The sequence below is a fragment of the Schistocerca piceifrons genome, chromosome 5, assembly GCF_021461385.2.
Source record: "Schistocerca piceifrons isolate TAMUIC-IGC-003096 chromosome 5, iqSchPice1.1, whole genome shotgun sequence".
Lineage (NCBI taxonomy): Eukaryota > Metazoa > Arthropoda > Insecta > Orthoptera > Acrididae > Schistocerca > Schistocerca piceifrons.
Genome location: NC_060142.1, coordinates 195,220,562 through 195,292,650, shown reverse-complemented (window position 1 = coordinate 195,292,650; position 72,089 = coordinate 195,220,562). Strand labels below are relative to the sequence as shown.

Below are 72,089 nucleotides of genomic sequence, written 5' to 3'. Positions count from 1 at the left end.
GCAGTGAAGCCCAGAGGGCCTCATGATGCCGACCGGCAGGCGTGTCATCCTCTGCCATATGGCGTCAGACGAACGCGATATGAAGGGACATAGAGCCAGCACACCATACTCCGGCCGCTGTCGGCTTTCCAAAACTGGGAACCGATGCTTCTCATTCCAGTAGCTTCCTCATCTGCCATCACAAGGCTGGTGGACTCTTCGTTCCACTCTTTGCACCAAGGAAAAATCGCGGCAGTACCGATAACTGAACCCTGGGCCTACACGTGGCAGCTGGACGGGCTGACCACTCGCTTTCAGAGATGGGCAATCAGTACTAATAACAATAATAATAACAATGAAAAAAGTACAAGACCCTTTTCCTTATTTGTTTCTGCTTAAGAATGGAAAATTCCTGCCAGCCTCATAACGAGTATCAATATTGCTTAAAATAGCTCCATGATAAGTAGTACTGTATTATATCTAGACATCTTCCAAAGGTAAAAGATTAAGCAATCGTCAACATGACGTTGGTTTGAACACCACAGTGCGTTACTAGCTTAGGACTTTTGGAGAGGATATGCGGCTAGTTACAGGGGTTTAACAGTTTGACGTTGACTCCGAACCATGAGGGAACTCGGCTTTCTCGAATTAAAAAAAAAAAAATTTACGAAGATGGAAGAAGTAGTAAGTGGAAGAAGCATCCCTAGAATCAATTAGAGACTAAATCCGAAACCTTTGCCTTGGTAACCTGAATGTTTCCTACAACGCCACCCAGTAGCATGTCGCACATATGGGTAAGTAGTATGTACTCGTGTGAGTATTAAGCTACCGCTACAAGATAGAATGTTTGACAAAACCATACAATAAAATTTATAATTCGGATATCATATGACTTGCCTGTCACATGTCACAATGTGATATAGTTTCCTTTTTCTGCCACGTTTTCATTGGGAGAACTGGGAATGTTTGTTTAGGAGGAGAGAAAATGGTTCAAATGGCTCTGAGCACTATGGGACTTAACATCTTAGGTCATCAGTCCCCTAGAACTTAGAACTACTTAAACCTAAATAACCCAAGGACATCACACACATCCATGCCCGGGGCAGGATTCGAACCTGCGACCGTCGCAGTCGCGCGGTTCCGGACTGAAGCGCCTAGAACCGTTTGGCCGCTTGGCTACCGCGGCCGACTGGGAGGAGAGATCTGAGTTTTTGTCGCTGAGAAAGTGCGATTCCTATGTAGTCTTTTGCTCCTATTTTTCGGCAGGAGACGGTCGGTGGGTCTCTCGGGGAGAGGCGAGCATTCATTGGGGGCTGTGCAGTTTTGCGGAAATTAGGCCACTGAGCACTCCGTGCTGAGGGCAGAGGCCGCTGTCGTTTCCAGAGTAATTGAACATGACACTTTCGTCTTCTCTGTACGGACAGTTGGTTGTTTTTACTTTAAAATTTTTGTGCCTGCAGTCGAATGGGTGACCCCTTCCACAACGCTTGGCTCAAAGAGTTTGATGAGTCGTTGGGACGCTAATGCAAGCCAGAACCATCCTCGTGTTTGTTAATGTGCATTTTGTGCGCCAAGAATGGGAAATTTCTGCTGCATTCTCGTGCTTTTCCGTGTAATAGGTGGTACTCTGGTTCGTCTCATTGATAAATGCATTGTGTTGTCCTTTCCATAATTCCAGCAGTGCGATCCATAATCTGCGCAGCTAATAACTTCCTCGTTCTGAAGCGCAGCTTCTGTAGCCTATTTGATTATACAGTTTTCCGTATAATCAGTTAGTTGTTTTAGAAAAATTTTGTGTAACTTTTATTGAGATTCTAGAGGACTTTCGACTCTGTCAGTTTTATGTGAATTGCGCGCTTCATAAAGATCAAATAAAAAACCTGTTGTACTCAAGACTTGTCTTATATTTCAAGATCCTGTAAGTGAGCTGCAACTTCTCCATGATTAGGCACAAAAGAGTTTTGTCTTGACTGTAGCAGAGAACACATGGCAGCCGCTAGTGGCTTGCACCACTGTTGCATTTTATTTTAATTCTGACTGTCTAACGCTGTCAGGTATGACCGCAGCTTTCGTATTTTTTGGTACGTTATGTGTAACATTTAGTTTTAATTTTGTCCGAAAAAGGTGTCCCTTGTGACACCGAAACCTAGGTCACAAATTAATTGTGCTCGGGGCTGAGGGCTGTGTTTTTCAAAATTTTGTATTATACGACAGTCGCTGATTGACAGCCATGTTAAAAACATTATTATTTGAATATTTAAGGAGTGGGTGCACAAGAGAAAGCATGAATGGAATGAATACATAGACAGGATGGACGAAGGGCGGGAGACTGTGAAAATCGTACGAAATAAATCACCAGCTGGTGTAACTAATATTGACCGTCGAAGCAAACGATGGGGTGATAGTCTTAGGGTAAACTGAGGGTTACTGAAGGAAATAAGCTTCAGTCTAGGTACAATGGAAGAATAAGAATAATAAACACTTATATTCCACGTACTTAAAACAACATTCAAATATGTTACATACAATTTGGAAAAGTCATCTGTATTAATTTGCCAAATATATACCAAGCGATTCTCTCTGACTAAGATGTGAACTCTGCTTTGTGTAGTGTCTCTACTGTCCTATATTTTGTACGGAGTTCGTGCGAAGTGTTCTGCAAATGGAGGTAGAGTGGTTTATGAGGACGTCGAAAACAGCTGTATTATTTGCTCTATTTGTTTAAAATTGTGCTACCATAATATGTGAAGTATTGAGGAATACAAAGACTTAAAGTTCAGATATTGTACTTCATTTAGTATTTGAATAAATACCTCACGTTCACTAACCTTTCATCAGCTCTCTGAGTACTAGAAGAGGACAACAGACATTATAATGCCTCTAATCAAGGCAACCAATGCATCATCAAGATAATCAGATAAGTAAAAAATTCACCTTTTCCAATTTCGATGGAAGTCACTTCAAATAATGACTAACGTCTAATTTCAAGACAAGTTATTGAAAATACTTTATTCCCTTTACATACACGCATATATTAGACATCGTAACTACATCCACAAGGAGAAAGGAAGATATAAAAAGAAGTCTACAAGTAGCCTTAATTTAAGGAAGACATTTCTGAAAATGTACGTTTGGTGCTAAGCACTGTATGGCAGTGAAACATGGAGTGTAGGAAAACTGGTACCGAATAGAATCGAAGCATTTGAGTTGTGGGTTACAGGATAACGTTGAAAATTAGGTGGACTGGTAAGATAAGGAATGAGAAGGCGCTCTGCAGAATCGGTCAGGAAAAGAATATACTGAAAAGAGTGACAAAATGAGGGGACATAATGAAGGCATCTGTTTCGACATAAAGGAATGACTTCTATGGTACCAGAGAGAGCTGTAGATGGTAAAAACCGCAGAGGAAAATAGAAATAATGGAATACATCCAGCAAATGATTGAGGACGTAGGTTGCAATTGCTACTCTGAGATGAAAAGCCTGGTACGAGAGAGGAATACGTGGCGAGTCGCATAAAGCCAGTCGGAAGACAGATTACTGAAAAAAAAACTACAGTAGTTCTTTCATTTTCGTCTCACAATAGTACACCTATTCACACAGTAGCATCATGAACACTGGCTAAGTTATAAAAGCGGAAATATTCTAAACGTCTGATTTAGAGCAGCCCACCGCAAATTTATTTACGCGTTTCATCAAACTGCAGCCTTACGCACTGAGAATCATTGTAATGTAAAATTTCGCAAAAAAAAAAAAAAAAAATAGAAAGTTACAGTTCAACATGCAGACTAAACATTGACCGTTATAAACGGTGCTTTGGTCTTGTTGAACGAGGCTAGGAAAGGAAACAGACCGCGATTCCTTTTACAAGCAATCATTTAGTGGAAGCGTTTTAGTGATGCGGATAATGTGAAGCAGTAAGACGGTGATGGAATATCATATTCTCTTCTAGTGAATACGTGCCCGATGCTCTTATCGCTCCACGAACGGCGCCCTTTCTGTATAAGACAGCTAGGTGGCGCGCATGTAATTACTTCAGTTTTATATTTGAACAAACTAACGCTTTACAAAGCACATTTCAGACTACTCGTCTTTATGTTATAGACGAGGTATAGTAACTACAGCTTTACCTAGGAATACTTCGCTTCACTCTACGAGGAAAGCAAAAACTATTCTTTTTTTCTATTCTATCAATTAGAAGTGGTTGGTGAAACCCTGCGCCTGCAAAACAATGGTTCCGTAATAACATTTGCTGCTGACAACGTCGAGAGGTTCCTTCAATAATTTCCCACCAAGGATTCGGGAAACAATTCCTATTATCAAAGGTGTTTCTCCTCTATTAAGGCAAATTTAGGCAGGCGGTATGACAGCATGGGGAGAGACAGTCCTGACGAAACTCTACCATCTGGTGAGCAAAATGTATGAGATAGGCGAAATACCCGCAGACTTCAAGAAGAATATAATAATTTCAATCCCAAAGAAAGCAGGTATTGACAGATGTGAAAATTACCGCACTATCAGTTTAATAGGTCACAGCTGCATAAAACTAACGAGAATTCTTTACAGAAGAATGGAAAAACTGGTAAAAGACGACATCGGGGAAGATCAGTTTGAGTTCCGTAGAAATATTGGAACACGTGAGGCAATACTGACCCTACGGCTTATCTTAGAAGCTAGATTAAGGAAAGGCAAACCTACGTTTCTAGCATTTGTAGACTTAGAGAAAGCTTTTGACAATGTTGACTGGAATACTCTCTTTCAAATTCTGGAGGTAGCAGGGGTAAAACACAGGGAGCGAAAGGCTATTTACAATTTGTACAGAAACTAGATGGAAATTATAGAGGTCGAGGGGCACGAAAGGGAAGCAGTGGTTGGGAAGAGTGAGACGGGGTTGTACCCTCTCCCGGATGTTATGCAATCTGTAAATTGAGCAAGCAGTAAAGGAAACAAAAGAAAAATTCGGAATAGGTATTAAAATCCATGGAGAAGAAATAAAAACTTTGAGATTCGCCGATGACATTGTAATTCAGTCAGAGACGGCAAACGACTTGGAAGAGCAGTTGAACGGAATGGACAGTGTCTTGGAAGGAAAGGTGAACATCAACAAAAGCAAAACGAGGATAATGGAATGTAGTTGAGTTAACTCGGGTGATGCTGAGGGAATTAGATTATGAAATGAGCCACTTAAAGTAGTAAAGGAGTTTTGCTGTTTGGTGAGCAAAATAACTGATGATGGTCGTAGTAGAGAGGATATAAAATGTAGACTGGCAATGACAAGGAAAGCGTTTCTGAAGAGGAGAAATTTGTTGACATCGAGTATAGATTGAAGTGTCAGGAAGTCGTTTCTGGAAGTATTTGTATGGAATGTAGCCATGTATGGAAGTGAAACATGGACGATAAATAGTTTGGACAAGAAGAGAATAGAAGGTTTCGAAATGTGATGCTACAGAAGAATGCTGAAGATTAGATGGGTTGATCACGTAACTAATAAGGAGGTATTGAATAGAAATGGGGAGAAGAGGAGTTTGTGGCACAACTTGACTAGAAGAAGGGATCGGTTGGTAGGACATGTTCTGAGGCCTCAAGGTATCACCTAGTATTGGAGGGCAGCGTGGAGGGTAAAAATCGTAGAGGGATACCAAGAGATGAATACACTAAGCAGATTCAGAATGATACAGGCTGCAGTACGTACTGGGAGATGAAGAAGCTTGTACGGGATAGAGTAGCATGGAGAGCTGTATCAAACCAGTCTCAAGACTGAAGACCACAACAACAACAGAGTGGATTGCAGTGTAGTAGAACCACTGGACTTGCATTCTTGAGGAAGAGGTTCAAATGCCATTCTACTCAGTTAATTTATGTTTTACCGGTGGTTTTCGTAATTCTATAGGGCAAGTGCCATGATGCTTCCTATGACACGAACACTTGTCACTTCAATCTGAACCTTTCATAATTTTAGTTTCCCTACCAATTAGTGTTTTACATTATCGTTTTTATCCCTATCAAAGAGTCGTCTCCATATCACTGTCCGACGTAGTAGATTTGAAGTATAACGTATGTTCCTTAACAACGCTATATCCACCAAGCTGGGTAGAGATCTGAATATGACATTTCGGCAATACTGAAATTTGTAATGTAAAAATATGAAATTGATCTGCAATAAAATAATCAAATTTAAACAATTGCGGCAATCACGGACTTCTTCACATCATTGAAATATGTAGCTTCATGAGACACGAACTTGTACTCAGTCTCTAATGCCTTCGTCGTCAATAGGACGTTCAACATTATTCTTTCTAACTAAAATTATTCACACAGCACTGAAGAAGCAACAAACAGAATATGAGAGATGACGTTTATGGACCTCATGTACATTTATATTTGAATTTTATTATATAGGAAATATTGTAAAATGCAATCACTGTCTTTTGATTGTCTGTCAGCTGTATCATACACGTACTATGAAGACATTGTCTTACGTATATGAAATGACTGCCTGTAACCTTTACTACCGTCTACATTTTTGCAGAGCATTGGCAGTCCCAGATGTGCATACTGAACGTTACTGAAGCTCCTTAGGACGAGAAATACTAGTTACCCAAAAAATATGCTTATTTCTTCATACTTCTGTTCCTTTCGCTGTACGTGTTTGTGTCGATTCCTTAGAAACCACGAAGTTTTTCTTTTCATTCCTCTTTCTATATATAAAAAAAATCGTCACTGCGATCCCGGGTGCGAATCGGACACTCGAAGAAGCAACGATCCCCCTCTGTTCTCCTCAGATGGGGATGAAACATTGGGTTTTAATGTGAAACCCATCCAACCACGGCCTAACAGACAGGAGTATTTTGTTAAGTCTGAAATTTCTTGTAATGAAAGTTTACATGTTCCTGCTTCATAGTGACACAGTTACCAAGGGAACCGACTTTATTAAAGTTAGCATAATGAGCTAGGAGTCGTTTATGCTATTACATTCAATTGGCAGTGGAAGAATGGCTAAAAGCTGCAGAAAATGGTCTAGGGCGCTAATTTCTCAGACAAGCTTTCATTTGTAACGTTATTGACGGCAACCGGGATACCACTGAGACGATGAAAACTTGCGACAGGTTGGGAGCAGCCCGTCCCCCTCCACCCGCCGCCGGGTTTTCGACAGGTGCATTAATCAGCCGGTGCGGTGAGGTGCCTGCGGCGCAAGTTGGAGGTGACGGATGGGGGCTGCGCGCTCTTCATTAATGCCGCCACAGGCTGGCAGGTGCTCGACAGACGCTGCGGCCGTATCGCCTCTCACTCGCAGCCCGCGCCGCGTCCACAATTCCATGTCATGGGAAACAGCGCGCCTCTGCATACGAATCTACGTAGGGCGTCCAATAAGAAACCTAATACTTCTTTTCCTCGGCCAGTTTCACTTGAAAAATGGCGAATCTTTTGTGGGACGTCGCAGAATATTCCCGCTTCAGCCTCTAGAGAATCATGAAGTTCCAATTATTGGCCGGTGTTATACGTAGCCTTGAAAATGTCGCCTGTAACAGAGATGCGTGCCCAACAGAGACCTGTCATTGAGTTTCTGTTGGTGGAAAATCAGAGCATTACAGATATTCATAGGCGCTTGCAGAATGTCTGCGGCGATCTGGCACTGAAGAAAAGCACGGTGAGTCGCTGGGCAAGGAGTCCGTCATCATCGCAACAAGGTCGCACAATCCCGTCCGATCTCTCACTTGCAGGCCGGCCGCACATAGCTGTGACTCTTGAAGTATTCAAACGTGTGGACATTCACTCGAGGTGATCAACAGATCACAGTCAGACTGCTCACTACTCAAATGGACGTCTCTGTTGATAGGGCTGACACACTTGTCTACCAGTTGGGCTACTCAAAGGTGTGTGCCCGCGGAGCTCCTCACCGCCTAACGGAAGATAATAAAGAATGGTATTGCTTGTGAGCTATGAAGCTTCTCTTGACATCTTTCGCCTAACATGGCTTTATCACTACCAACCGGAAACAAAACGGCAATCCTTGTAGTGGAGCTACACCACTGCTCCTCCGAAGAAAAGCCGCACACTCTGCCTGTAAACTCATGGCGAATTAACTCGCCTCTGCATATGAATCTTCCCATGGCCGGCCGGAGTGGCCGAGCGGTTCTAGGCGCTACAGTCTGGAACCGCTCGACCGCTTCGGTCGCACGTTCGAATCCTGCCTCGGGCATGATGAGTGTGATGTCCTTAGGTTAGTTAGGTTTAAGTAGTTCTAAGTTCTAGGGGACTGATGAACTCAGGAGTTAAGTCCCATAGTGCTCAGAGCCATTTGAACCACTCTTCCCATGAATATTCTGTACTATGCATCCAGATCGATGTGAGAAGTTAAAATAACTTTCCGCGTGTAATTTTTTTTCCAAAGGGGAACTTCTTTCTTTCTCGCGTGTTTCTTTGGACCAGTTGTGACGAGGGAGCGTTACTAAAAATTTGAAGAGTGATGTGTTCATTTTTGTTGCCGCCTCTTATCTATACGAAAGACCCCGCATGCTAGAAGATCGCCAAAGTGGGATTAAAAATTCTTTTGCTCTACCGGGTGGTTATAATTAAATTAAAGAGCTCAAGTGTATGATGTAATCATCGTATGGCAGCGAAAGTAATGCGAAATCGATTTTCGCTGTCAAAACTTGACGTCCAATTTAGGCCACCAGGTCCAGATCTGGTGCTGTGAATTCAAGAAAATGACGCAAAAGAAATCTTTCCATATGTAATCGATTAGATCCGGGACATGGGCAGAAAAAGTCAAAAAGTGAGACAGGCATAATGTTGATTCAATTATTAAAGGCCGCTTACCCACTTTGTTAAATATGAGCCCAGCAGGCGTATACGACATGCTGCATCCGTAAAACGACGTGATCATTAGTTGCTCGCAGCAGTTCCGGTGAATTCTGAGCCAGTTGTTCCTATACACTGGCGTTCAGATCAGCTGGAGACCGAAAGTATTCCCGAAAAATGCGTTCTTTTCGAGAGCCAAAATCACGTGGATTCAGATCAGGTCACCCATCTGCAAAGGCTTTGGACTTATCTCGTTCGTGGGAGGCTGCGTTGTGCAATTCTTTCGGTGGGCAAGTGACATGAATTGCTGCCCCATCTTTCAAGAAAACTATATTTTCCTCACAGTTGCGCTCCCCACAAAGCAGGAATCACATGCTGTAAAAAGAGGTCTCGGTGTGGAACACATTACAGGCCATCTGTGTGTACTCTCTTCAATGAAGAACAGACCGAGAATAAAGGTACTTGTGAATCCACACAACATAATCACATACAGCGAGTGCAGTGGCTCTTCGTTCACAACACAGCTATTTAATAGTACCCAAATTCGGCAACTCTGTGTATCCACTGCATCCTGTAATGTAAAATGTGTGTCGTCACTCCACAGAATACTGCCCGCCCACATGTCGTCAACTTCGATCCGTGTCAGAAACCGAAGAGCAACCTCGTCAATAAGTACCACCGCAATAGGATGCCTTCCTCTTCCAGGTGCTACACCAAGCTCACACATGTCTTGGAATTTCGTTATCAAGTTCTTTAAACCGTTTAACAATATCAGGCCTCTCCTCAGACCTTTCAGTCGGCGATACAGCCTCAATGCAGCAGTGTAATAGCTGTCGTTCACATAAAACAGTTTCAATAACCATACACGGTCTCTCTTTTCCACAGTCTTACTGTTCTCTCACGCTATGGCTTGCAAACGACAGTGTGGATTTTATTCCGTCATACAAATAGTATACAGCGCCAGATTTGAATCTGGTTCCAACAGTTCGAACTAATTTGCTTCCTAGTGTAATCACCTCCGCATTGACGCATAACGATATCTACCAAGTTTCGCTGCCATACGATGATTACAGCCTACACAGTATTTCCCTGAGTAGCTATACATTTGTTTCCACCGCGTATTTACACTGCCTACATCCGCCAGGTTAGCCGAGCGCGCTAACGCGCTGCTTCCTGGACTCGGGTAGGCGCGCCAGCCCCGGATCGAATCCGCCTGGCGGATTAACGACGAGGTCCAGTGTGCCGGACATCCTGGATGTGGTTTTTAGGCGGTTTTCCACATCCCCCTAGGTGAATACCGGGTTGGTCCTCACGTCCCGCCTCAGCTGCACGGTTCGCACTATTCCATGAGTTACACGAATCTGTCCGCAGCTCGTGGTCGTGGGGTAGCGTTCTCGCTTCCCGCACCCGGATTCCCGGGTTCGATTCCCGGCGGGGTCAGGGATTTTCTCTGTCTCGTCATGACTGGGTGTTGTGTGATGTCCTTAGGTTAGTTAGGTTTAAGTAGTTCTAAGTTCTAGGGGGACTGATGACCATAGCTGTTGAGTCCCATAGTGCTCAGAGCCATTTCAAATTACACTAGTCGCACACAGACAGTTGGGGTACGTAATTCTTCCCGGGGGGTACGGGGTGGCGGCGGGAAGGGCAGAAGGGCGGCAGGAAGGGCAGAAGGGCATCCGGCTACCCCTTCAACTAACATTGCCTTATCCGATTAACCATGCCGATCCTGCGTCTCCGTGGGATAAATGGCAAAAGCCAAAGAAGAAAGTATTTATACTGCCTGAAAAAAGTGAAGCACTTACACGGGGGAGAGAAACAAAATAAAACTAAATGGACTGAGAGGGTATGCGATGTTATTTTAGTGATTACAAAATCGAGTAAAATCTACAAAGAGGTTAGCAAATGTGCTCACATTTCAGTATGGCATTGCACCCTCTGGTCTGGATATACGCACTGATTGGTTGAGAAGGGTGTCATAAAGCTGTTGTATCCTCTTCTGAGGTCAGCTGGTTCACAACTGTTGTAACTAGTCCTTTATGTACTGCACGGTGGCATCGGGACAGGTATGACCACCGACATGATCCCACACATGTTGTAACCGGGACAGACCTTGCGGTCTTGCCGGCCACGCTAATACCTTAACAACGGCCAGGCAGTTCAGACAGATACGTTCCTTGTGTGGCCCAGCTTTGTCCTGTTGAAAGATGTCACTGCGATGCTGTTACGAGAGACCTTACTCACAAGGTCGTGACATAGGATTGTGCCGTCAGAGTTCCTCCAATCACTACCACCCGTAAACTGATGTCATGCAAAATGGCCCACCTCATCGTGATGATACGTGTCGGCCCTCACACAGCTGTACTGTTGTGGCTCTCCAAAACGTTGGAAAAATGGTACCTGTCCCCAGATCGTCGTCACAGTCGCCAGTGACTTTCACCCGAGGTAATGGAGAAACGCGATTCATGACGGATCAGTATATGCTTCCCGTCATGGTACCACCCCAAATGCAGCCGTTTGTGTTGTGGCAGCTAACTCATGGGACTGTAGTTCCATAGTGCGCTGGTCTCTGACCAATGGTGCGCACTGAAGAAAGAGTGATACTTGTTTTGAGATGACAAACGCGTATGTGAAGGGATCACTATGTGGTTTGTGCACATTATGACCATCTTCTCTTGTGGTGGTCATACGTGGTCGACCATAACCTAGCCAATGAATAAGCCTGGCCGCACGTTCCCACTAATTTTAACATCGGGCCACAGTCCCAACCGAATACCACATATATCTGGACACTGCACGATTCAACAGTCCGACCCAATGGAGAATCATAATGAGACCTCTTTCAAACTGTGTGAGCTGTTGATAACGCTTTCTCATGCGAATACGCAGCATTTCCTTGGTCTTCACAATCGTTATTATTCACGCCCCTTATATACCCTTCCATGCTCTGTGCACTATGGGACTTAACTTCTGAGGTCATCAGTCCCATAGAACTGAGAACTACTTAAACCTAACTAACCTAAGGACATCACACTCATCCATGCCCGAGGCAGGATTCGAACCTGCGACCGTAGCGGTCGCGCTGTTCCAAGCTGTAGCGTCTAGAACTGCTCGGTCACACCGGCCGGCAAACAGGAACAGAAATAATGCATTCTGGTGGTCGTCCTACGTGACACAGAAAATTGTGACTCTGCTCATTTACGTACCCATCGATGGTGTATACGAGTACAAAGTTACATTAACATTCATCTATGACTTCTGGGTGCTTCACTACTTTGACATACAGTTGTATGTATATGTTACATCATCCCAGAAAAATAAATGTTTGAAGTAGTTTTGTGTAAAGTGATGCAGATACGAATCCGATATATATAGTGTTAGTACGCCTGTTAGGCGTTATACCTCGCACTTGTTAGAACTGTCATTAACTAAATTTCAGGGGATAGGCCCGAGACCGGTGTACAAAAAATGATTAATTCTTATTTGTTATCTTGGGAGATGTTCACAGTCATAGGAAGTTTCTTCAGAGATGTCATTGCCGTTGACTCGCTTCATCTCCTGCCCGTAACGTCAGCGTGTATGCGCGAAACGTTGTTGCTAGTGCTGGTACAGTGTCGATGATAATTAGAACAACACCATTACTCAGCTGTTCAAGGTAAATCTCTGTCCTGTCTTTCTAATTATAACGAATACTGGTCTCGTTGTGCCACTGTCTGCTGCTACTGATATTGGTCTATATTCGTATAACCAGAAATTCTTAACTTCTTCCATTTCACTTCAGTGACCTCCAATGGGTCTATTTCTCTTTAGTGTCCTTTATCCTATATCTTGACAAGTTCTACATGTTAATTTTTCGATTTGAAAATGTTAGTGATAGAGACTGGCCAGATGCCCTTGCTACCGTTACCCTCGCCTTCCCACCCGCCCCCTCCCCTTTCACCTGTTGACAAATTGTGTACATGAACTGTGTCTCTAATATTATTCCATGTGAAATTGAGCAAAAATGTTCTAAATGTATGAAAATCGTTTAACTGCGGCGAGGCGTGGGTACAAGGCTGGCATTAACCTAATGGGATGCGCGAAACGGCCTAAAAACCAAATCCAAGCTGGCAGCCACTCCAGCTCTCGTCATTGACACGCTGCGCGTCTCGTGGAGTGCCGGAAGCGGTGTACTAACAAGCTACTACTCCTGAAAGAGTCGAGGTACTGGCAGAAGTAAAGCTGTGAGGACGCGGCGTGAGTCGTGCTTGGGTAGCTCAGTTGGTAGAGCACTTGCCCGCAAAAAGCAAAGGTCCCGAATTCGAGGAGCGGTCCGGCACACAGTTTTAATCTGCCAGAAAGTGTCAAGAAAATATGAATTGCAATCTCGTCATTTCGCATTAGGAATTAGCAAAAACCAAGCAAAACTACTTTACCCGGTTGTAAAGACGCAAATCGCCATCCTCTCAACTGCAATTAACAGTTTGCCCTCTCGGTCGGTCTCCTTCACGAGCTGTGCATGTTGAGACCAGATTGTAGTCAGAGGCAGATTAGGCATTAAAACCCCGTCGACGAAAGGTCAAAGAATGACTGTGTACAGAGATCGTTTAAAGAAAGATTGTGTTTTTACAAATAAACCTTCCTGTCGTTTACAAAAAACCATCGGAACTCCAGCCCTGAATGGTCTGACGGGGATGTAAAATTTAATCCTTCCGCATACGAGTCCACTGCACTCCCTCGCAGGGTAAACTGCACGGGAACATTACGCTGAGCGAGAGGAAGGGCGACATTTAGACAGTCACCGCAGGGGCGCTTTGCGTGCGAGGGAGCACCACCGAAATTGCATAGCGAGCGGAAATACCCGTCCACCGTTCTGCAGAATTACTTACGACGAGACACTGCTGACACTGCTGCTTACAATTCGACATTTTCCTGCCGTTGCCGGGGTTACACAAGCGCGCTGGTCGCAGCGATATGGATAATTCTTATCCCTTCAGTGCTGCTCTGAGGTGCACTCTCTATTGTCGCTCTGGCTACGGCGCCACTTACTTTTTTGCCAGCGATCTCAACCTAAACTGGATTGCCGAACTACTGCTGTCTATGCGTGCCGGCTAAATATCCTAGTAATTTCCATTAAGCCTGTCAGACCCTCGGCTACTATTGTGCTATTGTGTATATTAATTTTTACTGTGTCTTAGCTGGAACAGAAATATTTTTTTTAGCAATGGAAAGCGAGGCACACATTAGTGAATATTCAACCGTTTCATCATAAGCGAGAGCTACCAACTGTTGGGCATCACTACGAAAATATCAGCAATTTAATGTATCAGTGGGCAGCAGCTCGTGACCACCACAATAAGCGAATGTGTTTGGTTCGCTATATTCTACTGTATAATTGAATATTGTTGTTTTATTCTGTATGGTAATTACAGAATGATCATTTTACTATGTATTGCAATAAAGTATATTTCGCAATTAGTTATCAGAATCCATAAAATGAAACCAATAGTACAAAGTATGTCTTTAAAATGGGTGCATATTTTTATATAAATCTTGCATTTAAAATCATTAAACTAAGAGCATTACCACATAAAGAACAATTTCCTTTCTTCCAGAAAAAAAATCAGGTCTTAAAATGTTCAATTACGGGCACTTGGCTGCATGATTTTCGCTTCTTCTCCTCATATTTCGGCCAGGTAACGTTCGGCAGTCTTGAGAGTGAGGCGAGAGACTGACGCTAAATCGCCGCCGTCGTGACTTCTCGATTCTTTCTAGCCTGGGTGTTTCGTAGCTGAAGCACCTTCACTGCTTTCCCTGCTTCTTCTGTGAGACGCTTTGGTGTGGCCTGCCGCTGTAGCTCTTCACCTCTTGGTCACCTGTTGTTACCGCACGCCTTGCTGCTGGTGCGTGTTTTCAAAGTCACGCAGCAAGTCCGGCCACCTGGTGGTCGATCGCCAGTGGCCTCGCAGCGATAAATCGCGGTCCCGCCTCCCCCCTCCACCTTCCTTTTGGGTGACCACTGCCAGTGAGTGGGGCGGCGACCTGTGGCGAGATCCCATTCTACCGATGTCCGGAGAGGCACAGCGCAGTTCAGGCGTCATATTTTGGGAAGCCAACGGCTTAGGCCTTAGGTCATGGCTCTGACTTACTGAGGGAATTCTGAAGGAACAACGGTCCGTCACAGACAACCTGGATCCTCACGCGAGCTTCATTTCTATCCGTTCTGGTCAATTTTTTGTCAGGCAGTGTAGTAGACGTGATGTGATATCTACGTATCTGCCTCAGTTTCGATTGCGCCACTGCCGTGATGACATCTAATTGACGCCGTAGCTTTGGCGAATAGATATTAATCTGTGTAATCTCATTAAGTGACTCAGTGTAATGTATCGAAAGCTCCGTGAGTGCCGAGTTTGTTGCAACTGAGCCAATACCTATCTCTAAAACCAATGTTCTGAGCAAAAATGGTAATTCCCATCGATAATTAATAACTTTCCAATGGTCTATTGTAATGTATCCACGTGAGCATAGAAGACACAGATTAAAATTTTACTTTCATATTCACGGAGAACTTGACTGCAGCATCAGTAGTTAACGAGGATCTATCCTAAAATGCAAGTTACGTACGCCGAATATTTTTGTAAACTGTTTCGCGCTACCCAAACCGAAGAGAACAATTTGGTAGAATTCTGTCGTAAAAACGTATGTAGCTGATTTATGTTCACCTAGAAGAGAATGTTTCAAGTAATTTGGTGGTAACGTTTTTCAACCGTCATGTGACTGCGTATTTTTTATAAGTACGGAAAATGAATGGTGTGCACTGACTTTCTAAGCATTTATGACGTTTTGGGTGACTAAAATATATCATCCGAAGTATCTCGATGTAGTTCGCTAGCTGGTAAACTAAATGAGATCGATGACTACAACCGCGTACCTCTAGACCGAGTGGGAGTAGAGTTCGATCTCTTCAAGGAAAGATATCTAATGAAAGTAGCTTATTAATTTCGAAATAGGTCTTAAATTGTGAGATACAACTATGAATAAAGTCGCAAGGATAGCGGCTGTTTTTATATTGAAGGCTAATGCTAGTGGAACCTGTTATAAGAAACGTTGGAAGCTCCTTGAGCCTATTGTGTATGATACAGTTGAACACAGAGAAATTTCAAAGCCGGAATATTGTAAAGGAATACGGGAAGACCTGTACAAGATCGACGCGTGGTGCAGAGTGTGGGATTTGACCCTCGGTACAGGCAAGTGTAGAGTACTGTGCGCCAAAAGGTGTTGTATTATTACATAACTGCCGAACGATTATTGGAACCCATCACATCCCTTTAAGATCAGGCAGGATGCATGCGGAAATATTTAAGTGGATTGACTACATAAAACAAGTATTAGAAAAGGGAAATGCAAGAAAATCTGTGGTGTCACCGCCAGACACCACACTTGCTAGGTGGTAGCCTTTAAATCGGCCGTGGTCCGTTAGTATACGTCGGACCCGCGTGTCGCCACTATCAGTGATTGCAAACCGAGCGCCGCCACACGGCAGGTCTAGAGAGACTTCCTAGCACTCGCCCCAGTTGTACAACCGACTTTGCTAGCGATGGTTCACTGACAAAATACGTTCTGATTTGCCGAGACGGTAGTTAGCATAGCCTTCAGCTACGTCATTTGCTACGACCTAGCAAGGCGCCATGTTCAGTTACTATTGATATTGTAAATAATGTACAGACAAGAGCTACGTTCAACATTAATTTTTCTAATTTCCTTGTCCTGTTCCAGACCTCACGCCAGCCTGCGTGAGCTTAAACGCGTGCCTTTCGGCTTCCTCTCACATTAGTGGGTTGGCTCTCCTGCCAATCCACAACAAATTCACTGAAAGAAATCTCCGATATGTAATCGTCCCACGAAGGCGGTGTCATACAACATCCTTGGTAACATGTCTGTTGCGTAATCACGAAAGCGTCACAGAGAAGGTCGTACAGCTCCAGTGGCAGACTGGATCACGGTGCGGTTTACCTTCATAACTCCGAGATCGTGTGTTCCTGGAGGAGGCGACAAATACAGGGTGTTTATAAACGAATGGTGTGGTTTAACAAATAATAAAAATAATAATAATAATAATAAATAGATTTATTACTTTTTATGGGCAATCCTTACAGCATAAGCAGCGGATACAGTCGAAGTTTTTGACGCATTAATCACAGTCCTTCACTATGAGTACACTTCGTCAAACAGCACACATCTACACGGTAATCTAATTCTTCCAACATTTGTGTAGCATGTCCTTCATGGTAGTGTGCAGTGAATGTTTTATCCAGTCACACACTTCCACAAGGGACAGGGGCACTGCAGGTACCTCTCAGAAAGAAATCGCAGGCTGTTAAATCTGGCGAAAAGGGTTACCAGGGGAGAAGACTGTTATGTGCTGTTTTCAGCACGTCCAGTCCAGCGTTGATGAAGAGCACGATTAAGAAGCTCTGGTACATTTCTGTGAAAATGGGGTGAGCACGGTCCCGTTTCAAAATGCAATCCTCATAATTGGTGTTCAGCTCGGCAAACAATCAGGGTAGCAACCTGTCTCGAAATGAATGTCGCTCGAAGGAAAACGGATCGAGGACTTTCTCGCCCGGCAGCGCACAGAAAACGTTCACTTTAGGAAAATCACACTAATGTTCCATCAACATGTCAGCTTTACCTCTTCCCCACATACGGACACTGTATTTATTCTCCTTGCCACTTACATGAAAAGTTGCTCCATCGCTAAGATGAGTCTATCTACAAATCCAACGTCCTCCACTTTCAACAGCAGCTCTTTACAAAGGTCGCGCCTTTTCACTTCGTCTGCCGATGTAAGGGCCTGCACTAACCCCGCTTTGCACACTGTAGAACATAGCGACTTACGCGACACCTTCCAAACCGTGCTCTTTGGCACGAAAATTTCCCTGCTTGCTTTACTAAGTGCCTTTGCTAAAACGCCTCGCACACTGTTCCGACGTTTGCATCAGACACACAACGCCGACCGGGACTCTTCCTCTCGCAAAAGTATTCGGTGTGGAGGGAACTCTCGGTACCACCTACAATGTTATGTTTGTGTAGTGGGTCTCCTATACCGCGACGAAACTCACGTTGCTCTGTAACCACAGATCTGAACACCTGAAAAAGGACAGTGCAGAAAGCCTATTCCTCTTGCGACGCCATCTTGGAAATAGATGCTACGCCTGCGCATTACGTATCATAGGCGAACGGCAGGTAGCGCATCAGCTGCCGCGGCTTGTGCTTAATAATAATTCATTGTATTACTAATTTTTGAAACCGTACCATTCATTTATGGTTTATATTGCTCCCTCCCAAAATATACCGCTAAAGGCCAGTGGAACCAACAGTGGTTCATACGGCGCATCTTTCGCACGTGGAACAGGAAAGTGGGAAGTAACAGACCGTAAGGTTGCTTCTCGGGTAAAGATCCGTAAGGGATGATCAAAAAGTCTCCTTTCGAAGGCCGTATTCTCTATAATCGGTATGCTAAACAGGCAAAATCGCCGTGAGCATTTAGGCAGTCATCCACCGACGCAGAAGGATGAAGAAACCTGTTTTGTAAAAACACTGTATCCTGCTGCGTGCAGAAGTCCATAACTGCCTGCTACACATTCTCATCCAACAAAAATCGTCGATCTGTCAAGGCCTTTTTCAATGGACCGAACGCGTGATGATAGCATTCGGAGATATCAGGACTACAGGGCGGGTGCTCGAGTGTCTTCCACTTGAGATGTCATAACTTGTGCGTTACGACACTTGCTACATTGAGGCATTAGTTAACAGCACAGAAATTTGCGTATTATTCCATAATGGTGCCTTCCGTCTTATATGCTTCCGTACAACTTACTTCATTCTCCAACGGATGTCTACCGGTGTTTGTTCTTCGGCAGCAAAAAACAAACTAACTGCACGTTGGTCCTGTTTGGAAGCATTTGGAAATATATTCGCCAGAGTTCATGTTTTCGCATTTATCACACGGAGGTCAGAAAACACAACTGCCGGACTAGTCCCTTGCCTACATGACGTTGCTTGTATACCCGCATTGCCGTGGCACTATATTGCATGTACCCTGCAGCAGCGCTCCCAAACGGTAACTTTTATTCGTCCCGTATGGAATTAGCTGCAGACTCGAGGTTTTGGTATACTTGTTTACGACGTAGCAATGTAAAGAAAATATTGAAATAACGGAGAGGGAAGGGGGTAGGAAATAGTAGTTACACAAATAAGAAAGGTTTAGCATAACATACAAATAGATGGAAGAGTCACTTCGGAAACAACTAATATTACGATGCAATTTTGTCATATGATGACATGATGGAGACCGTGGCTGTTGTTTGAAGACAAATGTTGAGGGTCTTTTGGACAGCAACCAGGCACAAATTTACTTTCAGTTCCTTTATTCAAAGGGTACCGTTACCAGTTTCGAATCGTTGTGATTCATCCTCAGAGAGTTTACACGCTTTCTTTATGGCATGTGGTGTGCTTTTTAGAGATTAATTGGAAACAAACACTCCAAACCGACGTTTCACGACTATTAATCTGTAAAAAACACACCACATGTACGTTTCACGACTATTAGTCTGTAAAAAACACACCACATGTCATAAAGAAAGCGTGTAAACCGTCTGAGGATGAAGCACAACGATTCGAAACCGGTAACGGTACCCTTTGAATAAAGGAACTGAAAGTAAATTTGTGGCTGGTTGCTGTCCTAACACCATCAACATTTGTCTATAATACTATGATTGTGAAACTTGCAATATCGATAAGGAAGTGTTTATATGGAGTCGAAATCAATTAGTAATAACGCATGTAAATGTGAACTGCGATTATTGAATATTTTGATGGAAAAAGTGCAATACACAACTAGACCGTTGATTTGTAGTAGCTATAAAAATATACAAGAAAACTAAACAGAAATATTGTAAACAATATGTGAAGGCAAGGTAAGAACGAAAAAAGGGTTTCCAGGGTAACATTAAGCTTAGCACTGAGTGACTTCTACAAATAAACCTAAATTTACCACGTCTGTGAAGTACTGGGTGATCAAAAAGTCAGTATAAATTTGAAAACTCAATAAATCACGAAATAATGTAGATAGAGAGGTACAAAATGACACACATGCTTGGAATGACATGGGGTTTTATTAGAACCAAACAAAAAAAGAAAAAAAAAACAAGGTTCACAAAATGTCCGACACATGGAAATGCGTAATTCTGGTTTTGTAACTGCTACCGTGACGGGTGAGAGGTACGCCAATATATTACAGAATCGCATCATCCCCAGCCTGGCTGATAAACACCTGCTGGAAAGTACGATGTTTATGTAGGATGGCGCTCCAACCCCTATTGCTAGACTCGTGAAAGATCTCTTGCTCGCGTCGTTTTGTGATGATCGTGTGCTCAGCCGCCACTTTCGTCGTGCGTGGCCTCCCTGGTCCCCAGACCTCTATCCGTGTGATTATTGGCTTTGGGGGTACCTCAGGTCGCAAGTGTATCGTGATCGACCGACATCTGTAGGAATGCTGAAAGACAACATCCGACGCCAACGCCTCCGGACATGCTTTCCAGTGCTGTTCACAACATTATTCCTCGACAACAGCTATTGTTGAGGAATGATGGTAGACATACTGAGCATTTCCTGTAAAGAACTTCATATTTGCTTTGTCTTACTTTGTTATGCTAATTATTGCTATTATGATCAGATGAAGCGCCATCTGTCGGATATTTTTTGAACTTTTGTATTTTTTCAGTTCTAATAAAATAATTCCAAGCATGTGTGTCAATTCGTACCTCTCTATCTACATTATTCCGTGATTTATTAAGTTTTCAAATTTATACTGACTTTTTGATCACCCGGTACTTAGTGCTTCATGGGTGAAACTAGTACACGAGTGTGTGCAGAAACGATCTGGCAATGCTGGCCGTGCTGCGAATGAATACAGTCCCTTACAAACTGTCCAAATGTTGAGGCAAAGAGGGCACAAACAGAAGAGCCTGCGGTTTCGCAGCGGGAACTGAGACGCCCGCCTCGCCCGAGGCAGCTGCGGCCGGAGGAGCCAAGATTGGGAGCCACTTGTGGCGGACCGCCTCCAGGAAAGCTCTGCGAGGGGGCGGGGCGTGGCGTGGCCGCGTCTATTTATACCGCGGCTAGCACGGCGCGGCCGCAGACGCAGCCGCAGCTGTGTTAACACGCCGAGCCGGCCGCGTGGTGCGCGCCTCCAGCATCAGCAGTGCACAGCACACTACATAGACAGATAGGCGCGCGCCGCATCCGGCTCGGTGACCCTGACGGATCACACGTGTTGCCGCGCACGTCACCCGTCACTGGGACGTAAACCTGCCCTCCCATTCAGACCGCTCTGCTATGTTGGCCTCACGCACTGACTGGTGGCTGGTAGGCCCAAACGTGACGCTTAGTACATTAAGCTCTGTAATTACGCCTGTTTCTAATTTAGAAATCTCATCTGAATGGTCGTAGTTAGTGACACGATTTCGTTATGTCGTTTGTAAAAAAAAGGGATGTCAACCACCACGTGTTGGAATACGTCAGCGGAAGCGTCATGGTTATAAGTAATGCCATGCAAGATTTGTGCCAAGCGGCTGGTGCCCGAGGGAGCAGGCTTACTGTTCACTGTCTTTGCGGATCCAACTGGCAAGTTTCGTGCCTTGAGTAACACATTGTACTCGTTTGCCGTAAGACGGTTATACGGATATCGCATTGATGGGTTCAGGAAGGCCATACCTAATAACATGCACGATCTCAATGATACAAAATGACTAGCGCCCCAGAGGGCAGATATGTTGTCCACCCACGCAGAATCTTACTAACACATCTCATATCTTGGTAACATAATGGACTTGTTTGCCGTACTATGATCATATAAGCATCAAAGTGATGGGTTCAGGGGTAAATTCTAAATGCCCAAGCAGGTTTCCAAAAGTGTCAATCGACTAGTGCCTGAGGAAGCAGACAGTTATACAGAAGCCAACTGTCTCGTCCATTACCTTGATAGCTTGTTGGATTTTTCTGCCATAAGACAAGCATCCACGCGGACCGTAAGGAGAGCTCTGGAGCACGAGAGACTGACACCATGGGCCAACAGACAAGGCCACGCTGACAATGATGCGCGAAAAGACAACACTGGACAAGGGACTGCCTCAGAGGACCCACGTCGTCATTTCAGATGAGTCTAGATTCTGAATACAGCATCAAGACGAATGTATCCGTGTTCTGAGGCTCCAAGGACAACGATCGTTTCCAACTACATTCCACATCATGATATAGGCCCAGTGCTCATCGTGATGATACGGGAAGCCATTGGAAATACAGTTCCTCTAGTCCTCATAATTCGTCAGTTGGAGGAAAGGCACACGTTTCTGACGTGTTCGGCTGATAGCTATACCTTACCTTAGAGCTCCCCGTGACGTTATCTTTAAGCACCTACCTCGATCCAGAGACTGTTGTCCAGGGTATCACGTTTGGCACTATTCTCACCCACTGAACTTTTAGTTGTCAGCGTTCATGAGACTGGTACGTCACCAATCGCCATCCTCTTACGACTGATGGACTGCGGCAGCAGGTTGAAGTGGAATGACACTACATATCCACTACTCGGTCATGCTTGATGGTTTGTAAGGAAAGAGCCGTTGTTGATGCCAGATTCAGCAGCTCTATGCACAAAATTTCGTGTCCATTATAGCTCCCAGTCACCTACACTATTGTGTATTCACCCAATAAATAACATTAGCTTGCTTGCTTTATTTACTGGCCCTGTGACGTTAATAGCCATCAGAATATTATGCTGCCCCCTACCCTCTGTGTTGCAGGCAGTGAAAAATGAAGTATAAGGGTGTACGTCTTCCAGTTTTCGCGGCGTCAAGACTGCTGCATTAAATTTCTGGAGTCCAGCCGCTAAAATTACACTTTTTCTAGTATTTTGGCCACACGCTGTTCAGCCGAAAGACTGATGCTGGCCGGCCGTTGTGACCGAGCGGTTCAAGGCGCTTCAGTCCGGAACCGCGTTGCTGCTACGGTCGCAGGTTCGAATCCTGCCTCGGGCATGGATGTGTGTGATGTCCTTAGGTTCGTTAGGTTTAAGTAGTTCTAAGTCTAGGGGACTGATGACCCCAGACTTAGATGTTAAGTCCCATAGCGATTTGAACTTTTTTTTTTTTTTTTTTTTTTTTTTTATGACGCTGTAGATGAATGGCCGCCTGCGCTGTGGCGGATTTGGGATTTGAAAGGACATAACCAGTGCTGTAGCGCCATCTGCAGCATCAAGTCCTGTAATTGGTGGAGCAGACGATGGGGGTGCAGAAGCTTCGCGAGAACGTTGGGACAGTACTCCTCGATGATTCTAAAGCCTCTGACAGCGTTTGTCACGATGGCCTACTGTAGAAGCTGCGTATCTAGGGGCTACTTGTGGCACACGTCCAACCGCTCCAGTCGTATATGAGCGGGCATACCTTCCACGTACGAGCGGACGGCATCGTTCCGACAACACTCGGCATCTGAGCGGTATTACCGCAAGGGTCCATTATCCGCCCCCTCCTGTACTTCGCGGTAGATGTTCCTAAGAGACCAAAGATCCAACTGTTCGCGCAGAGTATGAGCCTCCAACCACTGCGACGCCGCCCGCAGCTGTGAGCTTGGGCTACCAAATGGAGGCTCAGCTTCAATGCAGCCAAGAGCCAGGCTGTGATTTTCAAAAGAAAGAAGATTCCCGTGAATCTCCCGCCAGTGCGGATGAGGAGAGGCCTCATATCCTGATCCCACGCTTGCAAGCACCTCGGAGACACATTGTACCGGTGCCTGACTTGGACGGCGCACGTCTGGGCTTTGAGGGGAAGAGTAGTGTTGAGGATGCACTTGCTGTATCCCTTAGTGAAGCCAACGACGACACTATGCCAGCACTGTGGCCTCACGTTGTACCCGACACTCACCAAGCTGGTGCTGTAGTATGCTGCCATAGTGTGTGGGAAGGCTGTCGACGCATAAATCAAGATGCTACAGACGATACGGAATAAAGACCACATTTTGCGGTTGCAGCTGCCACGCGACTTTCCAAATTGCTGGAGTCCCGATGGTAAAATATCTATTCCGGCTGACAGCAGTGAAATTGTACGCGACTTGGCGGGAATCTGACCATCATCAGCTGCCTCGGCAACTGATCCTTCCGTGCGGTTCTAGGCGCTACAGTCTGGAACCGCGTGACCGCTACGGTCGCAGGTTCGAATCCTGCCTCGGGCATGGATGTGTGTGATGTCCTTAGGTGAGTTAGGTTTAATTAGTTCTAAGTTCTCGGCGACAGATGACCTCAGAAGTTAAGTCGCATAGTGCTCAGAGCCATTTGAACTGATCCTTGGTATCCTGGATGACTGCGCTGGGAGAAGGGATATGTCCAAGCTGACCTCAAACAAGTTTTGTAAAGCATAAAACTAGGGATTTCAACATCACGTATTTAATTGGTAGACAGACGTGTCGCCTGAGGAAGAGCAGTGGCCTGTTGAAAAATAGCATCACGACACTGTCGCATGAGCAGTAACACAGGAGGACGCAAGTTGTCTGTGACGTACCGTTGTTCCTTCAGAATTGCCTAACGAAATAACATCCATAACCTGATGACTCCCCACACCACTGTGCGACTCCAGAGACCCGGTAGAATGGGATCTCTCCCAACGTCGCCGTTATACTCGCTGACAATGGTCATCCAGAGTAGCGCAGAACCAATAATCATCGCTGCGATGCCATTCATTACGATCTCAGCCATATAACCTTTCCAAAGGCAGCTGCTTTGTGTTTTAGTATTAATGGCAGCCTACGTAATGGACAATGGTGCAGGATGACAAAGGGAGCTCATCGCTTGTTCTCGGATAGCGGGCGTAGATATGAAGACGTTAAGATGGATTTAGTGCTCAGTACGGCGTTCCGCCCTTGTGATGATCAGACGTGGTCGACAAGAACGTTGACGCCGAGAATACGTAACCTCACTTTCCCATTCAACCCACCATCAAAGCACTGCCGCATCCGAACGCTCAACATATCAGGATACTGCACAATTCTATCCACCACCTAGATGGAGATCCCCAGTGCGGCCCCTGTAAGATGCTGATAACGCTACATCATACATGTTCACAGCATATACGTGTCCTTCACAGTGATCAATCAATATCTCGACACCGCTCACGTCCCTTCTGTCATACCGTACTTTTCCAGGTAACAACACTGAACATTCTTGTGGCCTTTCTACCGTTCACATAACACTGGAACTGTGTTGAATGATATGTCCGCCGATGGTTTTATTTATTTATTTATTTATTTTGGTCAACCAACGCGTATTAGAAAAACTCCACAGTATCACAACTAGTTCATGAGAGGAATGTGATTCCATGTATGTGGTTCAGGTACGACTCATTACAAGAACTCCATTGCACAGCTTATAGTATCTCTTGATTAACAAACATTTTTGGCAGACTCGGGCTGAAAATCTGATCTCCAGCACATCACGATCAGTCGCATGAAACATTACATTGTCACAGGAAGCAAACGTCTAGCACCATTGATGCTTCCTGTTGGTTTCCACAGCAGATGAAATGATGCAGCCTACAGAAGAAAATAATGTAGCAGATTATAAACGAATGATAATGGTATGAAGTCTTCCTTCATGTAAAATGAACACATCATAAAGAATGCAGCACAAGTTAGTGATAAAACTGTAGGACCATTTAAATAGTGTTGATAATAGAGGTGCTGTCTTCTAACAACTAAGAGAGACTGTAAGGAAAGAAATTAATCATCGAACAGTCTTGATTGGAAAACGTATTAATAACTGTAATGAAAAATCTCAGGATCTAAGCAGGACGGTAATGGGACTCATGTCGCCCTCTAAAGAAAATGTATTAAAGCCATTTGTAGATCACAATCTATTCATTACCTGTTTTAGCTATTTGCCTGGTGGTTGGACTACGTACATGGGCTTTCAGCCTGACCGGCTGCAGAGAACTTTCGAGCCAGCTGAAGTCACCCATTCACAGGCAGACCATACCTGCTACCAAGAAAGTACGGTAAGCGACATGTCCATGAGTCGTAGGAAGTCGTGGCAAGACAGGAAGTGGAAGACCTTCCACAGAAGATAAAAATCAGAAATATTTGCAGTTCGCAAACGCAGGCACAAACGACAGGAGAAGCAGCGGTGGCCGAGCGGTTATAGGCGCTTCAGTCCGGAACCTCGCGACTGTTACGGTCGCAGGTTCGAATCCTGCCTCGGGCATGGATGTGTGTGATGTCCTTACATTAGTTAGGTTTAAGTAGTTCTAAGTTCTAGGGGACTGATATGCTCAGATGTTAAGTCTCATAGCGCACCTCAGATGTTAAGTGTCATAGTGCTCAGATCCATTTGAACTATTTTTTTAACCTTCCCCCCCCCCCCCCCCCCCTTCATCCTCCTCCCGTCTCCAGTCAGACTTGCGTTCACAGGTGCTAAGTAAAATAATGTTGAACAACGCTTATGTTATGACATATGTCATTGTTAAAGTTGTGAAAATGTGTTGCTATTGGAGTTATTAAATTAAATAAATTGCATGAGGTAGGTTTTCTCTGACTTTCAATGACTCTGGTGCTGCACTTCAGCAATTTCATACACACACACACACACACACACACACACACACACACACACACAGTTACCGCATTTCCCAAAATTATGTCCAGATATTTCATCTGTTTCATCTCTATCCATCGCGAATCTCCTTCTGTTGTTTAATCTAAATCCTGAGGAAATTCAAAACTTGCGAAGGGGTGAGAGTCGCTGTGGACATTATTAATCGACAGTCGAAATAATCTACATACTGATTAACCACAAAAAAAGACTCTGTAAGTGGCTTAGGCGACACTCTCACCTTCCAACCAAAAGAGACACCGAAGATAATGTTTTGTAAAATAATGACTGTGAACTCTGTCGTATTCGATAGCTGAATCCTAAGTAAGGATATTATATGGAGGTACTGTAGGAAAGGGGGCAGACATGTATCCAGGCAAAAGAATAGTGGATAGGTCAAGGAAGTTCTATGCCGAATTTGTAAAAACTGGACACAAGAAAGGATCGAGACAACTTAATGAAACATGCTGCTAGTCTAGTGAGCTGGCATATAGAATGGCAGTGATAGTATCATCCTAGTAGACTGTTTAAATACTGGCTACGTGGCACATTACATCACATGGAAATGTCCTAGGAAATAAATTACCATATTTCGTATCTTTTTGTTGAACTTTCTGTACACCGACATTCAAATACAATAGTCACTTCATTTTATTCACTTGGATTTTGATTTGCTACTCTGTGCGTGATATGATTGAAAATTTATGGTTAGTTCATTAGTACTGAACGAAACTCACGTTAGTTGCAGTCGTAGCGTACGCTCTCTACTACAATTTCAGACGTGGAGTTAGCATCGATCGTTGTTTCCACACGTTACATGATTCTTATCAGTCAGTTGCCTAGTTTTGGTCATGCTGCGACATAAAAAGTTGTATACGACATTATAAGACACGCAGGAGCAGATTCGATCCGTAAGACGAGAAATCTTAACCCGTGAAGAAGTCTGGAGAAAAAGGTCCTACAGCGGCGTATGTCAAATGTCTATTGATTATAATGCCACTAAACATAACAAATAAAACATTTCGCTTTGAAAGTGACACAAGTGTTATTGTGCAAGGCGTTGAACGTAACATAAATGATGTAGTGAGCAGGGTAAATCAGCATTTGACTTTCAGAGAATAGATTAATAGTGAACTGCCATAAAATTCAATGTATGAAGTTCCAGTCAAGGAACTGTTGGGAATACGATGTTTCATTGCACGAATCTTCCACTGAAACCGTTCGTAAGAATGAGGGTAGATTGAAGGCTTCCTTTGAAGACATTGTGCTGAAATTGACTGCTGCTGTCTTCGCTATAAACGCGATGTCTTGTTCACTTCCTTCCATTCACTCTGTTATGTAGTATGATGTCACATTTTGGGGCGACTCCGTCATGTCATCTTAGCCCAGAAGAGGACGCTTGGGCATATCTGCGGTATCAGTTCGCAAACTTCAGGTAGGCCGTTGCTCAGGTGCCTTGGAATTCAGACTAAGCCATTACTATACAAATTTACCATCATCAGCTTTTTTGTTGGCAGTCTTATCTCATTCAGAAGGAACTGCAACTGTGATTCAGTTAACGCTTCTAAAAACGATATCGTCTTTGACAACACTTCCTTAAGCATAATATGGTTAAAAAAATGGCTCTGAGCACTATGGGACTTAACATTTATGGTCATCAGTCCCCTAGAACTTAGAACTACTTAAACCTAACTAACCTAAGGACAGCACACAACACCCAGTCATCACGAGGCAGAGAAAGCATAATATGGGAAAGTGTGCAATGTTCAGCACTTTTCATTTTCAGTGTGCTTCCAGCAGAACTGCAAAGCGGCGATAAACCCCAAGTTTTCAAATCCAAGTTCAAAAGTTTCGTTGTGTAACAGTCCTTCACCTCTTTACAAGAGTTCCTCGCAGCAGCTGAGAAACTGTGTGTGTAATGTGTTTCTTTTTCGTATGCACTTCATAATTTTATTTCGTACTTTATTCAATTACTTATGTATCTTCCAATCAGCGTTCTGTAAAGTATGTACTTGGTCGTTCCATGAGCGAATATCTATGGCTTGCATGGTATCACAGACCTTACTAAAAATTATTGTGCAGTATCTAGCAGTCTGTCCGAGACGTACTGGCAATATAACTGTCGACACCGGTCAGTCGGCCCGACTGGCCGATCGGTTCTAGGCGCTACAGTCTGGAACCGCGTAACCGCTACGGTCGCAGGTTCGAATCCTGCCTCGGGCATGGATGTGTGTGATGTCCTTAGGTTGGTTAGGTTTAAGTAGTTCTAAGTTCTGGGGCACTGATGACCAAAGAAGTCCCATAGTGCTCAGAGCCATTTGAATCATTTGACACTCGTCGGTGTGGATAATCTTGTATCTGTTGTACTAATGGACATTCAGTTCTCGAGTATGGGTATTGAAACCTTTCGTGGGAAAAATAATACGAGTAGAGTTGTGGTTTCCTGTGGCTCCCTAGCAGTACCTATCTCCTCTCTCTACGTTCCTCCGTCGCTGTAAATTAGGTCGAGGGACACGTGGCTATAGATAGTGAGGCACCTCCGGAACACGTGTTTCTGTTGACGGAAACGGCTCGGGCGGGGTCCCCCGGGGTATTCAGACACCGGGCACCCCTGCGCCTCCTGCCCTGTGGCCCTCATCACCTTCCCCCGGCACTGCCTTCTCACATTCAACACATGTGCGTTTACGACACAAGTTGAGCAGGAAGTGCATCGGTATACTCTACTGAATTGATGCTTTACAGCTGTACACATGAAAGATGTAATAGCAGCTGGTGGTTAAGCTACGGACTTTTTTTACAAAATTAATATTAGTTAGTACCTTTTTTTAAAGTTAAAGAAACCTTTTGTGCAACTGTGCTCCGTTGTATTCTCAACTTGGTCTTGGAAAGATGGAAAAAGCCTCTGGCTCATAAACATCAGTAAGACCTGTAGGAACTACGCTTTGTTATCACGTAAGGAAGGGAAGAGAGATGCCGTAATAGGGCCGATAGTGACTAAAACATGCAAATAGTACATTCGAGACGGCTGTCGAGTCCCACTCGGGCACTGACCTCTTTCAGTGCCCACTTGCGACTGGGTCTCGTCTCGAAAATGTTAACTGAGAAATTTTCAGAAGATGTAACATAGAACTGTATGGAACTGGTACGTGATTATTGCCGAAACCAAAGAATCTGGAAGCAGCGCAGATGCTATTGAAGGGCACAGAAATCTGGGAGTGGAAAGATACAGGAGCTGGCCAGTTGATCACTGAGGTGTAGTTACTACCTTTGGAAGAAGCACTTGGCAGAAATATATGGGCAGACGAGGATTAGAATAATACAAACACATCACTGATTTATGGAGACGATGGCGTCGTCTATAGAACGGTTGCAACGCTAGAAGAAATGCTGAAACACGTGTAAAGGATCAATCATTGGTGCAGGAGCTGCCAGTTGACACTGAACTGTAAATAAACGTAATATGATTTGCGTAAATAGAGGAAGAGATTAATTACTGATCCATTACACTACTATGATATTGCAAGTCCAGTGTTATTCCGAATTACGATGTAAGGTTCCTCGGCACAGGCATGCACGTCTGAAGGAACAAGCAATGCGGTGACTATAGTAGTCATGAAAATTTGTGCCGGACAGGGATTTGAATCCGGATTTCCCGCTTATCGCGAGCCATTGCATAAACCGCTCTCGCTAGCTTTTCCGGCACAAATTTTCGTTGTCGTCCTTCCATTATACACCTGATGTTAGTCGATATTCGCAACTGCGAATACATTTCATGCAATACACTACTGATGATATATGACTGCAAATAGTAATGACCACAAAATACCTTGGAGTAACAGCTGGGAGATGTATGGAGTGGAATGATAACATAAATTGTAGGAAAAACAGATTCACTGAAAGACGCTGAAGGAAATGTAATTCATCCACGAAAGAAGTGGCTTAAAAACACTTCTTTGACCAGTGGAGCTACATCTACATGGATACTCAGAAAATCACATGGATACTCAGAAGGTTCATCGAACCACCTTCACAATTCTCTATTATTCCAATCTCGTATAGCGCGCGGAATGAATGAACACCTGTATCTTTCCGTACGAGCTCTGATTTGCCTTATTTTATCGTGGTGATCGTTCCTCTCTATGCAGGTCGGTGTCAACAAAAAATTTTCGCATTCGGAGGAGAAAGTTGGTGATTGGAATTTCGTCTGGAGATTCCTGCGCAACGAAAAACGCTTTTCCTTTAACGATTTCCAGCCAATTTCCTGTAACATTTTTGTGACACTCTCTCCCATATTTCGCGATAATACAAAACTTGCTGCCTTTTTTTGAACTTTTTCGATGTACTCCGTCAGTCCTATCTGGTAAGGGTCCCACACCACGCAGGGGTATTCTAAAATAGGACGGACAACGTAGTGTAGGCAGTCTCCTTAGTAGGTCTGTTGCATTTTCTAAGTATCCTGCCAATGAAAAGCAGTCTTAGGTTAGCCTTCCCCACTACATTTTCTATGTGTTCCTTCCAATTTAAGTTGTTCGTAATTGTAATACCTAGGTATTTAGTTGAATTTGCGGCTTTTAGATTACATTGATTTATCGTGTAACCGAAGTTTAACGAGTTCCTTTTAGTACTCATGTGGATGACCTCACACTTTTCGTTATTCATGGTCAACTGCTACTTTTCGCACCATTCAGATATATTTTCTAAATCGTTTTGCAGTTTTTTTTTATAATCTGATGACTTTATTAGTCGATAAACGACAGCGTCATCTGCAAACAATCGAAGACGGCTGCTCAGATTGTCTCCCAAATCGTTTATATAGATGAGGAACAGCAAAGGGCCTATAACACTACCTTTGGGAGCGCCAGAAATCACTTCTGTTTTACTCGATGACTTTCCGTCAGTTACTACGAACTGTGACCTCTGACAGGAAGTCACATATCCAGTCACATAACTGAGGCGATATTCCATAAGCACGCTATTTCACTACGAGCCGCTTGTGTGGTACAGTGTCAAAGGCCTTCCGGAAATCAAGAAATACGGAATCGATCTGAAATCCCTTGGCAATAGCACTCAACACTTCATGTGAATAAAGAGCTAGTTGTGTTTCACAGGAACGATGTTTTCAAAACACATGTTGACTGTGTGTCAATAAACGGTTTTCTTCGAGGTAATTCATAATGTTCGAACATAATATATGTTCTAAAATCCTGCTACATATCGACGTTAACGATATGGGCCTGTAATTTAGTGGGTTACTCATACTACATACAGTACTTCGTATCGTTCGTCAATATGGGACCTTTCGTCAATATGGCACCTTCACCAAGTAACATTAACAGAAGAGATATAGAAAAACCAAAGAGGAACGGCAAGAGCGTTACGGAGATGGTCAACAAATTCCAGTGGTAGTTGCTAAAGGAGAGGCTTTGTATATCACAGTTTACTACTGAGATTTCGAGAGCGTACGTTCAAACAGGACCTCGGCTACACGTTACTATTCGCGATATGACCACAGCTAAAAATCTTAAATTGTTAAGGACGTGATGTTTTGTAAAACTGTCATACTTTTGCCTCCACTACAAAAATATAAAACTGCCCTACAGTTTTCTTACGAATTAGCCGAATTTTCTTTTAAGTAGCATTTACTTCAGTTTACTTGATCATTTAAGTACATCTATTCAGTAGTAATGGAAAAGACAGTTCTATCACTAAGGAGCAGTTGTTGTTATTTCTGTCATACCTTCGTTTTCACTTATTTTTTTCCAAGCAGCTCATCTCACTTGATGAGTGTTCCTTTCTCTCCTCAACTTCTCTGTTCCATTACCCTGTCACGTCTAATTTGTGCACTTTCTTCATGTTCACTTCTGCCACTGTTCGCGGTCTCTGTTATTATTGTTACTAGCGTTCTATCTTTTACTTATAAATGCAGTAATATTCTTAGGTTTCTGGCAGTTCAGTAATTATTTGTGTTTATGTTAGCCAGTGTTTCTGTGTTACTACAGTTTGTTGAAGACGCACCGTCAATTGTAATAGAGTCCAAGATGTCCGCGATCTTTCAAGACAAGTAAATAAAACAAATCACTGTCCTCCTTTAAAAATTACCAATTTCTACTCGTTTCATTTCAATACATTTTTAATTTTTCACTTACATTTTAAAGTATTAGTCATAGAAGAGACTATAGAGGAATATTTAAAATTTAAGCATACTTCGCATTAAACTTTTGCAGCGCACTAACGAGTTGGGAAATCTTTTGTTATCCTGCTTACTCAACCAGACTGTTTACGATAGTCGTGCCTGCTAAAATTAAGCAAGATGAGATTTAGTTTTATGTACGCCGTTATCTCTGTAAAACTACATGTCTTCTCCTTTTTTCTATCTTTATGTTTCGTTTTATGTAAACGTTTTACTTAAACATATGTGAGTGAAATAAACTCCGTTCCTATTTAAGCTCGAAAGTAAATGTAAAAATTACTGAGTTATATCTAAGATAGCGGTGAAGACACTGGAACAACTGCAGTTCGTATTTCGGTACTGAGGAATGGGCGAAGTAGAACTACGGGCAAGAAAGACTATCAGTTCTTTACGAAGCTCATATGGCTGTACCGTATTTCATTCCCGGCACTGTATTATTCTCCACTGCCGCAGTTTTCGCACCAAGGTGCGAGGTTAGATGTGAAGCCGTTATCCTTATTCTCTTCCGCCAGTGCATTTTCCGGAACAGTCAGGGCGACCGTAATTTCAAGGGCAGAACTTTGCGTCTCCTACACAACCTTCCTTTACATTTCATTAGGTTCCCTCTTCTTCTCCTTGCTACTTTAAGTTTTATTTGCATTTCTCACTACTTTCGCTAAGCTTATATCTACTAGTGCCGACGAAGTTGTTTTCACTATGTTACAAAACATTTTTCTACAACATGTATACAAAACACATTTCATCGTGTTTAAGACCTCGTCAGCAGACCTAATACAACAGCTCTTTACTCTTTAATAAACATTTCAAAGAAAATCTAGATTTCAACATCCCTTTGACATCGAAGCTATCACAGACATACAGATAACATTAACATAACGGATCAAGAGCGAGGACGATACTTAAAGGAAGCAACGTGACAATCATATGATGTAGTATAGGCACACCATGTAATACCGTACTTAACTGTGAAGACGGGGTAGCGGTTTGAATATTATTCATACGAAATGACACTACCCCATCTCTTTCCGTCACATATCATTTCAACCCCTTGTTATCCAGTATCAGCATTGCTTCTAATTTACGAACTCAGTTCTCTCCGCCATTTTCGTTCTCTTACAGATAAAGATACCTTACATAGCTACTACTAGCGATCAGCGCCGACTTCGTGCGGTTAGCATAAAGTACCTGCACCCGGATGACTGGCGTGGCGGCAATTAATTACATTCAGTGACCCTCGTCGGAATCAGTACCTTCGTTAATGGAAACCTTATCAGTATCTTTACAGCTATTTCTTAGATTAGACTTCACAAACAGACAGAAGATTACAACGTACAATACATATAAACGTGAAAGGATCTTTTACAATTTTCCAAGATTTTTCAAAAGGAGGGTAACGATACAACTACCTGTCGACGTGGAGGTAATTATACTTGGCGCACAAGCTCGGATTAGGGGAAATGTAGGGAATGAAATCGGCAGTGTCCTTACCACAGAGTTGCATTTTGTTTTAGGAATTTAGATTAAACTCGGAAGCTTCGAGTGGGGATTCCCAGATGGAGATTTGAAACTACATTGTCCCGAATTGGATTTCAATGTGCGACCCACTGCGCCACCTCTTCGGGGTCCTACATTCTGGCGCTTGAAAAACATAGACTAGCACCAATCTGAATAACAGTGATTAAGGGGGGTAGGACGTCAAACGGGCCGACTTGGAGCAGGAGAGGCATCACAGGACATTTTAATAACCAGTGTCTATACTTTTACAATTAAATTCATAAAACTTTCTCAGTATCACCAGTAAGGATTCAGGATTCACACTCATTGCAGTGGAAGTTCGAAAACATAGCGTAATAAATTTTTTTACGTGTCAAATTTCATCTTTTTCACTTGCTAATGGCAGCATTTGCGGCTATAGGTACAATTTTCTTCATAAGTTAGAGAGATTCTTTGATGAATTTTGCACAGCATACATACCATAGTATAGGTGCATGAAACTCTAGAATTTATTTAATTTATGAAAAAAACGAATTAGCTGTTATATTTTAGACTTCATGTGTAGAAAAAACACAAATTTTATAGTTAATTACCTCAATTTTTACCACAGTTTTTAATAGATTTAGAAAATCCTAGAGTTTCATACACCTCTGAGTATGGTTCGTATGCTGTGCAAAATTAATCGACGAATCTCTCTTACTTATGAAAAAAAGTGTACCTATAGCAACAAACACAGCCATTAGTAAGTGAAAAAAATTATGAAATTTCACATGTAAAAAAAAATATTTCGTTATGTTTTCGAACTTCCACTACTATGAGTGTGAATTCTGAATTCTTCCTGGTCATGCTGACAAAGTTTTATGAATTTATTTGTAAAAGTATAGACAGTGGAAATTAAAATGTCCTGCGGTGCCGCTCTTGCTTCAAGTCGGCCCGTTTGGCGTCCTACCCCCTTAAGAAATACAGCAAGAAGTGCACTATATAACCTTTACTATATTTCGTAAGAAGACATCTAACATTCCTGATACGGACATTGTGGACAACGACAATTCTCAAAAGAGAGATATCTTAAGTCGTAAAAGTAACTTTGGACGGACCCCTTAAGGAAATGTTGAGGGACCATTACTTTTCACAATATACGTAAGTAACCAACTAGATGACGTCGAAAGATCCATGACATTTTTCGCGGATGGTGCTGATATATACAGAGCAGTCGCAACGCTAGAAAATTGTACCGCCATACAGGCAAGCAGACGATAGACGTTTGGTGAAAGTTTTGACACTTGACTCACATCATAAATAACTGTAAAGTATTGCGCGTATAAAGGCTGGAACACCTATTATTGTGTGAATACACGATTGCAGAACAATGATTGAAAACAGTCACTACCGTAAAGTATCTAGGAGATTGCAGTCGGAGCGATTTCAAGTGCAACGACCACTTAAAACTAATCGCAGATAACGCAGATACCAGAATGAGATTCATTGGAAGAATCTATAGGAAGTGTAATCCTCCCACAAAGGAGGAACCCTACAAAACACTCATTCGACCAATACTTGAATGCTTTTCGTCAGTCTGGCATCCGTACCAGATATGACTGACAGAGAAAATCCAAAGAAGAGCAGCGCATCTCGCTCCAGTTTCATTTAGCAAGAACGAAAGCGTCACGTGGAAGACGCTGCAAGACAGGCGTTTCTGCATCACGGTGTGGTTTATAGTTCCGAGAGCATACGTTACTAGATGCGTCAGCAAATGTATTGATTCCTCCTACGCATAGCACGAGAAAGCTCCTGAACGTAATGTCAGAGATGTTAGAGTTCACGCGGGGGTTTTGCAATCTCCGTTCTTCCCACGAGCCATTCCCGGTGGTAAGGCGAAAACTGTAACGGGACAGTGGATCACAAAGTAACTTCCACCACGCCACAATGTGGCGTGTGGAATATGTAGGTGTAGATTATGTGGCAAATTTCTATCCGCTACCTGAGTGTAATTATTTGTAGCGACATGAAATGCATTTAAGAAAAGGTGCACGCACCACAAAGGAACTATCCGAATGGGATGGAAATCCGTATACATGATGTACATGTATAGGAAATAGGAAAACAATTCATTAGAATTTCAGAAAAATTTGATGATTTATTCAAGAAAAATTCACGAATCGGACAAATCAATATCGTGTTGGTCCTTCTCTCGCCCTTGGCATTGAATGACAGAGCTGTTACATGTCCTCCTGAGGGATATTGTGCCAAATTCTGTGCAGTTAGCATGTTAGATTTTCAAAATTCCGAGCTGGTGGGAGGGCTTTTCCTGTAATGCTCTAAATGTTCTCAACTGGGAAAGAGCCGGCAACTTTGCTGGTCTAGGTAGAGTTTAGCAAGCACGACGACAAACAGGAGAACCCTTGCCGTGTGCGGCTGGCCTTCTCTTGCTGAAATATAAGCCAAGAATGGTTTGCCATGAAGGGCAACAAAGCGGAGCACAGAATAATGTCGACGTACCGCTGTGCTATGTGTCCAGCGGATGACAACCAAAGGTGTCTTGCTATGAAAAGAAATGGCACTGCAGACCATCACTACTAGTTGTCGGGCAGTATGGCGGGTGAAAGTCAACTTGGCATCCCACTCCCGTACTGGGAGTCTCGAGACGTCTTCTGCAGAGAATCTCACTGACTGGAGTAGAACTGAAACTTCCTGCAGATTAAAACTGTCTGCCGAACCGAGAATCGAACTTAGGAACTTTGCCATTCGTGGGTAAGTGCTCTACCATCTCTGTTCGAGTCTCGGTCCGGGCTTCCCGCGCCCGTGTTCCCGGGTTCGATTCCCGGCTGGGACAGGGATTTTCTCTGCCTCGTGATGACTGGGTGTTGTGTGATGTCCTTAGGTTAGTTAGGTTTAAGTAGTTCTAAGTTCTAGGGGACTGATGACCATAGATGCTAAGTCCCATAGCGCTCAGAGCCATTTTTTTCTCGGTCCGGCACACAGTTTTAACCTGCCAGGATTTTTCATATCAGCGCACACTCCGCTGCATAGTAAAAACTTTATTCTAGAGAAGAATTGTCTTCAAAGATTAGGCCTGCATCGAACTGAGCCGCGATGACCAAACACATACACATACACACACACACACACACACACACACACACACACACACACACACACACACATACACACGTCATTAGAAGGAAGCACGACGTACCTCAAAACACAATATCAATATTTGTGGTAAAAAATACTGTTATCGCTTTTACTTATAGACTTGTGAAAATACCGAATCAGGTGAAAGTTGTTTGGTTAAGGCATTGATTTAAATCAGCGGGGAAGCTGAATATTAGTGCCAAACTGGGATTCGAACCCTGGTCTCTAGCTTACTAAGCAGACGTGCTAACAACTACGCTATCCAGACACATTCGTCGCTACCCTTGTATGCCACCCGTCAGACTAAAATTCTCTGCTTATCCACACACAACTAATGTAGTGCGTCTTATCCATTGTCTTCATTAATCACTGCATTTCGCCGATTCCAGTAAGATTTCGAGTCTTGTGTGCTTCCGCACTGAAGAGATCATTGGGCTCCTCGCATTAATTATGTATATGTGGTGTCTGTTCATTCGGACGTGTGTGTGAGTAGGTTTACAATTTGGGTTTGAGAGGAGTACTAGGGTAGTCCTTGCAGTTGCCACGACGACTGTGTCCCGACAAGTCCGAAAGAACAGACACCATATATATTCAAATAATAAAACGTGATTTACTATAGATAATTAATCTTCATTCTTATCTACAAGGCAAACAACAAGAATGTTTAGGTTTTTACTGTATATCTGTATAGTTTCCTACTGGAAACGTAATAAGCTGTCAAGTCAAGGAGCGAAATGATTTATCGTACTTTGACCAGTTGCTAGTTATGAGGACGATTTCTCAGGAATTAGTACATTCAGGAGTTGTTCGATTTCACTTCAGCTGCTGTAATAAATATGTATCATGGTAGGTGTCGACAAGGGAGAAGTCGAGATGATGGCAGACAATAGCAAAAGTTTTCTGATAAAGATTACACCTCATTAATCATATAGCCTTCGCCACAAACAGAATGGTGACATGTGGAGTAACATTATAGATGTAGATCCACTTGTCCAGAATATACAACATGCACCAACGGAAAATCAGTGAAGAGTAAAACAGTGTAGCGGATGTATAACATGGAAGATACTTCTATGTAACCTCTAGTGGTCAAGTTCGCAGCTGATGGTGTAATGGTTAGCGTTGCTGCCTCACGATCACGGGGACCCGGATTCGATTTCTGGCTGGGTTGCGGATTTTCTCCGCCTGTGGACTGGGTGTCTATGTTGTCCTAATCAGTACATCCTAATTGAGGAATATGGCGAGAATGGACCGGGAAAAAATAGGGACTTTGTATGGGCGCTGATAACCACGCCGTTGAACGCTCCACAAAACGATAATCATCATCATCCAGCGGCCAAAATACACTCCACGCAACGTTGTCTCTGGTTGTTCATAGAAATGTGATGTGGAGAGTTGTGCACTGTGAACGATATGGTTGCCTGCCTTGATCTAGATACGTCTGGCTACCCCACTTATCACAACGATCGCTTGATACTGTGGCGTTTATCGGAATACATCTCCCGCATATCTGAAATTTTGCAACAATGAGCGTTATCTACCACCGGTACTTTGAAACCCAAGTCGGCATCCGCCATCGTCGACCAGAATGTGATCTATCGTCAACAACATCCGTCTCGCAGACGTTTGAACCATTTGCGAATATTGTTCTGTACACAGGGTCGGATTTATATTTGATGATAACTGCATGCGTCTGCGGTGCTGATTTTCGGTTTTCTTGGAAACGGGCTTTATGCTACTCCATCTCACTACGATAAGAGATCTCTCAAACACAGAGTGTGTCTGAAAGAGGAGAAAAACCGACAATAACTTAAAGTACAGGCGTTTCAAGTACGTAGATGCTGTGCAGGAACCATTACCGGAGAAGCAGGCTCCGGAAAGTTCCTCGCACTATGGGTTGTGGCGTTTCGGTTTCTATCAGAATTAGAGAAGGATAGCACCTGTCATCAAAAACAACGTGTAACAGATTTACTAATTTACTGATGGCGTGTGCTCGTGCACTGTGCTGATTAAAATTACAATAGGTCTCTCAGTTATATGTTAGTTCCAAGAAAGTGTATTTCACCACGTTTGTCACATTCACTATGCCATCAAAAGTATTCGAACACTCCTGTGTAAAGCGGAGCTCATCATTAGATGCCACTAGAGGTGAAGCCGTCGTTATAAAAGGAAGCGAGGTATACTGTCCTGCTGAACAGAAGAGCTCAGTCGCTTACGACGTGGGATGGTCATTGGATATCAACTGAGGACTCTTCTACGGACATTTCAACCGTTCTAAACCACCCGGCTGTTGGTGATGCGATTGTGAAGGAACAAGCAAGGTCACGCTGACTACTCACACTATCGGACAGGGTCCAACGAGAATTACCGACTGTGGGTGTAAACATTCGCACGAAATCAGCGGAAGGAATCACTCGTGAGCCAAAGTGCTACACGCTGTCTAGCTATCAAAATGACCGCGCGTTGGGAGTTAAAAGGAGAGGGGTAAAATGGCAGAGCAGCTCCTCATAAGCCACACATTTGTGTAATCAACGCTAAGCGACGCTTGAGGTGTTGTAAACAGAAAGGCCACTTGGCTGTGAATGACTAAAACGGGTGATTTGGACTAATGAATCGCTCTACACCCCGCTGCAGTGCGATGAAAGGATTCGAGTTTGGCGAATGCTTGGAGAGAATTAGCTGCCATAAAGTGTATCGTTAGCAGCAAAGTATGGAGGAGATTGTATTATAGCATGTGAGTGTTTTTGTGGCTAGTGGGTAATCACCTTAATGCGCTTAAGGAAAGGCTAAACGGGGAACAATATCACATTTCACAGCAGTGTGTACTTTGTGCAGTACAGGGACAGTTTGTGTCAGAACAAGAAATTACCCTGTGCATCTCTGAAGCACTGGTTCGTTAATACTAACATTCCTGAAATGCGAACTTCCAGCATGATGGAGTAATTTCAGGTCAGCACCTTGTGTTAATCAACACAATTGGAAAACGGACGAAGAGGCGAATTTCAGTTGACTGGTTTCGGGTCGGAACGTATTTTCAAATTATCTAGGTATTCAAAATGATATTTCACAAAATTTAAGAACCATATCAACATAAAAAGCATATACTATAACAATGTGCAAATGAACAGTTACAGAGATACTGCTGATTTTCACTTTGTTATACGTATAAGCTTATTACCTTTACATGTCTCTTATACCTTGGGAAACACCGGTTTGACTACCTGGATAATTTTTAAAATGGGTTCTGACTCGAAATTAGGCATCGATTGAATAAAAAACTGGAATTTAAACTTTCCCTGATTTTTCGTTGTACTGACCAACAGAAGTTGCTGACCTACAAGTATTCCAACATGCAGGAATTTCACCAGTATCGAATGTTTTCGGATTTAACCTATCCCAGAGAACGATTCCTTCGACGGATGAAAAGAGTATATGAAGAAGAACCACTCCATCAGGCAAATACAACAATACCCAGTTGCAGCGCAGACGTAAGGAAGAGCATCTGAATTCACTAGCCGATGGTCTACCTCAACTTTCTCCGGATAAAGTTTAAACGCCACTGACAACAAATGCAAACTGGCAAACGACACATTCACAGATTTATTACGAAGTACATTTCTAGCTCTTCCTCTTCAGCTAAAGTTCCGATGCTCTATCTGGCAAAGTTCGCAGAACGAGCCGTAGCATATACGGCATTCGGAGCCAGCCATCTACGCACTGACTCCTGCGCAACATTGGTCACAGCACTTCCGTCGTGGACGAAACTCTACCAGACGCTGTCTTCTTCATGACGAAACGGCACCACTGCTGGTTATGCATTCCAGAAAACGGGAGAGTTCACGTAATTAGCAACAAGACGATGAGATTCTCACAAATTGGAAGAGATAATTAATAATACCGTCCTAAGGTTTGAGATACAATTAATAATACCAGCTTACGGTTTGCCACTCCATCGTGAGTTGTGGATATTTTTCATTAGCCAAGCCTGTAATGCTTCGCTAATTATGTATGGCCTAATCTTCACCCTCCTCTCTCTCTGTCCACCTCTTCCTCAACCCGCTCTTTGTCTATCTTCTTCTCCTCCGCCCCGTCTGTCCATCACTCCTCCCCTACCTCTCTCCATTCTCTCCTCACCCATCCATCTCCTCCTAACCCCTCTCAATTACCCTACCCCCACCTAGCACTCTATCCACCTCCCCTCTCCCTCCCCCCCCCCCGGCAACCCCACACACCACCCCACCACCCCCGCTGCTCTCGATGTGGTAAGCCTTGTTTATTGTTACAGCCACTTAAATCTTGATTGGGAGTTAACGTCGTTTAATATAAATTGGTAAATCGGTTAGGATTATTGGTATATGAGGTATGAGAGACTCTCCTCCTGCTTGATCTGTCACAAAAGTGGCTTCGGTGACAGTATTTCTTGTAGCTTTTAATCTGCAGACGGGTAGAATTACAAAGTTTCGGGCGATTCAGATTCTGTAGTAATCAGCAGCCGAAAGGCCATAAATGCAACTTCCTAGTTTTCTGTTCACACAGTTGTGTATTCAGTTTTTCAAAAATGTTCAAATGTGTGTGAAACCTTATGGGACTTAACTGCTAAGGTCATCAGTCCCTAAGCTTACACACTACTCAACCTAAATAATCCTAAGGACAAACACACACACACCCATGCCCGAGGGAGGACTCGAACCTCCGCCGGGACCAGCCGCACAGACCATAACTGAAACGCCCCAGACCGCTCGGCTAATCCCGCATGGCTATTCGGTTTTTGCTTAAACTTATAAAAAAAATGGAAAGAATACAGATGGAAGAAACACTTAGTCGTATACTTTAAATGGCTTGCTATCGTATTTAAAACCGACAGTGAAAAAGAAATCTAAACGCACATTCACAAACTGCATAGCATTAGTTTTGTCGCAGTAGATTTCAACACAAACCCTTGCATTTGGTTGCTAATTATGGTACCACGTAAGAATTTGAAGCAAGTTGGTCAAGAACTTTTCGACATTTTTGTCGACAACCTAAATACAATGAGGTGCCAAAAGTCATGGGATACCTCCTAATATCGCGTCGGAGATCCTTTTGACCGGCGTAGTGCAGCAACTTGACATGGCCTGGACTCAACAAACCGTTGAAGTCCGCTGCAGACAAACTGAGCATGCTGCCTCCATAGCCGTCCATAACTGCGAAAGTGTTTGCCAGTGCTGGATTTTGTTCATGGACCGACCTCTCTGTTGTCTCATATATCTTCGATGGGATTCATGTCGGGTGATCTAGGTTGCAAAATCATTCGCTCAAATTGTCCAGAATGTTCCTCAAACCAGTAGCGAATAATTGTGACCAAGCGACATGGTACGTTGTCATCCATAAAAATTCCACCCGAAATGGCTGAAAATGGTCTCTAAGTAGCCGAACATATACTTTTCAAATAATGATCGGTTCAGGTGGATAAGAAGACAAAGTTGATTCATTGTAAACAAGCACACACAACTATGGACAGCAGGAGCTTGCACAGTTCCTTATTCACAAGTTGAGTCCAAGGCTTCGTGGAACCTGCTCCACATTCGAACTCTACCATAAACAACCTAAATTGGAACTCATCTGACCAGGCCACGGATTTCCAGTGCTCTAGGCTCCAATCGATATGACCACGAGCCCAGGAGAGGCGATGTCGAGCCATTAACAAAGGCACTTGCTTTGATCTCTACTGCCATAATTCATTAACGTCAAATTTCACCGCACTGTCCTAATGAGTACATTCGTCGTACGTCTCACGCAAATTTCTGCTGATATTTCACGTAATGTTGATTGTCTGTTAGCAGTGACTAGTCTATGCAAACACCGTTGTTCTCGATCGTTCACTGTGTTGTCCGTGGTGGGACTAATTTGATAAGCTCTTGACACTCTGGATCTCGAAATACTGAATTTCCTAACGACTTTCGAATGGAATGTCCATTCATCTAGTTCCAACTACCGTTCCGCTTTCAAAATCTGTTAATTCCCGTCTTGTCGCCACAATCACGCCGGAATAGTTACATGGATCACTGAGAACAAATAACAGCTCCGCCAATGCACCGCTGTCTTATACCTTGTGTACGCGATGTATGTGGATATGTGCATTTCGCTATTAGATGACTTTTTTCGCCTTAGTATATACAAATTCAAGAACTTTTACAGAGTTTTTGTAACGACGTTTAACAACAACTTGACTTATTTTGCTTACACGTCAAGTTCCGTAGGACGAAAGTAAGATGCAACTCTCCAAGGTCATGGAACGTGTCAGTACATGAAATTACAACATAAAAGTAAAATGTTTACCCGAAAAATGTAAATCCATAAGTTTAAGTGAATGCAATCAACAGTACAACAAGAATCAGCTTAATTGTTCGAGGAACTCCTCGACAGCATAGAAGCAGTGATCCATGAGGGAGCTCTTCAGTTTCGAACTGAAAGCGCGTGAATTACTGCTAAGATTACTGAATTCGAGTGGCAGCTTATTGAAAATGGATGCAGCAGTATACTGCACACCTTTCTGCACAAGAGTTTAGGAAGTCCGATCCAAATGCAGGTTTGATTTCTGCCGAGTATTAACTGAGTGAAAGCTGTTTATTCTAGGGAATAAGCTAATATTGTTAACAAGAAACGACAGTAAGGAATATAAATATATATTGAGACGCCAATGTCAAAATACCCAGACTCGTGAGCAGCGGTCGACAAGAGGTTCGTGAACTTAGTGCACCTATTGCCCGAACGTTTCTGAGACAAAAATATCCGTTTAGAATGGGAAGAGTTAACCCAAAAATAATACGATACGACACAAGCGAATGTAAATAAGCAAACTAGACTAATTTTCGTGTCGAACGATCACTCACTTCAGATACCGTTCAAATAGTAAAAATGGCAGCATTAAGTCTTTGAACAAGATCCTGAACGAGAGCTTTCCACGACAGTTTACTATCTATCTGAACATCTAGAACTTTGAACTGTTCAGTTTCACTATTCACATGCCCATTCTGTGAAATTAAAACGTCACGATTTGTTGAATTGTGTGTTAGAAACTGCAAAACCTTAGTCTTACTGTGATTTAGCGTTAGTTTATTTTCTACAAGCAATGAACTTAGGAGATGAACTGCACTATCCGAAACCGAGCCAATGTTTCCCACAACATCCTTGACGACCAAGCTACTATCATCAGCAAACAGAAATATTTTAGAGTTACTCGTAATACTAGAGGGCATATCATTTATAGAAAAGAAGCAGCAGGAGTGGCCCCAACACTGATCCCTGGGGTACCCCCCACTTGACCTTACCCACTCAGACCCCACATCACAGCCATTGTCAACACTGTGAATAATGACCTTTTGCTGCCTGTTACTAAAGTAAGACGTGAACCAATTGTGAGCTACTCCCCGTATTCTGCAATAGTCCTACATCTGCAGCAATATTTTGTGATCAACACAATCAAACGCCTTAGTTAAATAAAAAAAAGTCTAGCATTTGTAACCTAGTGTTTAACCCATCCAGTACCTGACAGACGAAAGAGAATATGGCATTTTCAGTTGTTAAACTACTTCTAAAGCCAAACTGTACACGCGGGCTGCCTATTACTGCCTCGTCTAGACGTTGTACTGGAAACCAATTCTCAAAGGGTATGATAAATGTGTTAAGGGAAGCATTATGTTTATCATCTATGTTATCGGCACTGTAACCATCCTGTCACTCTTGCTCCTTGACAAGGTTTAAAAAACTCTCTACTTGTGTTGAAGTAACTTTCCTACACAGTTTATTATATGGGACAATTGTTTGAGCACAAAGCCTTTTAGTGTTAAATTTTGTGCATCATGGTCTGAAAGGCCATTCACCATTTTACTATCAGAATGCCCATCTAGTAATCAAATATAAACTTTATACAATATTTTAAAAAAATATGTTGACAATGTCCATCAGAAGGTTTGTACATCTGAAGTAAATTGGTTAAGAACTTTTCCAGATGACTGGTAACATCGTTCAACAACAGCTTGTCTTTATGTTGTAGCATAGATGTGGTGCCTAGCTAGCAGATCGTGTTAGTCAGTCTCTGTCTCTCTCTCTCTCTCTCCTTGCCTCCTGATCACGTCCTACGCAGCCTATGAGATGTCAACAGAGCGCTGCCGGCTGATGAAGGAGGTGCATGTGCGATAATCGCGTACGCGGTACGGCGGTCACGGTCTGCGGCTGTAACCGCGCACGGCCCGGCTGGCAGAACGCGTCGCCTCACTGCATGGCGTCACTATAGACTCAGAAGCCGATTACCGCAACGTTACGAGCGCGGTTGGCCACTGTTCCACGGCGCTGCACGTTCAGTGTGCGTGGAACGGCAATCAGTCGCTCTTTTCGCTTTTCACCCCTTCCTCTAGCCGGGGGTGGGGGGGGGGGACTAATATTACTATACACTAACCTAGAGGATACCACGGCAACATACGCAAAACATAGGATACCAGGGTACAGAATCGCTGGAATAACTTGGCATGCCACAAGACGGGAGCAAGCTGCTGGTAGTTCCTATTCATAAGAAGAGTAATGAACTACCTCCCTGACATCGATTAGTTGCTCAGTTGCTACATCCATCTGAACCACAACTACAATAGCAGTGTACTCATCCTGGGTATTAAAAACCGCTTCAGCTGTATTTGGTCCTTTATTACTGGGTCACTATCGTGTATTACTTGGTAAAGCGAAATGAATACCTGCCCAAGTTGGCAGCACCATCGCGGGACCCAGTGACCCAGAGGCAGCAACGCTAGCCACTAGACCCCGCGCTGCGGACGCTCGTGGCAGAGGGAACCCTGTACCACTACCAGCTGTTCAGTTCCGCTCGCAGATTGAGCGAGGGAAAAGCGACTGTCTGTATGCCTCAGATGAACCCTAATTTATCCAATCTTTGTGGTTCTTACGCGAAATATATGTAGGATCATTTTGCTGTCAGATTCAAATGACGGTTCTCTAAATTTTCTCAGTAGTGTTCCTCGAAAAGAACGTTACCTTCGCATGAGGGATTCACATTTTAGGTCCCGAATCGTCTCCGTAATACTTGTCTGTTGTTCGAACCTACTGGTAACTAAAAAATTAACTGCTCAGTTGTCGTTGTGCGGATCAAAAAATAGTCGAGCAGCACCCACAATAGGCCGCACTAGCTCGCTATATACGGTCTCCTTAACAGATGAACCACACTTTCCTAAAATTCTCACAATAAACCGAATTCGACAGTTCGTCTTCCCTACCACAGTTCTCAAATGCTCGTTCCATTTTATATGGCTTTGTAACGTTACGTCAAGTTATGTAACTTCTATATGTGTCCTTGACTCTCAATCCACGCTAACTTGCTGCGTCCTCCCTTCCAAGTAATCCTCAGTTCAGTCACAGTTTTCACTTGAGATCCCACACTATCTTACATTGTGAGACTAACGCCTTTGGGAAGTCTAAGAATACTGCATCCATCTCACTTCCGTGTTCCATTGTTTTCACTACGTCATGTGAGAACAGAGCGACTTGAGTGTCACGTAAAATACTTTTTCGTAATTCATGCTATTTGGAGTGGACGTCATTCTGTTGATGATATCTCATTATGTTTGAGCTCGGAATGTGTTGTATGACTGTACAAAAAATGGACGTCAAGGATATTGGACGGTAGTTTTATGAATCACTTCTGCTAACCCTCTTTGTACACGGGTGTGATCTCTGCTTTCTTCCACCTACTGGGCACGATTTTGTTTTGTTCGAGGAATCTCTGCTTACCAAACTTACGTACGTTACATTCTTGCATCGATATGCAAAGCAAACTGGCTGTCATACGATATGCATTTTTAAATTCTACTCAAATACGCATTGGACGGGCCACATGCGTTGGATAAAACCTGCTCTTAATATGAGTCCGTGTACGGGAATGGCAGTATTTGTGCTATAGTTCAAACACGTAAATTAATTGTTCCATATTACATCTACGCCTGTGTGGTGCAGCAACCGTAGTTTCCAGTCCTTCTGGAGATTATTACACGCTCAACAAACAAACTGATGTAACAAAACCCACGGGTAAAGATCGGAATACAGAGAACCAGTGAAAGACGAAATACAAGTGTGTAACATGGCATATGACTACTGTGCGTTTTGTGTGTACCTTAATAATATTGCATTACTGTTTTCCCTTAATTAACTGGCTACCAGTCTAGCGAAATCAATACTTACCTGTCGTGGCTGCGGTCTCTCAATAACTGTTAGCTAAGCCATACCACCAAAAATACGACGAGAACGAGTAAATATGTAGCTTTGCTGCGTTCTCTCGGATATGTGGCGAATTTTCTGATGTAGTTAAGCAATAATGGGCGTTTATACCTGTCAAACTATGATACCGACTCCGTATTTTTAAACAAATCTGTACAGATTCTAAGTGTCATTGTAGAGAACCTTGTGGACGATATGCTATATGTGGAAACTGTTCAAACAGTAACGAGATAACACCGGGCTAGGTCACAGCCCCTACTTCAGAAGTAATATTCGAACAAACAAACGTCTTCGCTACAGAGAAATATAAGAAAACAATTAGGGTAGTGTTCGTCTGTTTATTGCCATATCAAGTGCTCAACATGCTGGAAAGACAATGGTGCAAGTAGAATATCATCTAGAGTTAATGCAGCACAAGTCCGTTTGTACAGCATGTAATGTTCTCGACAGTCGTGCTGGTCATTCAGTTTCTCCCGAAGATCGACTCAACGGATACCAAACATTTTCTTACGGAGATCTGTAACTTTCTATGTGCAACAGACGAGGCCTACACCATGTTGGTACCTCATGTATTACGTAATGTCCAGTGAGACGTCTTACAGTGACTTCGGCACCATATCTTTCAGAAAGTGCTGATGCATATGGCACATTTTTGTTCCATTTCGGATATAGCCATCATTAATACAATGTCCGATGAGTTCTTTCCGCAAATCGAGAAAACAGGGTCGTTGTTTATCTCCTCTCGGCCAGAGTGCATGCTAAATTGCCCAGTAGTGCTTTTAGGAAAAATTGATTTGTCCATGGTTTGTAAGTGATGCTTCATCCACAAATAAAATCGTTACTTAGAGAAGCTGTACGGTTTTGCTATTTTAGTACTCACCATTCGGGGTATTATAACCGGTTGTGACAGTCGTTATCACGAGTCTGGTAGTGGGGCGAAATGTGGAAAAGATGAGGCGCATTGGAAAGTAATACTACAAGAACATCCCTTTGCAGATCCCAACTACAATCAATTTACGTCATAGTGATATGTGGATTATGTCTTACAGCTGCTAAAATCAGTTACTGTTCTTTTCCGCTGACTTATTTCGTCCTCCAAAGAAACACTTTCTTGAATATTTTTTGTAATGTCTGTAAATACAGATGATCAGGATACCTTTCAGCGTACAAATGCTCCATTGAGCAGTCACCATTAGCCAAAACCAAAGCCACTTTTTAAACTGTCGTATACTTGGTGAAAGTCTAAATGGCATGCGCAGTGAAAGTCTAAATAAGTTTACAACCAAACGTCTGATCGTTACAACAGCAATGCACATCCTTGTTTTGCTATCTTACCATGTTCCACGTACGTTGTGTCGTCGAAGCCCTCTTCGAAGGCTTTTTGTAATTGTCACAGAAAAAAACATATACATCGGATAAAAATACAAATGTGGTATCATAATCCTGCAGCAATTAACGTAGAAAGATATTGGCTTACGTTAGAAAATTCACCTTGCAAATCCGGTGTACCTTAGAGAAGATCGGACTTTGATACATTTACTCGTACAGGATGTATTTATTTTGCCATTCGTAATTACTTGTTCAAAAATGTGTGTGAAATCTTATGGGACTTAACTGCTAAGGTCATCAGTCCCTAAGCTTACACACTACTTAACCTAAATTATCGTAAGGACAAACACACACACCCATGCCCGAGGGAGGACACGAACCTCCACTGGGACCAGCCGCACAGTCCATGACTGCAGCGCTGAAGACCGCTCGGCTAATCCCGCGCCGCTCTTAATTACTTCATCCTATGTATATAATCTACTTTGTAGGAACTGAAAACACTTGAAAACGAGCTTTTGTACACGGAACGTCGTGTTTGTAAATATAAAAGAAAATGTTTGTTTCGTTTAACATGTTCTGAACAGTAGCGGGTAACTTTTACTATTAGTAACATAATATCCTGCGCCTATAACCCCAAAATCTTCCTTTTGGGTGTTTGGCGTAGGGTACTTCTTCCTGACCGTCTTTTGTGTTACATGAATGCGTTGATTTTCTCGTCATGGCTACAAAACGAAATGTAAGTGGAAGAGAAGATACTGCCTGACTTGACAAGTAAGCTCTCTGAATTACAACAATAAATCTCTCCGTGAAGCACACCTCTCTTCTATCGTGAGCTGCTACAGTTTGATGAGCATTTCGCTCTCGCGGTTACTAAACGAAACCACGACGAAACTCGCCACTCCTATTTCGATATCCTGCGCTCCTTCTATAAATACTACCTGGTAAGGGTGCCAGTAGGATAAGAAATACTTAAACATCAGTCCACTTTAGGTAGTTACAAATATTTCAAAATTGTTGTGTTTTTCGGAGTAATGTAGTCAGTGGTGTAATCCGTTTGTATCTGTCAGCTCCATCCGCTGATAACCACATTAACGCAACCATCTCTCAAAACTCTGAATAAACACTTTTTGCATCGAAGACCCCTGCGAGACTTGCAGCTAGAGTGTCAGTGATATTCTGGAAGGTACTGACAGAGGTTTGGAGCCATCGGACTTCATCGTCGTGGCCTTCTGTGTTATGATTCCCCGAACAGCTTAATTGAGGTGGCCCCACAGATTCACGACTCCTTTTAAATCTGTTTAGTGACCAAGGGTTTAGAGTACACTCATCGCAGTTCCCTTAGAAACACGCAGGTACTCTGTCAACTGTGTGACACGCTACAGTGTCCTACTGGTAGATGGTAGAAAATGGTTCAAATGGCTCTGAGCACTATGCGACTTAACTTCTGAGGTCATCAGTTGCCTAGAACTTAGAACTACTTAAACCTAACTAACCTAAGGACATCACACACATCCATGTCCGAGGCAGGATTCGAACCTGCGGCCGTAGTGGTCGCTCGGCTCCAGATTGTAGCGCCTAAAACCACACTGCCACTCGCCGCCGGCTAGATGGCAGATTCCGAAGAGAAACAAATGGCATGTAGGGGTGGACATGATCTCCAAGGGTGGATGCTCACTTTTTTGATCCATTGTGCCTTCCAGAACGACGAGGTCATCCAGCGAATGCCGCGATAACATTTCCCAGACCATAACGGTCCCTTCTCCGGCCTAGAGCCTTGATTTCAGACGCTTCACGCCAACGGCCATCCATCCGCTGGAGCATAAAACGTGATTCGTCTGAAATGGCCACCTGTCGTCACTCAGTGGATGTCCAGTTATGGTGCAGGCGTGCAAATTCCAACCATCGTCTTCGATGAACGGCAATCTGCATGGGCGCATGAACAAGGCGTCTCCTGTGGACGCCCATACGGTCGCTGAACGGTAGTTGAGGAGACACTTGTGGTAACCCTTTGGTTCATGCGGACGGCGAGCTGCTCAACAGCTGCACGGCTATTTACCCATTCATATCTCCACAGCCATCGTTTAGTCTATGACTCGCGGTGTACCACAATTGCCTAGGCGCTGGTCTTGGGTGGCACCATTTTGCCATGGACAGTGTACTTTAACCAAGGCGACAAGCGAACAGTTTACAAGCCAAGCCGTTTCGAAAATGCTTTCACCCTTGGCCCGAAAGCCAATGATCATGCCCTCTTGGAAGCCCGATAAAGCGTTCCGTTTCCTCACTAAGGCAACGACTGCACTATATCCCGCTTCGCCCCCCCCCCCCCCCCTTTTGTAAACCATCCACTACAAGTTCTGCCGCGTATCGTCTGTGAGTAGTTACTGCACGGTGACATCGAACATAGGCGATTGTTACATTAATGTAACTGGACCGTGCATAATCTCGCCTCGTTTTAAGGTTGGTGTTGTGGATTTTACTAATAAGTCCTGAACCCAGCCATACAGCTGCTCCGTAAACGTGGTTTTATGTTCACTAGGGGACAATGTGGAACTATATGTCGCTAAAGGAACGCGGTATTTTCTTGCATGCTCTGTGGATGTCATGGACGAACAGAGGGAGATTATATTCGCAACATCATTATCCGTATTGATCGCAGCAGAAGCGGTTTTCTCTTTCCCGAAGAGGTCTTAATAAGCGAGCATTAACTATTTTCCACGATTTTACGACGTATTGACTTCACTGATAAGGACTAGTAGTTGTATGCAATAATCCGAGGACCTTTATCGAAGGAAGAATGATTTTTCCAATAGATTTGAACCTTGCATGCAGATTTTCGTAACTAAATTCTGCTAAATACTGCGTGCAGTTTGTATGTATATAATACCACAGGGTGCGGAAAAATTGAACGTTACATCAGGTCCCTTAAGGGAGGACGTTGCTGAAAAACATACACTATTTAAAAAATGGACCTTACCCACAGTTTTGGATATATGGCAATGAAATTTTGTACCACGCTTTACATGAAAGTAACTCATTTACATGTAAAATCCTTTGATTATATACATCCATTTTTTTGAATGAAATTTGAGGTCTTATTTTCAAAAAATAATGTATGTTCCTTTCTCTCAGAAAGTATTCAAGACATTTCTACTAAAATTTCTCTGTTTCCTCTCTTTATATGTTGTAAGCTTTTCTCATGAGCTTTTTGGAATAGGTCAAATAAAATTTTCGTAATTTTTGAATTATTATTCCACAAGTACAATTTTAAATTCACGCAAAATTCCAAGCACTTTCCCCAATATCTCAGCTTGCAATCCCAATTTCAAAATTTGGTCTTGAGACAACGTTTATGAGGTTTACAGAAATATGTGGACAAAATTTCATGATTCTAGCGTTCATAGAATCTGAGGTAAAGGTACTTAAAGTTTAAGAAACAAACTTTTAAGGATACGCAATTTAAAATTCAACCTAACTTTTTTCCTTACATCACTTCTTCAGAAGGCACTACATTTGTACTCTTGGTCGTCTTTCCCTTCAAGGCCTCTCTTCTGGTTTCTTGTTGTCTGTTATCTTTCCTTTACCAGGTCTTCAACTAACTTTTCAGCTACAGTAAATCTATATTTCTCGAGTGAAATTTCCTTTCTTGGAGTCCATTCTTTCTGATACCCTCATCCTTTCGACGTCCTCATCATTAAATACAATAACTGGAACCCTGCATAACTGAATGAAGAAAGACTCGAACACTTGTATAAATCTCCGTCAGTATTATAGGGCCAAAAAGAATTGCTTCGTCATAAACGATGCAGGTAGTTTGTTATTGTTTATAAGATACGGAACAGAGTCAAAGATGATCTATAAAACCAAAGAGAATGTATAACGGCCTTCTAGATGCATCCCGTACACGTGTGGTTGAAGGTAATACACAGAATCTCTGTTCACTGAGCTAGTACTGAAGTGCTGCTTCAAAAAGTGGGCCTGGCAGGGAGGCCGCGTCCCACTTATAATTAATTTTCAAGCACTTCGGATGCGATTTCACAATTGAAACTTTGGTAACATATTGTCCGCGAGTTGTACTAACAAATAAAAAATAAATCGAAAGTTAACATTTTTTGTCAATTTCATCAACGTCCCCCCTTAAGTGGCCTATTTCTCTCACTCCCCCCCCCCCCCTTTCTCTCTCTCTCTCTCTCTCTTTTTCAATTTTCAAACAGCGACCAATGTCCTGATATTTTGGTCACCAGGTCGCACAGGATTTTGTTTAATTGTCATTGAAAGGAGCACACGGAATTCAGACATGTAAATAATTTTGTTAAATTATTTGATTTATAATTATTAGTGAGATTTAAAAGTCAACTGAATGTTTACGTTAATTCTGTGACTGGTTACTATTATTGTAACAATGTTAATGATAAGGATAGTGAATCAAAGGGATAGATCAAACGACGTTTAACAAATATGATTATATGGACGGCATATATAGTTGTATTCATTGCTTCTAGACAGAACTAACCTTCCTAGAATCCGTTGTGGGACTATTTCAACTTCAGTACGCTCTGAGAAGGAATCAACTGTTTACTCGGCATTATGATTCGGGTTGTTGGTAGTTTCAGCACAGAAACTTTCCGCATGAAGGCTTCTCGTAATTCATCACACCTCACGGCCGACAAATTTCTAGAGCACGATATGATCATTCTTTGGTAGAGCTAGCGGCGCGTAGAAAGACGAACTGAATTAACTTTCCTGAAAACTTAGCGAGTTGCACTCACTTAGCATTCCGTCAGCGCAGCCAAATACCCGAGTCAGAGGCAAGCAACGAACACACACTGCAAAAAAATGGTTCAAATGGCTCTGAGCACTATGGGACTTAACATCTGAGGTCATCAGTCCCCTAGAACTTAGAACTACTTAAACCTAACCAACCTAAGGACATCACACACATCCATGCCCGAGGCAGGATTCGAACCTGCGACCGTAGCGGTCGCGCGGTTCCAGACTGAAGAGCCTAGAACCGCTCGGCCATAACGTCCGGCACACACTGCATCCTCAGGAAACGCCCGCGCACAACATCATTGTCACCCGAGTCTACGTGTGTGCCGCTCATAATGTAGTTTCAAACGATCTTACTTTTTTCGCGAGTCGACAACAAAGGCATTCTGTTGTACCCCATAGCAATCCAAACTAATGGAGAAACGGTGTCTTAAAACACTTTTGCAGTTCATATCGATGTTGGTACAGCAACCAGTATGTATGATATGAAGAAGCAAGCGATCTTGACTGTAGTGTTAAATTTTTTTATTGTTTCCATAGATTCGCTTCAACTTTATTTAGGCATCTTCAGACTGGCTCGAATTTAGTACCGTTAGGTACCTCGGATACTGCCCATAAAATGTCCCAGCAGGTAAATATCCCTAGTCAAAGCTCTAACAACACTGCTCGGTGTCCTTATTACGGTATGTGGCTTAATCCAATGCAAACGAAGCGGGATCTCCACATCATAAACATGCTGGGGGTGTAGTGCATGTTCTGGCTGTTCCAAGCGGGACTACAGCATATTTAGATGAGAAAAATACTTCTTCTGAGACGCATTTCTTCTACTTCTTTCTCCTAGAGTTAGATTATCTTGTCAGTGCCTCTGTTTCTATGGTTAGTTGCCATTCGATCTGTCCTACTCTTTCTTGGTCTTCTTATTGACCTTGTCCCTATTCTCCAGTAATTATGGTTTTAGGAACACGGACGATCTTCATTCATTCTTGAGACATGCTCTTCCCATTGATTTCTGTCCTTCACGAGCGGTTTGTGCCGTTTTTCTTCCGTGATTGTGGTAAGAAATGGTTCAAATGGCTCTGAGCACTATGGGACTTAACTTCTGAGGTCATCAGTCCCCTAGAACTTAGAACTACTTAAACCTAACCAACCTAAAGTTATCACACACATCCATGCCCGAGGCAGGATTCGAACCTGCGACCGTAGCGGTCGCGCAGTTCCAGATTGTAGCGCCTAGAACCGCTCGGCCACACCGGCCGGCGATTGTGGTACATATGAGAAAGAAAGCAGACAGTTGCTCCTCTTAACTCCGTAATACCCTAGTAAATTTCCACCTGAAAGAAAAAAATCGCATATTGTAAATAGTGAGTGCTATAGACTACGTAAGTTTAAATGTAAGATATGTTATACGTGTGAGGTATTGCTTCGTACGTCGCATATTTGTAACAGGTATCTGGGAATTGAACTCTGACACATCCATTTAGTAAAATTTTTTCATTTTACATTTTGGTAATACGTTAATAGGATATATCTGATTAAAAAAACTTCGTGGTGGGATTCTCTTTAAATATACATTATCGAATATAGTCTTTTTCGTCGAATTTTTGGAAAGAGTTTATTCTCTTGTTTGAACACACACAAATATCTGTTTCCATTCTCCTCTCTCAGTTGCCCTCGATCCATTTTCCCCTTCCCCCGTTTCTCCTCCTTTTTCTCCCTCCCCTCTCACCTTCCTCTACTACATACTAACTCGACAAACTGAGCATAGTTGCTAAACACAATATTCTTATATCAGGTTTTACCACAGGTAAGACGAGCTGGGTGACAGAACTACTTTGGTAAACTCAACACTCATGGACAATGCTCTTCTCCTTTCTGTAAACTATTAGATGGTGCTTATTTAGTTTGTTTTCGATCTTAAGATGATCCAGAGTTATCGGTACATGTCTTGTAATTAAAAAAGTTAAACAGTGACTAAAAACAGATGATAATTGTTTTATATGAAGATGAACGTGACAGTTATTACAGGTTAATACTGTACATCCCTTACAATTGGTCTTGTTTCTATAACCTATGGCCAATGATATGCTGCATCATTTCGGGTGAACTTAAACGGAAGTAGTTTGTTGGACTCCGAAGCCTCTTGCACCATAGTTCTGCCTCTACACTGGCTGAAGACCTATCTTTCTTTTTATTTGTCATGTCTTTTCCTGCTTTCAGAGTGGTTCTCCTATTCTGTATTTGAATTTTAGTAGACCATTTTGTATATGACGGGGAATTTTGAAACTGTCACAGCACCAATCTGCAGGTAGTAGACGAGCCTATAAATTTCCATTTGTATTTCGCTGAGGATAAAACCTCGTGGATCCATCGCTAAAAAAATTAGACTTTCAGAGTATTAGCATATCGTTCGAATTTAGACAACGCAATAAATGTGAAATGTAATCAGTCGGCCATTGGAAACTATATATGTGAATAATGAGCACAACTAGTCACGGAAGTATTCTGGTGCTACAAATCAACGAAGGTATTTGCTTTCACATAATTTGGTTTCAAGTCTCGCATGCTCCGACAAAGGTACACAAACGCCTGATGAAGAGTACTATACACATACAATATTTTCGAATTAACATGAATGTGTAACTAGTTTTCTGTATCTAGCTACAATTGTCCGAACAAAGGCGACAACTTCTCGTGTATGTATGTGTGAATCTGTGCGTGTGTGTGTGTGTGCGCGCGCGTCGTGAACAAAGGTGAACAGCAAGTCATTATAAATGTACCCAAAACTCTTAGGAGAGTGAATGACATGTCAGAGGCGCTGGTAGCTTCATGTAGAAGCTACACCTACCATCACTAGCAATCAAAAACAGTGAACCCTCCCTTTATTAGCGTCGCTCTGCTAATAACAGGGATTCGCGACGCACGACATTAAGAGACAAAAACATCATTTCCGCAGGGTCGTCTTAGTTCATTACCAAAATGTCACTCCCATATAGATATTTGAAGAACGCTCGACAGATAACAGGACGTTTGTGCTGCCCGCGGATCACATAATGTCTGAACAAAATTTCCCTCGTTCGGAAATTGTACGCTTTAAACCCAAGTAAGAAACACATCCATGTGGCTCTGGTGGTTGAGCCTGCCTCGTGATGTCTACGCCATAATTCGTAATTGTCATCAATTATAAATAAATAATAATAGGATTGTTTGCTACTGTTGTTCTCTTCAATCCGAAGTTTAGTCTGATGTGACCTTCCAGGCCATTCTATGCAAATTCCTTTATCTCCGAACATCTGCTAAATCCCACGTTCATCATCAGTTGCGCGATCTACCCATCTAATCTTCGACATTCTTCAGCATAGGATGTACTTGATACATTGAATGTAGTAATGACAAAGAATCTAAATTGTTACTCTGAATACTCGAATACGGTAATGGCCTTTGCTTTTATGCGATTGTTTTTTTTTCTAGAACAACAGGCAATTTAAAACATACGATTCTACATATCGCGCACGTGAGGGGACTTTTGGATAATAAAAAGTTTCCCGAAAGGATAATAATTCTGAACAGGTGAAGTCGATAAATGGGGGCAGCACATTTGTGACTGCTGAAATTGCGTACTTTACTCCGTAGATGGCTCAGAATTTCCAGACACGCAATACGGACAAATTGAGTTGAAGCAAGAGCCGTGGAGGTAGCACGCAACAGGCTGGAGGACATTCGTCCTGAATTATTGACACACCGCCACCGCCATTTCGGGTTAACGTGTGGACTCACGGCGCCAAGGGTCCGTCTGTCATTTTGCTCTTCAGTGGAAAAGCCAACAGTCACAGAAAGAAAAATGGTGAGCTAGTGAAATCAATTCACTTTGTGGCCTGTAGATTTCATAATCTAGTAAGTTTCGTAACGGATAAGTAGCTTCTACATTTTTCCAGTGAAGACGAGAGATTTTACGATTTCAACGAGTCACGTATGGATTTCTGCAAGCTTTTACGTCGGGCTCTATGTTTTTCTATCAGGCACCACTTTCAAATAATACGATTACATTAAGTAAAATAGCACAATAAAATCAAGAGCATATCAATCACGTGAAAATGAGAATGTTGATCAATTAGAGCATTGTGAATTATTGTACCAGTCTTCGTCTATTAAAAGAATTGGTAATAGGTGTTTGAAAAATATACTGCGACATTTTTTTCCGAAAACTGTAGTACGACTCTTCACGCCCTCTGGCCTGGATGCATTCACCGATGCGGTTGGGAAGGGTGTCATAAACCGCTGTATCTTGTCCTGAGGCAATCTGGCCCACAGCTGTCTTAACACGACCTTGATCACGGGATCTTGCATACCACGGGAGCAGCTCATCATGATGCAGCCAACTCCTAGAGATACAGAAAATGTGCGGATGAGCATTGCCCTACTGAAAAAAGCCACCACGTGCTTTCAGACGACAGGCAAGTGAATTTGTAGTACGTCCGTGACGTGTCATTGGGCCGTCACAATTCCATCAGTCAGTAACAGCCGTGAAAGCATGCCCGATGAGTCCTCACGGAAAGACACCAGGAGTAACACCGCTATGCCTCTCCAAAATATTGAAAGATTACGATCTTTCCCCACGTCGCCGTCATATACGGTGACAATGTTCCTCAGTGGTAGAGCAGAACTGCGTATCGCTACTGAACACAGTGCGATGCCAGTATCAGCAAACCATGCTTCCAGATCACGACACCACTCCAGACGCAGCCGTTTATGTAAACGCCAGCCTACGCATGGGGCTGCGTATCCGGTCAATGGTGCAGAGTGTTTCTGAGTGTCCACTACTTTCTCTCGGATTGCCCGGGCATATGTGAATGGGTTACAATGTGGTTGGTGGTCAGATGTGGTCGACCGCAACCTCGATGATGAGTATGGCTGTCCTCACTTTTCAATATGGTCCAACATCTGGTCACTGTCACATCACAATGCACCACATATCTGGGCACTGCACAAGGCCGTCCGTGCCCTGGGAGAAGGTAGGGACGCCCCTCCGGTAACTCCCAGGGAAAGGAGAATATGTTCTGCAGTGAGGTTGTTTTCATTCAAGAAAATGGTTTCAAAGTCTGTCTTACGCAAGTTTTTAACATAATCGGAATAGAATTTTTTAAAAGCTGCTTATAAATCGCCTTTCGTCTTCAAAAACTTTACTCCATACCCTCAGGTCCCCTCCCCCTGGCCGTCCGGAGTGGCCGTGCGGTTCTAGGCACTACAGTCTGGAACCGAGCGACCGCTACGGTCGCAGGTTAGTTAGGTTTAATTAGTTCTAAGTTCTAGGTTACTGATGACCTCAGAAGTCGCCTAGTGCTCAGAGCCATTTGAACCAACCCTCCCCCTGCTACCCTTTGAGCCGTAGCGCCGTATACCGATCCTGCCTTGGAGGCGGTTAAGTGGGAGATGTGTCTCAAAGCTGGATAGTGACAGATGGTGACGCGAGACTGGACGCGCACGTAGTTTATGTATCAGCCGAAAAAAATGTAAATGTCGTGTGACAAGGGGCTCCCATTGGGTAGACCGTTTGCCGGGTGCAAGTCTTTCGATTTGACGCCACTTCGGCGACTTGCGCGTCGATGGGGATGAAATGATGATGATTAGGACAACACCCAGTCCCTGAGCGAGAAAACCGGGAATCGAACCCGGGCCCTTAGGATTGACATTTTGTCGCGCTGAGCACTTTTTTTTTTTTTTTTTGGAGGACTCGAACCTCTGCCGGGTGCCGGGACCAGCCGCACAGTTCATGACTGCAGTGCTTTAGACGGCTTTTTTTATTTTTTTGCCTAGAACTGCTTTTTTTATTTTTTTGTGAATAATTGGTGGAATAACAAGAAACGTAAGGGAAGGAAAGGTGCCATGGGAGGAATCGAAACCCGAGGCGTCTAGCGTAAAAGTCCGAGTTCTAGTGGATTGGTGGGGGCTCGGGGGGCGAAGTGGGCAGGGGTCGAAACCCGAGGCCTGGCCACAGTGTCCTCCTCACCACCACCGAGCCTGTGGTGCTTAGGGAAATGGGAGACACAGGAATCAACAGTAGTGGAAGGCGTTGTTATCTATTTATTTGCATGTGTTTTTGTAATATTCATGAAATTATGTGAACACATCGGCGAAAGAGAAAAGAAATGTAAATTCTGGTTACAGAAAAAGAAAGGAAAAAGGAAAAGAATAAAGAAGTAAAATCCGCGCAATCTGCGACGCGCTCTCCCATCCGCGGAGGTCAGAAGTAGAATAGATCGTAGGCGGTTGAAACTCAGACACCGCCGGGGGAGGAGGGGTGGTTGCCCTCTGAGCCAGGCACCCCCCAACTCAGTGGAGGTCTAACAAAGACCACTCGAAGATAGTTAGCAAATAATGTTCGATAACGTGGCGTGTTTTCGAGAGCTGCATGGGCTGTTCGCAAATAGGTCCAGAAGTCGAGGCGGCATTTAGGTCCCTCATGAAAGAGATAAGCGACCGCTCACCCTTTGACCCACGTAATAGCATGACATTTGGCGGCGGGAAAATGTCGGTCCTCCGGGTATAGAAACATTCGAGGTTCGATTGTGTCTGGTGGCACCCGGAGATAGCGGGCAATGATTTGCTGCACGAAGCGCCATACATCTTGCGGTGAGGCGCATGTCAAACGGTGTTCATCAGTGTCCAGTTTCTGGCAAAGAAGACAAAGAGGGGATTCTGACAAGCCAATGTTGTGCAGGCGCTGCTTCGTGGCAAATTTCCTGTTTACTATGTGATACCACAGTGCCCGGACGTTCGTAGGGAGGAAGGGCTGGTGGACGGTAGTCCACACTATGGGCCACTGGATGGAGGGATGTTTCGTCTCCATCACATTCCGGGGAACACAGCACAGCAACAGGCTGTAAAAATCCTTAGTCCTAGGTGGGCGTGTATCTGGGAGACTGGTATGTATGTAACTGTAGTCGACGAAAAAGGTCGAAATATGGGACAAATGAGGCACAATATGGCCGACAGACACCGGTGGTGAGGTGGAAGCAGGTAGGAGGACCTCAAGCAAGCTGCGTGTTACAGATGTACCCTGGCCTGTCCACTGTTTTCTCATGGTATGTACAAGGCTGCAGCTCGCATACGGACATTGACGAGCCCGACCCCACCATACCGTTAGGGCAGGGTAAGTGTCTCATAACGGACTTTAAACATTGAACCAGCCATGAGATAATAGCCAAAAGCCGCCTGAAGGTTGCGACCAATTGCAGTTGGCAGAGGGAGAACTTGCGCGATGTGAACCAATTTTGATGCCACATAAAGATTAAGAAACTCAACCTGTTGAAGTGTGTCCTGGCGGCGCAAGAGGTTCTGGCGGACGTCGTTGCGGATGACGTGTAACAGGCGACGGATATTCGTTGCCGCTGTGCGTGTGACCGTGGGGGTAAAGGTAACGCCCAGGTACCGGAAAGTCCGCACAAGCGGCAGGACCGCCACTTCACCCTCCTGGAGGCCTCGTCCAATGTTAATTTCAGAAGATTTGGCGACATTCATGGCACTGCCAGCGGCAGCCCCATAACGGATAATCAATCTAAGGACTTCCAGAATCTCAGAGCCGGAGCGAATGAGGAGGAGGAGGTCATCAGCATATGCCCGACAGCGAAAAGTGTGTTGGCGTAGGGTGAGGCCAGAGAGCTTGGTCGTCAAGCCACCAATAAGGGGCTCAAGGGCAATGGCATACAGGAGGGTAGAGAGGGGGCACCCCTGCCGTATCGACCGGCGGATAGTTACCGGCCCTGCTAAACGTCCATTGACTTGGACACGTGAACTGGCACTGTCGTAAAGACGCCGGATGACGTCGAGAAACGGAGGGGGGATGCCCATTCAGGCTGCCACCGAAAACAGGAAACGATGATGCACTTTATCGAAGGCGCTGTCGAAGTCTATAGCGACGACCGCTGCACGGAGTCTGCAGGCCGCCGCTATCGCAATTAAGTCGCGCCATTCCCCTGTGGCATTCTGTATGTTAACCTGTCCTCCAGGCGTCGTTTGCTCTGGCGAGAGGATACGAGGGAGTGTTGTTCGGAGCCGCATTGCCAGTAAGCGCGCGAAAATCTTTTAATCGGCATTCAGTAGGATGAGCGGTCTGTAACTCGTGACCATCGAACCACGGACTCGTTTGTGGTCTGGTATGATGATGCCCTCAGCAAAGGCGGGTGGGATTGCTTGGTCAGATGTCATCAGTTCTTGATACATAGTCGTCCACCGTGGTGCCATGAGGTCCCGAAAGGTACGGTAAAACTCAATCGGTAAGCCTCAATGCCGGGCGATCTGTTGACAGCACCCTTGGCAATTGCCTCGTCCACTGTCAAAGCATCCGCCTCCGTGTGGGGGAGGGCGCGCGTGACGTAATGCAAAATGCAGTTGTCTGCTGCAGTTTCAGCGTCTTCTTCACTATAAGTACGACGGTAGTTCTAGACGAATGCGTGGACGATGTCATTCTGAGTGGTCACCTGCGTTCCATGAGGCGTGGTCAGAGTGCTGATGATCTGCCGACGGCGCCGTCGTTAGTCGGACACTATATGATGCATGGATGGAATTTCTAAATGCGCGTGATCGTGGCGCCGCGTCCGTATCACGACCCCTTGCAGTTTCCGGCGTGCCAGCGTAATTATCTTCGCCTTAGTACTTTGCCGTTCCAACTGGTTGTCCGGGGTTGCCGGTTGAGCGTCCAGATGTCGGAGAATCGCGTAATAGAAGTCAACAGTGGTACGATGCCAGTAGGCCATGTCCTTCCCGTATCTCATTAGTGTCCTCCGGATCGCCGGCTTGGCGCATTCCAGCCACCATGTCAATGTCGAGTGGTAGCGGGGAAGGCGTCGTTCGCAGGCTGTCCACGTTTCAGTGACTTGTTGGCGACACGCCAGGTCATGCAAGTGGGATGTATTGAGTTTCCATGGCGCACGGCTGCGCCATACTGATTGCGGCGGAAGGAGGACCGTACAGATGTAAGCGCAATGGTCGGAAAAGGCGAGCGGCCAGCGTTCGGCGCCCCGTACCGCAGATCTAAGAGTTTGTGAGACATATATCCTGTCTAGTCGGCTTGCGGAATGACTGGTAAGAAAGGTATGGCCAGAAAGGTAGCCGTGTTGAACTTCCCCGGTATCGTGAAGCAGGAGGTCTCGCACCACTATACGTATTTCCTGGCATGTAGCACAGTGGGGAATCTGATCTTTAGGATGCAGAACGCAGTTAAAATCACCTCCTAGTAGGCAGTGGTCATAACGCCCTAAAAACAGGGGAGCGATTTCCTCGGAATAAAACTGGGCTCTTTCATGGCGTCTGTCGGTGCCTGAGGGAGCGTAGACATTAATGATGCGTGTCCCCATGGCAGTGAGTGCCATGCCCCGAGCTGATGGAAGGAAGGCGACATCGGTCACAGAAATCCCGTGGCGGACGTAGCTGGCCCATAGGACCACTCGCGGAGGCATGGGCGGTATAGCCATTGATATCCGAGAGACTAGCCAAGTGAACCTCCTGCAGAAGGGCGAAATCAATATCCGAATCCCAGAACATCTCCTGCATAAAGCGGATTTTCACCCTGGAACGGATGTTGCTATCCGGTAGGCCTGGTGTCGGATTGCTGGAGGCTGGTCCACTCCGCTGTCCGCGCAAGGGTGAGGGCGTCGCAGCGGAACGTTATCCCGCTGGCCCGCAGGGGTGTCTGGGGAGAGTAAGATTAGTGGTGCGGCCGTGACGGCGCAGGGTCCCGTAACGGTTCCTGCTTCTCGACCTCCTCGTGCCACGCCGTGGAAGCGGACACTGGTGTATCTTCCATTTTGTCTGCAGAAGATGGTGTAATTGTGTGTGGTGTAGTGTCGCCTGTGATAAGTTCATGGTTTAGTTCAGCGTCAGCACGGGGCGCAGCACACCGCTAGATGTCTCCGCGCTCATAACGTCTTCGACAGCAGTAGCGGGTTCTGAGGCCTCGTGCTGGTCGGCGGTTGCGTCCTCCTCGACTTGCAACGTCTCCTCTTGGCTGGAAACTGTGCGACGCCTTCGCTTGCGACGTTTCGGAGAACGTTGTTTCCTTGTGCGACCCTCCGTGTCCGACGACGGAAGGGAGTCGCGTGGCTCTGGCAGAAAGGCCGCTGTAGGAACGATGACCGAGTCGATCTCCATCGTGTTTCCGAGGTCAGGGTCAGCGTCTGGTTGCCCCGGCATCTTCGGAGCGGCGTCGGTGGCCGGCCGAGGCGGCGGGCCGTCCGAGGCGCTCTCCGTCGGTGTCTGGTCGGGCTCGTTGGTGGCGTCGTTTGTGGTGACCGGGCGATGTTGCAAAGCGGTAGGAGACGCTAGAGCAGCGGCATAGGTCACCGGTAGCACTGTAGGTTGCGACGTCGGTGGTTATTCGGCAGCTGGAAGTTGCGTAATACGCCGTTGTAGGCATTCGGATCTAAGGTGGCCTTCTTTGCCGCACCCGGAGCAGGTCCGAGGCTGGCCGTCGTATATAATTATTGCACGGCATCCGCCGATCTGTAAATAGGACGGGACGTGGCTTCGGAGATCAATGGTGACCTGTCGGACCCCGTTTAGGACAGGATACGTCCGAAACTGTGTCCACTTCTCCGCAGTGTGGCCATGGACTTTGCCGTATGGGCGAAGTGCCCCGACGACTTCCTCAGCAGGAAGTTCGAATGGCAATTCGAAAATGCGTATCGTTCGCATACCTAAGCCTGCGTGGTCGACGGTTACCTCCTCCACATTCCATCAGCATGACAGAAGCGGAGCCCCTGTTTGGTCTGACGTAGTATGCGTTCGCACGCCGCGTCGTTAATGATTTTCACATAGACCGTGCTGCTCACGATGGACAAATGTATGCCGATAATATCGGTCGCCGGGATCTTCACTTCCTCTCGCAGAAAACGCTCCACCTCGAGTGCTTTGGGTCGGGCATAATCGTTGCAGAAAGTAAATCGGAGTGTTGATTTATGGTAACGGTTCGCCGTGGATCGTACAAGGTAAGCCGGCACTTAAGCAACGGCCGTCAGAATGTATACAAGGCGAGCTCGCGCTCCGCACGAAGTCAACACGTACGCGTCCACTCTGTTGCCCTGCCGAAAGCAGACTGCCACTCAGCTACCAGGGTCGGACGTGTATCTTGCCGATAGAGGACAGTATTGGATAGGGGACTGTGGTTTAGTTTCGATTGTGCCCACTAGAGTGCACTAAAGTAATAGAATGTTTTTCATAAACTGTTCTAGTATTTACATAAAGTGTTATTATTTCCTTATGTGTGTGTAAAATGTTCTAAATGTGTTTCAGCAGTATGAATGACGCGTGAGTGTGATTTAAGGTTAATATGAAGATAACTGTTTAACGGGTTATGTAGTGGGATTTAGTGTGGGAACATTTCGAAGAAGTATGGATGTAAACAAAGGGGACTTTGTAGAATAGATTTGTAAAGTAAGTTTATGGTAAAGGGAATAATTTTATGCGTAAACAACACTTCCGTATATAACGTCGGTAAAAAGTGCAGTCGTTAGGTTTACTATTTTGAGTTTGGTTATTAATGAAAAGCGTGGACTGACGCGGGAGAATGTTGTCTTGCTATTGGCTGTTGAGTAAACTGACCAATGGTAAAACAGTAGTCTTCACGCGCCTTTCTCTGCTGGTAGAGAAGACTTAAGAGTATTCTAGAGAGGAGACGGAGCCTAGCCATGAAACAGTTGGGGCGTGTGTTGTAGTTGTTCCGATGGAAATGATAAGTTGCCGGATCTAGCAGTGTTCCATACATCAGAGGTGTTGTAAAGTGACGGCATAATTATTCAGATAGATGTAGAAATTTCGGAATTTTTAAGTGAATTTTGTGACGAGAAAAGACATAAATTCCGCGTGGTGTATTGAGCAGGTCGATGGCTAAAAACTGTGACTGCATCAGATGCCGACAGACTCAATATTTGGGGAGCATTCTCAATCAAACACAATCCGTATTTTTGTAGCTATTACGTTTTCAGTAAATGAAAAACCATATACTTGCTAACGTGAGTGAAAGGGATTGTGAGTGACCGTGTTAAGACTAGCACGGGCTTGGCAATGATACTTGTTCTCCTAAGTTTCAGAATATATTAATTAAGGACAAAATTTCCAACCTTTCATTTCGTGTGAAAACTTTCTCCCGAAACGTACATTAGTGACTTTAATTGTGGCCTGGTTCACGTCGAAGTACAGTAGGTTTCGCTCGGCTTTCCTACTGATGATCTGCTGAGACAATGTTCACAGGTAGGTGCAGGTTCGTCGTAAAAGGGACGGAAGGAACCGCGCCGCCGCACCTTTAATAAAAAAATATTGTGTGGGTGCTCTTGGTCGCAAGACTCGACCAGCCGGTCAGATGGAGGCCCAAAGTGAGGCCTCAATCGCTCTGTGTCAGCTGCTGATAGCGCTGTCTCCTACAAACACGCAGCAACTCCGTGGCCTATACAGTGACAACGTCTGACGTTGCTCACACCCGGCCATGCTTGGCAAAAACACTAGACACGAACAACATTAAAGCATTCTGGTGTTCGTTCTACCTGTCACAGAGAATTGCAGCTCTAGGCATTTCCATACCTTAAAACGGCACATTCGTGTACAGAGACAAACTGACATCCGGCCATGTCCCTTGAGTGCCTCATTTTGTCAGGCGGTTTAGATTAAGGGCAGGTCTGGGGGCAGGTACCGCTAATAATAAAAACTGCGGTGTGAGGGTCAGAGTCGTTCTATTTCCAGGGCCGCTTCCAATTCGTGTAGCTCATTCTCAGTTAAAACCAAGGCGCCAGCGGCCACGCTGCCCGAGGAACAGGCCAAAGCGTGGTGTGGTTATCGCAGCTTGTTTGATTTGCTACTTTCGCGTGGAGACAGGACGGCATAAACGCGACATTTTCGGAAGATATGGCATAAATCGGTCGTAAGAGAAAAAGAGTATTTACAGTTGCAAATGCATTTTCATTTGTAATTATTTGTACCTTATAAAAGTATCTGGATGACTAAGAAAGAAGAAAAGAAGGCAGAAAAAAACCAACGACAACGAGTTCATTAGACACGGAGTACAATAAAATGGGCGACAATTTGGAAGGAAATAGGCTGCGTCATTCCATAGGAACCATCCAATCATTAGCTGTTAAAGATCTAGGAAAATCACGGGAAACCTAAACAAAGTGGAAAACTGGGTATTTCAAACTTGCGCAGTACAAAGTCAAGCCCGTTGTCACATCTGTAACATTGAAGTTCTCTCATTTACATCAGTTATTCTCTAAAAACAAAAAATTTAAAAAAAGTCTACACAGTTATAAAACAATTTGATGTCTTCGGTCAGTGATTAACGAACTGAAAATACAAGTTGACCACTTTATGTTGGACTTGTGTGACTCTTCACCTAGGGGACCCTTTAACATGATATATCTGAGGTGACAGTTTTCATCAAGCCAGTCTACGTCGTCCTATCAAAAAATTTCAAGACTGAATTTACTCCTGGAGTATTAGCTACGTCTGCGCATTAACTACGGTGGCAGCTTGAACTTGCAACGTGCGTTCGAACAAGTGACTGTGAGCTGACAGTATTCAGTAGTAGGCGTGCGACAGTAGCGTGTCAACGTTGTTGTGTCGCAGACCACAATGGAGCAACGTCTCTAAATCAAATGTTCAAGACATTCTCCACGACGTTTTGAGGAAGAGAAAAAAGCGTGCAAAGTCTGGTCCCGCACACCTTGGCTCCTTGACAAGAACAATGACGCGTGTACCACTGCCACAACTTGATCGAAATGAAAAACGCAAAACAATCTTTTTCTGACCAAAAACAAGAAAAAAGTCGTGACGTATCTCGAAACTTTCCGTCAGCAATACGATCCCAACGTAAAATGACAAAGTACAGATGAAAGTCTTACGAAAGCTCAACAATTTGATGACATTACCGACATTCAGGCCTATGTGACATAAGAATTCAAAAACATCCCAAAAAAGGACTTTTCAGACAGTTTCACATGGCTGTGTGAACGTTCTGTCCGCTGTACTTAACTAGACGGGGACGGATAGGGTGGAGGGGGGGGGGGATGACCCAGTTGCGATAATTTTTGGACTCATATGGCATATCTGCAGGTCAATTTACTTCGTCGTCATTAATAATAGAAGGTACACAATGACGTAGAGGAATAGTTTGTCTCAGAAATTAGCGAGAAACCTGGGCACACATGTTTTAACAATATGTCAGTGCGTGTTAAATGAGAGGAAGATATAGTAAAGTCTCGAAATCTAAATATTTATATTGTCCCGCCGAGCTATGAAACAAAAGCGAAATTAATTTGACTTTTGATACGTGGTTCTTCCATGAAAATAATTTAGTATGACAATATAATTATTTCTTGCATTTAGTGTTTCACGTAAAGTAGGCTCAACTAAAATGTAAACGGTTCAATCCTACTCATACCACAGAGATTCGTAGTGTGATCTACACACTGTGATTCACGTAATGAAAATTTAAGGGGGCTGTCACAGTAAGAAAATAAACCCACAAACTCTGGCCATTGTTTTTTCAGGTGTCAACATATTACACAATAGTAATCGTCAGAATTATTATCATTTATCTTTCAGTGGATGGAAAATATCTTCTTCAGAATTGTCGAGCAATAGCTATTTTATTCTGACGAAGTCTCTACAAACAACTCGTTCTAGCATCGAAGCGTAGCAAATGACGTTTCATAACCTCTGCTCATAACTTTATGCTACAGATCACTGGGTTCATATTGTCAGTGAATGGTTTCTAGTACCTTTACAATGAACCTTGATTGTGTGTATTGTAGTTTTTATAATTCGCTATACGCTTCAGATGTACCTTGAATTGATGTTGTAGTTAAACAACACTATGAAATACCGTATCCTTCATATACGAGGAGATGGCACCTCTCCTTCCTCTACTGTCGACGTTTCTATACGACGTTTTGAAGCATCATACTCATTATTTACGAAACCACAGGAGACAATAAATGAACCATCAATGGGTTTAGTTATTAACTAGCCAAGTTTGCTGCTGATACTATGGAAACATGTATGAAAATAAAGGAAATTTATTTATCGATGACGAATTATCGTGGTCCTAAGGATGAAATATCGTGCACATTTTCTGAAGCGATAACATTCGTTGTTAATTTCATGGTATTCATAGTGGCACTTTAAAAAAAATTACATTTATGAATACGAATATAGAAGGCCGACTTTCTTTTCTACAGAGTACTTACTTATGAAATGTACATTTAGAAGCACAGTTCCAATATCAGATCTACAGCTAATTTTCGGAGGAGCTTCACTGTGATGTCAATACGGCACAAAGCACGTCTATCGGCTGTTGCAGTGTGTCTTTAACTGTAATTATTGGTGTTGTGGTAGAATATATACAGAATTATACAGTAATGTAGTCACATACCAGTGAGTTTTCATAATTTCTTCTTTAATTCCATGTATGTACTACCATATCTTCGTAAATTTCCATTAAAAACGCATTATAACCGTCCACAGACAAGTACGCATTTCTGGCTCTTTGACATCACAATGGAGTTCATTCGATAATCGGTAATCGGTGGAAGCTCTATAATGGAGCTGTGCCTCGAACGTATATTGGCTAATTAAATCTAGGAATACCAACGCATTTTCCATAATGTGCATGACCATGGCGGGTGGGGGCGGTGAAGTGTGGGAAGGGGGGATACTTTATGCCCACTCTACAAGGTTCACAACCTGAAAATATCTTTCACCACACACTAATCAGTATCAATCCATTCTCAGTAACGAGTGTACTACCAACCTGGAGGTTATATATGACCACAACAAAAAAAAACTAAAAAGACAAATTTAATTCACTTTTGTTGACTTTTACTCACAACATACATTTTGAAGAGATTTTCAATCCGAAAGAATTGAATGACATTCATTGTAAGAAGTGACATGTACTTCTCATTCTGGAAACATCCCCCAGGCTGTGGCTAAGCCATGTCTCCGTAATATCCTCTCTTTCAGGAGTGCTAGTTCTGCAAGGTTCGCAGGAGAGCTTCTGTAAAGTTTGGAAGGTAGGAGACGAGGTACTGGCAGAAGTACAGCTGTGAGTACCGGGCGTGAGTCGTGCTTCGGTAGCTCAGTTGGTAGAGCACTTGCCCGCGAAAGGCAAAGGTCCCGAGTTCGAGTCTCGGTCGGGCACACAGTTTTAATCTGTCAGGAAGTTTCATATCAGCGCACACTCCGCTGCAGAGTGAAAATCTCATTCTGGAAACATCCCCCAGGCTGTGGCTAAGCCATGTCTCCGTAATATCCTTTCTTTCAGGAGTGCTAGTTCTGCAAGGTTCGCAGGAGAGCTTCTGTAAAGTTTGGAAGGTAGGAGACGAGGTACTGGCAGAAGTAAAGCTGTGAGTACCGGGCGTGAATCGTGCTTCGGTAGCTCAGTTGGTAGAGCACTTGCCCGCCAAAGGCAAAGGTCCCGAGTTCGAGTCTCAGTCGGGCACACAGTTTTAATCTGCCAGGAAGTTTCATATCTGCGCACACTCCGCTGCAGAGTGAAAATCTCATTCTGGAAACATCCCCCAGGCTGTGGCTAAGCCATGTCTCCGCAATATCCTTTCTTTCAGGAGTGCTAGTTCTGCAAGGTTCGCAGGAGAGCTTCTGTAAAGTTTGGAAGGTAGGAGACGAGGTACTGGCAGAAGTAAAGCTGTGAGTACCGGGCGTGAGTCATGCTTCGGTAGCTCAGTTGGTAGAGCACTTGCCCGCCAAAGGCAAAGGTCCCGAGTTCGAGTCTCGGTCGGGCACACAGTTTTAATCTGCCAGGAAGTTTCATGACATGTACCTCTTTACGATTCAGTTGAACTCAAGGAAAGAAGGAAGATTGGAATTAACGCCTGTCGACATCAAGGTCGTTAGAGATGGTTAGCTCAACTGAAAAATTAAAAACATAATAATAAAATAATTCAGAATTTAAAACATAATTATAAAAAACAACTAATTTTTTCTAAATTTTGTAATATAAAGTAACTGGATAGATTACAATATTTTTCGAGTGTGGGCATAAAGTTCCCCCCCTCCCCTGTTACTGATTGGGTTACATACGGAACTTGTTATTAGGTAGTTCAACTGTTATTTCATTGTCCTTTGTGCTATTCGCTTATTCTTCTTTACTTTCTGTTGAATACTGTTGGAAAAACAGCTGCTTATTCATTCTATCTCTCAAATCCATATAATCTCTAATGATGCCGATGTCAACAGGATGTTGACATTTACATATATCGATTTTGGTCGTCTTGAAAGCGAATACAGTCTTACTCACCACTGTGACGCTAATGACGGCTCGGTCGATAGACATTAAGCCCATTACACTGAAACTACGCAATGACCGTAAAAAACAGCATTTACCTCCCCCTCAGCGATAACTGAATTAAGGTCAGCAATACTGCCATCATACCGGTTGTCCGTAATCGAAATTGGAGAATAATTGCTGTATAGTTGATACAACAGTTTGATAACACAGTCGACAGTGCAGAGTGATGAAACATTCACTTAGGCTGTTGGCGTACCTGCGGCAATGCTGCACAACTTCCTTTCGCAATTCTACATGTAATACTATTGTATTTTCCTACACTGTTCAGTTTTAGTGCAAGCTTTTATGGAAACCACTTTCCTATTGTATTTGAGACACTCTAAAGTACAGCTAACTGCAACAACTCTAAATGGCTTCAAATTTTTCGGCACCGGCGTAAATGTCTAAAGAAATGTATAAAATTTTCCCTTTCTAGCAATCTTATTTGTCTTTTCCAAGACAAGCAGTCATCTCTAGGCGATTAAGATCGAACATAGCTTAGAATCCTCTTCTTCTCAAATGTCACAGCTCTAATAACGAGTAAAATTCACACAAAAGTATTGAAGTTCTTGTTATACAGTTTCAGTTAAATCCCGTTAATATTACGCCAACATTCACCGGTTTAAACTGCGTCGATCGCAAGAGACACGATTTTTTGAACTTAATGTGGCTGGTTTATCTACTTCTATGTTGCAAACTTTAAGGAATAATTACCATTCGTCGTTTATTAGAGCAATAAGTAAAAGTTACTGGGCTTTTACGATTTCCATTGACTGTATTCCCGTCTCCATACCCTGTCCTAAAAAGCAAAGAATCTGAGCTTTGACTGAACTGTAACACCTTTAAATATTGTCTTGTAACAAATTCAAAAATTTCTTTTGCTAACTATGTGCCTAAGCTGTACTCTTCCAACTTAACAACTTTAATTTTTTTTTTACATCAAAAGGCAAACGTGAACTGCAGGTGTAAAATGAGTTGAAAAGTATTGGCTTCTGATTTTTTTTTTAAAAAAAAGCTCTTACAAGTACCAGCACCTGAAGTTATATGGTTTTTGATCAACCAGATGATTTCATATCCTTCTACACACACACTGCATTAGTATTACATTATTTTCCACACATGATTAGCTTACTTCTACGACAT

The 72,089-nt window shown here is 43.7% G+C and overlaps 1 non-coding gene across 1 annotated transcript; it reads left to right on the top strand.

The window, feature by feature from the left end:
* The first annotated feature begins 70,327 nt into the window (after nucleotides 1-70,327).
* On the top strand, nucleotides 70,328-70,402 carry Trnaw-cca. The gene has a single exon. It is a non-coding gene; the product is annotated as a tRNA-Trp (tRNA).
* The last annotated feature ends 1,687 nt before the right edge of the window (nucleotides 70,403-72,089 follow it).